This window comes from Coregonus clupeaformis, chromosome 2, assembly GCF_020615455.1.
Source record: "Coregonus clupeaformis isolate EN_2021a chromosome 2, ASM2061545v1, whole genome shotgun sequence".
Classification (NCBI taxonomy): Eukaryota; Metazoa; Chordata; class Actinopteri; order Salmoniformes; family Salmonidae; genus Coregonus; species Coregonus clupeaformis.
Window position 1 is genome coordinate 23979691 of NC_059193.1, and position 62460 is coordinate 24042150.

At 45.2% G+C, this 62460-nt stretch overlaps 3 protein-coding genes across 7 annotated transcripts; 1 reads left to right on the plus strand and 2 right to left on the minus strand.

Moving 5' to 3' along the window:
* The first annotated feature begins 15911 nt into the window (after window positions 1–15911).
* On the plus strand, window positions 15912–30645 carry LOC121536531 (nocturnin). Of its 2 annotated transcripts, none has more exons than XM_041843878.2 (3): window positions 15912–16299; window positions 28269–28571; window positions 29370–30645. In XM_041843878.2, exons 1-3 carry the CDS (start codon window positions 16086–16088, stop codon window positions 30233–30235), a joined length of 1383 nt encoding a protein of 460 aa, XP_041699812.1. In that variant the 5' UTR covers window positions 15912–16085; the 3' UTR covers window positions 30236–30645. The 2 variants fall into 2 exon arrangements, with proteins under 2 accessions (XP_041699812.1, XP_041699821.1); XM_041843887.2 differs by lacking the exon at window positions 15912–16299 and adding an exon at window positions 27426–27752.
* Window positions 30646–34697: 4052 nt separating this feature from the next.
* On the minus strand, window positions 34698–41723 carry LOC121585897 (ETS-related transcription factor Elf-2). 2 transcript variants are annotated; one of them, XM_045227008.1, is made up of 9 exons: window positions 41342–41723; window positions 40640–40723; window positions 38728–38935; window positions 37857–37970; window positions 37528–37644; window positions 37306–37395; window positions 36946–37138; window positions 36397–36627; window positions 34698–36235 (listed from the first exon to the last, which is right to left on the minus strand). In XM_045227008.1, exons 2-9 carry the CDS (start codon window positions 40712–40714, stop codon window positions 35734–35736), a joined length of 1530 nt encoding a protein of 509 aa, XP_045082943.1. In that variant the 5' UTR covers window positions 40715–40723; window positions 41342–41723; the 3' UTR covers window positions 34698–35733. The 2 variants fall into 2 exon arrangements, with proteins under 2 accessions (XP_045082943.1, XP_045082944.1); XM_045227009.1 differs by having other exon boundaries at window positions 37857–37967; window positions 41342–41719.
* Window positions 41724–44030: 2307 nt separating this feature from the next.
* LOC121531708 (fibrous sheath CABYR-binding protein) lies at window positions 44031–60597 on the minus strand. Of its 3 annotated transcripts, XM_045227014.1 has the most exons (8): window positions 60055–60597; window positions 55096–55196; window positions 54763–54868; window positions 49578–49982; window positions 46077–46606; window positions 45476–45928; window positions 45136–45184; window positions 44031–44842 (listed from the first exon to the last, which is right to left on the minus strand). In XM_045227014.1, the coding sequence occupies exons 1-7, from the start codon at window positions 60128–60130 to the stop codon at window positions 45149–45151; spliced, it is 1707 nt and encodes a 568-aa protein (XP_045082949.1). In that variant the 5' UTR covers window positions 60131–60597; the 3' UTR covers window positions 44031–44842; window positions 45136–45148. The 3 variants fall into 3 exon arrangements, with proteins under 3 accessions (XP_045082949.1, XP_041693043.1, XP_041693033.1); XM_041837109.2 differs by lacking the exons at window positions 44031–44842; window positions 45136–45184; window positions 45476–45928; window positions 46077–46606; window positions 49578–49982 and adding exons at window positions 50749–51063; window positions 52466–52486 and having other exon boundaries at window positions 60055–60415; XM_041837099.2 differs by lacking the exons at window positions 44031–44842; window positions 45136–45184; window positions 45476–45928; window positions 46077–46606; window positions 49578–49982 and adding exons at window positions 51077–52296; window positions 52466–52486 and having other exon boundaries at window positions 60055–60484.
* Window positions 60598–62460: the final 1863 nt, after the last annotated feature.

Consider the following 62460-nt stretch of genomic DNA (forward strand, 5'->3'; position numbering starts at 1 on the left):
CTCAGACTTGACTGCCCTTGACCAGCACAAAAACATCCTGTGGCGTACAGCATTAGCATCAAATAGCCCCCGCGATATGCAACTTTTCAGGGAAGTTAGGAACCAATATACACAAGCAGTCAGGAAAGCAAAGGCTAACTTTTTCAAACAGAAATTTGCATCCTGTAGCACTAACTCCAAAAAGTTTTGGGACACTGTAAAGTCCATGGAGAATAAGAGCACTTCCTCCCAGCTGCCCACTGCACTGAGGCTAGGAAACACTATCACCACCGATAAATCTACAATAATCGAGAATTTCAACAAGCATTTTGCTACAGCTGGTCATGCTTTCCATCTGGCTACCACTAACCCGGCCACCAACTCTGCACCCTCTGCTGCAACTTGCCCATGCCCCCCCGCTTCTCCTTCACACAAATTCAGACAGCTGATGTTTTGAAAGCGCTGCAAAATCTGGACCCCTACAAATCAGCTGGGCTAGACAATCTGGACCCTTTCTTTCTAAAACTAGCCACCGAAATTGTCGCTACCCCTATTACTAGTCTGTTCAACCTCTCTTTCATAACGTCTGAGATCCCCAGAGATTGGAAAGCTGCCGCGGTCATCCCCCTCTTCAAAGGGGGTGACACTCTAGATCCAAATTGCTACAGACCTATATCCATCCTGCCCTGCCTTTCGAAAATATTCGAAAGCCAAGTTAACAAACAGATCATCGACCATTTCGAATACCACCGTACCTTCTCCGCTATGCAATCCGGTTTCGAGCTGGTCACGGGTGCACTTCAGCCACGCTCAAGGTCCTAAACGATATTATAACCGCGATTGATAATAGACAGTACTGTGCAGCCGTCTTCATCGACCTGGCCAAGGCTTTCGACTCTGTCAACCACCGCATTCTTATTGGCAGACTAAATAGCCTTGGTTTCTCAAATGACTGCCTCGCCTGGTTCACCAACTACTTCTCAGATAGAGTTCAGTGTGTCAAATCGGAGGGCCTGTTGTCTGGACCTATGGCAGTCTCTATGGGGGTGCCACAGGGTTCAATTCTTGGGCCGACACTTTTCTCAGTGTATATCAATGATGTCGCTCTTGCTGCTGGTGACTCTCAGATCCACCTCTACGCAGACGACACCATTTTGTATACATCTGGCCCTTCATTGGACACTGTGTTAACAAACCTCCAAACGAGCTTCAATGCCATACAACAATCCTTCAGTAGCCTCCAACTGCTCTTAAACACTAGTAAAACTAAATGCATGCTTTTCAATCGAACGCTGCTGGCACCCGCCCACCCGACTAGAATCACCACTCTCGACGGGTCTGACCTAGAGTATGTGGACAACTACAAATACCTAGGTGTCTGGTTAGACTGTAAACTCAACTTCCAGACTCACATAAAGAATCTCCAATCCAAAGTTAAATCTAGAATCGGCTTCCTATTTCGCAACAAAGCCTCCTTCACTCATGCTGCCAAACATGCCCTCGTAAAACTGACTATCCTACCGATCCTTGACTTCGGCGATGTCATTTACAAAATAGCCTCCAACACTCTACTCAGCAAATTGGATGTAGTCTATCACAGTGCCATCCGTTTTGTCTCCAAAGCCCCATACACTACCCACCACTGTGACCTGTACGCTCTTGTTGGCTGGTCCTCACTACATGTTCGTCGTCAAACCCACTGGCTCCAGGCCATCTATAAATCACTGCTAGGCAAATCCCCGCCTTATCTTAGCTCATTGGTCACCATAGCAGCACCCACCCGTAGTCTGCGCTCCAGCAGGTATATCTCACTGGTCATTCCCAAAGCCAACACCTCCTTTGGCGCCATTCCTTCCAGTTCTCTGCTGCCAATGACTGGAACGAATTGCAAAAATCTCTGAAGCTGGAGACTCTTATCTCCCTCAATAACTTTAAGCATCAGTTGTCAGAGCACCTTACCGATCACTGCACCTGTACACAGCCCATCTGAAATTAGCCCACCCAACTACCTCATCCCTATATTGTTATTTATTTTGCTCTTTTGCACCCCAGTATCTCTATTTGCACATAATCTCTTGCACATCTAGCATTCCAGTGTTAATACTATTGTAATTATTCTGCACTATAGCCTATTTATTGCCTTACCTCCATAACTTGCTTCATTTGCACACACTGTATATATATTTTCTGTTGTATTTCTGACTTTATGTTTTTTACCCCATATGTAACTCTGTGTTGTTTTTTATTGCACTACTTTGCTTTATCTTGGCCAGGTCGCAGTTGTAAATGAGAACCTGTTCTCAACTGGCTTACCTGGTTAAATAAAGGTGAAATAAATAAAAAAAATTTAAAAAGCTGGTTGTCTCTGATTGGGAGCCATATTTAACTGTCTGTCTTTCACGTTGTGTTTGTGGTTTCTTGTTCCGTTAAGGTTTGTGTTGTGTATAACTTCAGGACGTCACGCATCGTTGTTTATTGTTTTTGTGTCGTGTTCAGTACAAATAAAGTATGTACGCTTATCACGCTGCGCCTTGGTCCGCTTCCTGTAACGATCGTGACAGAGTGGTAAACATGTTGTGTAAATCAAATGATACAAACCCCCCAAAAAATCCATTTTAATTCCAGGTTGTAAGGCAACAAAATAGGAAAAATGCCAAGGGGGGTGTATACTTTCACAAGCCACTGTAGCAGTCTCACATACACACAATCATGTGTATGTTTGTATGTATGCATGCTCTAGCTAGCTGTGTCTGTTAGGATAGCCACTTCAGGGCATAACTTTTAATTGTTTAACTGTTATTGTAATAACTGCTTATATTTTCATTGGTGACCCGTCATTCAGGGCAGGTGGGGCAGAACCCCACCTGTTTTGAGCCCCACCTGTTTAGCTAATATATATATACAGTGGGGAGAACAAGTATTTGATACACTGCCGATTTTGCAGGTTTTCCTACTTACAAAGCATGTAGAGGTCTGTAATTTTTATCATAGGTACACTTCAACTGTGAGAGACGGAATCCAGAAAATCACATTGTATGATTTTTAAGTAATTAATTTGCATTTTATTGCATGACATAAGTATTTGATACATCAGAAAAGCAGAACTTAATATTTGGTACAGAAACCTTTGTTTGCAATCACAGAGATCATACGTTTCCTGTAGGTCTTGACCAGGTTTGCACACACTGGAGCAGGGATTTTGGCCCACTCCTCCATACAGACCTTCTCCAGATCCTTCAGGTTTCGGGGCTGTCGCTGGGCAATACGGACTTTCAGCTCCCTCCAAAGATGTTCAGGTCTGGAGACTGGCTAGGCCACTCCAGGACCTTGAGATGCTTCTTACGGAGCCACTCCTTAGTTTCCCTGGCTGTGTGTTTCGGGTCGTTGTCATGCTGGAAGACCCAGCCACGACCCATCTTCAATGCTCTTACTGAAGGAAGGATATAAAATCTATTTTCATTTGTTTAACACTTTTTTGGTTACTAAATGATTCCAAATGTGTTATTTCATAGTTTTGATTTCTTCACTATTATTCTACAATGTAAAAATAAATATAAACCCTTGAATGAGTAGGTGTGTCCACATTTCTAACTGGTAGTGTGTGTATATGTGTGTATATATACAGTGGGGAGAACAAGTATTTGATACACTGCCGATTTGATCACCTACCAACCAGTAAGAATTCCGGCTCTCACAGACCTGTTAGTTTTTCTTTAAGAAGCCCTCCTGTTCTCCACTCATTACCTGTATTAACTGCACCTGTTTGAACTCGTTACCTGTATAAAGGACACCTGTCCAAACACTCAATCAAACAGACTCCAACCTCTCCACAATGGCCAAGACCAGAGAGCTGTGTAAGGACATCAGGGATAAAATTGTAGACCTGCACAAGGCTGGGATGGGCTACAGGACAATAGGCAAGCAGCTTGGTGAGAAGGCAACAACTGTTGCCGCAATTATTAGAAAATGGAAGAAGTTCAAGATGACGGTCAATCACCCTCGGTCTGGGGCTCCATGCAAGATCTCACCTCGTGGGGCATCAATGATCATGAGGAAGGTGAGGGATCAGCCCAGAACTACACGGCAGGACCTGGTCAATGACCTGAAGAGAGCTGGGACCACAGTCTCAAAGAAAACCATTAGTAACACACTACGCCGTCATGGATTAAAAACCTGCAGCGCACGCAAGGTCCCCCTGCTCAAGCCAGCGCATGTCCAGGCCCATCTGAAGTTTGCCAATGACCATCTGGATGATCCAGAGGAAGAAGGTCATGTGGTCTGATGAGACAAAAATAGAGCTTTTTGGTCTAAACTCCACTCGCCGTTTTTGGAGGAAGAAGAAGGATGAGTACAACCCCAAGAACACCATCCCATCCGTGAAGCATGGGAGGTGGAAACATCATTCTTTGGGGATGCTTTTCTGCAAAGGGGACAGGACGACTGCAGCGTATTGAGGGGAGGTATCGAGATCTTGGCCAACAACCTCCTTCCCTCAGTAAGAGCATTGAAGATAGGTCATGGCTGGGTCTTCCAGCATGACAACGACCCGAAACACACAGCCAGGGCAACTAAGGAGTGGCTCCGTAAGAAGCATCTCAAGGTCCTGGAGTGGCCTAGCCAGTCTCCAGACCTGAACATCTTTGGAGGGAGCTGAAAGTCTGTATTGCCCGGCGACAGCCCCGAAACCTGAAGGATCTGGAGAAGGTCTGTATGGAGGAGTGGGCCAAAATCCCTGCTGCAGTGTGTGCAAACCTGGTCAAGACCTACAGGAATCTCTGTAATTGCAAACAAAGGTTTTTGTACCAAATATTAAGTCCTGCTTTTCTGATGTATCAAATACTTATGTCATGCAATAAAATGCAAATGTATTACTTAAAAATTATACAATGTGATTTTCTGGATTTTTGTCTCTCACAGTTGAAGTGTACCTATGATAAAAATTACAGACCTCTACATGCTTTGTAAGTAGGAAAACCTGCAAAATCGGCAGTGTATCAAATACTTGTTCTCCCCACTGTATATATATATATATATATATATATATATATATATATATTCTATTTTGGCATTTTGGCATTAATACGTGTCACATATCAGTTTGCAAACAATGTAAAAAAAAAAAAACATTTTATTGAGTTAATAAAGCCGCATACAAACATTGTCTCTTTTTTGCTTTCTTGAGTAAGGCAGCTCCAAAATGCAGGTATTTCAGCCTAGCTCAGTGCTCTCTGTTGTGGTGGGGCAGCCAGCGGAAAATATGGAGCGTTGTGATTGGCTCAGTGTTCGGTCACTCATGGGGACACTACGTCACCGCAGAATCTACGGGGAGAGCTCGAAAATTCAAGCCGCTTTGGTGCTGCCATAGAGTTACATTAGAAGTGCCCATCCAAGAAGGCTCAAGGTCATTGGCCACAGATAAAAAAGACATCAAATCACGTTATATCTACAGTAACTTTGATTGGACTGGTCATGTCAACATCATACTTTCAAAATCTTAGCTAGCAAGATAGCAGTCATCATCATGAATCAAGTCGACAATCTACTGGCAAATCCTTTTCAATCCTTGTCATATGAAGATAAATAATGAAGAGAAATTATAGATAAAACGTATCGGTGCTCATCGGCCATTGGACATAAACATTACACAACAAGTTGGAAATCACAAATTCAACAATAAGTGGTTTGGAACGAATCAGTGGCTAACTGCAAGCATTGCAAAGCAATCACTAGCCTGCTATTCAGTGGAGTGGATGTGTGGTCCAAGTCTGGGTTTAAGGGTCTCTTTTCCAAGCTTAAAAGGATAAACATTTAACATTGGCCATGCTGTCAATCCAGCATGACTTCTGCCGCTTTCAAAACAACTGGAAACTTGGAGTTGGGAAATCTCTGACTTCAGTGAGTTCAAGACAACTGGGAACTCGGAAGAAAACTAGCTCCGACTGGGAAAATACGTTTTGAACGTTCATCCAACTCAGAATTCCAAGTTGGGAACTCAGGCCTCTTTCTAGAGCTCCGACCTGAAGATCACTAACATCATGATTCTACCTTGTTTTTTGGCGAGTTCCCAGTTGTCTTGAGAGCACCATAAATCCAGGCAATGCCAGACTTTGATGACAAAATTTGCCCATGAAGGACAGCCGCGCCACCTTCCTGTCAAGTGAGCACAGAACGGGAGTCCAGAAATGTATTGTATGCTGCTTCATAAATTATGTAATATGCCAGGGAGATATGTATACTGTAGCTAAGAAGGTAATACTAAGTGTATGTTGTGTAGTAAGCTGTTAGTAGCCCATGTGCCTCACCCTAATAAATGTGGTCCCTTTTCCCCTCATAATTCAGCCTACTGTTCTGACTTGGTTGTGCACATGTAGCCTATAGCCTGTTTTAGAGAAATGTCATCATTGAATATTGTAAGAGCTTTCATTGTCTGCTTATATTCCCCCTTTATTGATCCTACTTGGTGTACAGGGATAATTTTGTAAGAACAGCCCATGTTCTGAATTCTGTCGCTGTACATTTAAAAAGTGATGAACAAATAGTTATTGACTACGTCAGTCCTAGCTCGCTCATTAATTAATGTCTTAATCGAAATTACGGATTGCCTCATCCACTCGTCGTCCCCTTATGCCATAGTTTGTACATCTCAATTGTCAGTAGAAACCAAATTTTTTTAAGCAAGTCAGCCATATCAGCTATGTTTTTTTAAAGGCAGTAAATGAGGCTGAATGAACTGTTTCGCTGCCAGACAAGGCTCCACTGATAGCCAGGTGTAACAGTGGTAAGGTGTTGGGACTGCTGTTGGGACTCTGCTGTTGGGACAGCTTTATGTAGGCCCTAACAGTTTGTGGGCACAGTTTGTCACCGTTACCGTCCAATTAATGTATTGTTTAGTGTTGTGTTGTGCAGTGACTTTGCTGGCATGCATCAATAACAAAAAAATGATTTACATGCTAAAATCGGCACTCTATATATTCATAGTGTCTTCAGTTATTTCCTATAATGCTGTGTGTGCTCCAACGTGATTAAGATATAATAGCGCCAGAGAAGATGGCTGCTGTTTTACGGAATCCTAAACAATTGTGCCATTCTGTGTGATTTTTCGCGTTATTTGTAACTTATTTTGTACATAATGTTTCTACCACCATCTCTTATGACCGAAAATAGCTTCTGGATATCAGGACAGCGATTACTCACCTTGTACTGGACGAAGATTTTTTCTTTAAAGAGTCGGACGCGAAGGATTAACTTCAGACACCCGACAAGGCCCAAATCCCTGTCATTCACAGGAGAAAGAGACATAGGTCGGGGTGCCTTGTAAGGATCTGACGGTGAGTAGGTAATCTGCCTCTACCATCAGTCCTATTAGCCAACGTACAATTATTGGATTACAAAATAGACAAGCTACGATCACGAATATCCTACCAATGGGATATTAAAAACGGTAATATCTTATGTTGTTTCACCGAGTCGTGGCTGAACGACGACATGGATAACATACAGCTGTGACACTAGCACAGACTGGAATATGTTCCGGGATTCTTCCGATGGCATTGAGGAGTACACCACATCAGTCACTGGCTTCATCAATAAGTGCATCGATGACGTCGTCCCCACAGTGACCGTACGTACATACCCCAACCAGAAGCCATGGATTACAGGCAACATCCGCACTGAGCTAAAGGGTAGAGCTGCCGCGTTCAAGGAGCGGGACTCTAACCCGGAAGCTTATAAGAAATCCCGCTATGCCCTCCGACTAACCATCAAACAGTAAAGTGTCAATACAGGACTAAGATTAAATCGTACTACACTAGCTCCGACACTCGTCGGATGTGGCAGGGCTTGCAAACTATTACAGACTACAAAGGGAAGCACAGCCACGAGCTGCCCAGTGACACAAGCCTACCAAACGAGTTAAATTACTTCTATGCTTGCTTCGAGGCAAGTAACACTGAAGCATACATGAGAGCATCAGCTGTTCCGGACGACTGTGTGATCACGCGCTCCGTAGCCTATGTGAGTAAGACCTTTAAACAGGTCAACATTCACAAGGCCGCAGGGTCAGACGGATTACCAGGACGTGTACTCCGAGCATGCTCTGACCAACTGGCAAGTGTCTTCACTGACATTTTCAACCTGTCCCTGACAGAGTCTGTAATACCAACATGTTTCAAGCAGACCACCATAGTCCCTGTGCCCAGGAACACTAAGGTAACCTGCCTAAATGACTACCGACCTGTAGCACTCACGTCTGTAGCCATGAAGTGCTTTGAAAGGCTGGTCATGGCTCACATCAACACCATTATCCCAGAAACCCTAGACCCACTCCAATTTGCATACTGCCCCAACAGATCCACAGATGATGCAATCTCTATTGCACTCCACACTGCCCTTTCCCACCTGGACAAAAGGAACACCTACGTGAGAATGCTATTAATTGACAACAGCTCAGCGTTCAACACCATAGTGCCCTCAAAGCTCATCACCAAGCTAAGGACCCTGGGACTAAACACCTCCCTCTGCAACTGGATCCTGGACTTCCTGACGGGCCGCCACCCGTTTGGTAAGTGTAGGTAACAACACATCTGCCACGCTGATCCTCAACACGGGGGCCCCTCAGGGGTGTGTGCTCAGTCCCCTCCTGTACTCCCTGTTCACCCATGACTGCATGGCCAGGCACGACTCCAACACCATCATTAGGTTTGCCGACGACACAACAGTGGTAGGCCTGATCACTGACAACGATGAGACAACCTATATGGAGGAGGTCAGAGACCTGGCCCTGTGGTGCCAGGATAACAACCTCTCCCTCAACGTGATCAAGATAAAGGAGATTCTTTTGGACTACAGGAAAAGGAGGACCGAGCACGCCCCCATTCTCATCGACGAGGCTGTAGTGGAGCAGGTTGAGAGCTTCAAGTTCCTTGGTGTCCACATCACCAACAAACTATCATGGTCCAAACACACCAAGACAGTCGTGAAGAGGGCACGACAAAGTCTATTCCCTCTCAGGAGACTGAAAAGATTTGGCATGGGTCCTCAGATCCTCAAAAGGTTATACAGCTGCACCATCGAGAGCATCCTGACTGGTTGCGTCACTACCTGGTATGGCAACTGCTCGGCCGCCGACCTTAAGGCACTACAGAGGGTAGTGCGTATGGCCCAGTACATCACTGGGGCCAAGCTTCCTGCCATCCAGGACATCTATACCAGGCGGTGTCAGAGGAAGACCCTAAAAATTGTCAAGGACTCCAGCCACCCTAGTCATAGACTGTTCTCTCTGCTACCGCACGGCAAGTGGTACCGGAGCGCCAAGTCTAGGTCCAAAAGGCTTTTTAACAGCTTCTACCCCCAAGCCATATGACTCCTGAACAGCTAATCAAATGGCTACCCGGACTATTTGCATTGTTCCCCCACGCTGCTGCCACGCTCTGTTTTTATATATGCATAGTCACTTTAACTCTACCTACATGTACATATTACCTCAATTAACTTGACTAACCTGTGCCCCAGCACATTGACTCTGTACCGGTACCCCCTGTATATAGCCTCCCTACTGTTTTTTTATTTTTTACTTATCCATTTTTTACTCAACACTTATTTTTCTTAAAACTGCATTGTTGGTTAAGGCTTGTAAGTAAGCATTTCACTCTATTCGGCGCATGTGACTAATAAAATGTGATTTGAGATGACTTACGTTGTCTGATCTCTCTCTGGATCTCAGACATCTTCAGAATGATAAGTTAGTAATACAGGGAATTATAGAAAGCTCAACAGGTCAGGGAGGAGAGAGAGAGAGCGACCCACTGGACACAGACCTCAGTCCAACGTCTAGTTTTGACTTACATTTGGTTGAGTTGTCAACTAACGTGAATTCAACGTGAAATCAACAAAGAAACTTCAGTCACCATGTAATTGGATTTAGGTTAAAAGTTGGGTGAAAAAAAAGACGAAATGACCTTTTTTGATGAATTTTTGCAAATCCAATCAGTTTACCACATCGATTCAACCTCATCACAGATTTTTTTGTTGAAACAATGTTGATTCAACCAGTTTTTGCACAGTGGGGACAGACACACAGAGAGAACTCGTTCACCAACTACCATTGTACCACAGACACAGCTTCTGTCCTGGAACTACATATCAGATGGAAGTGTTCATGTTTTTTTTTGTGGGTTTTTTAACCTTTATCTAACCAGGTAAGACCCATTGAGGTTAAAAACCTATTTTGCGTGGGCGTCCTGGCAAGAAGGCAAATGTATTCAACACTACACATATCAAGACATTAGGCCTACTTCGTGATTTGACACAGCGCATCCCATATTTATTTCCCATTTATGGGGTGGCACAAGAGACTATTTTATGTTTTTCTGAGCACTTGTCGTAACAGTAGTCAAACGTGGGGTTTGAGTGCCACCCAGTGCGGAGTACAGATATAACCTAAATAATCTCTCAAAACTACACATCGGCTGCGGCACACACAGAGACCACACTCAATCATCTATAATATATCAAATATCTAAATGGAGCCCTAAATTACCCAGTCTAGCAGTTTTAGATGTGATTTGTGATAGCCGTTATCCCTGCAAATCTAACCACCACTAAGCATCAGTCAATCTACTCATATAAAGACGGTAAGCTCTTCATTCAGTGGTTTAGAGCTCAGTTTCTCCTTTTCATACATTTTGGCCACATTTCTAAGTAATGTCAGATCACATTCAATGTGTATCAGTCTGTAAATGGAGAGTCCACTAAAACTCAATTTAAAATGATTGAGGGTCCTTTTATGATTAATGAACCAGCAGGTTAGTGTCAGAAAATAGGGTAAGTCAATGGCTGTTGGTGATTAACTGCATATGTGCAAACACACACCCACGCTTATAAATCAGACAATAGATGTCGCTTTTGCTTTATCAGCATGTTCAAGGTAAATCATGAGGAAATGCTCCAATGTTAAGTAGGCGACTACGGGTCCTTCATAAACCACTCACTAGAACCAGACCTCAGGAACTTTCACTCTGTCTAACATCTGACTTTAGTTGTTATCAAACTGAATCTTTCTCTTGTTTAATTGTGTGCTAGGTAGGTACCCTATGCATGTGTCTGGATCTGTACCTATGCACAAACTCTTCATGAAGGTAAATGAGCTCCCTGTGTCTCTCTCTCCCTCCCCTCAACAGTCTTATTTTTCCTAATGTTTCCTAAGATCTAAAAGCCCTTTCAGGATGGAAGAAGCGGAAATAATGCATGTTTCTCGTGTCAGAACGACGAGTAATAATTAGCGCTGAGTTCCTGAACCATAATCTCTCCTTTCAAAGGAAACACATTCTTCATGTTCAAACGCTTAACACACGTTGTGGTTAGCAGGTTTCTCTGTTGGAGCCAGCGCTGTGGAGCGTGCTCGTTAGGGTAAGGATCTGCTGTATGCCCTCTGAGTCATCCTGTTCTCCTGCTCAGCACAGCAGCAATCCGTCCCAGACAGGCTTCAGAAAGACACTAATTAGGGAAATCTCTGCTCTGGTACTGTAAGCTGTTAGCATGCTGAGGGGAGCGGAGCTCTGCCTGCTCATCCTGTAATGTTATGAGGGGAAGGGAAGGTGAGACCGAGGTATAAATCTCATTTACAACTTGTTCTCGTTTTTGCTGGTTCTCTCCCTAAAATCAGTCGTAAAGAGAGTTTTCTCCATATACTGTAAGTGGCATGATCAAGCCATGGTTTAAGGTAAACATACATTACAGTCTGTCTTGGTTATGCAAGTTGGGGGATAAGGTTCACTCGTTCCATTGAGGGGAAAGTGTGTGTGTGCGCGGGTCTTAGTTCTTCTCTTTACCCATTCATTTTCCAATTAATCGTTTAATAGGCCTGTTTTTCAGGCTGAAATGAGTGAGAGAGATACTATCGCTGGGGAATTTTCTTATTATTTTAAATTGTGTTATGTATCTGTCTCTTTCTGCCAAGCGGCTGTACTTACAGAGCGATTGTCTCCCTCCAAGAAGCGAGATTAAGATGTAATCAGTTTCGCCACCAGCAGCCCTGTGTCGAGAGCAAAGAGACAAGGACATGCGTCTTAATTCAGCCGCGCACCTGTCAGCATTACACACATGCGCGCGTACACACAATATTCCATCTCCTATGTGCCAGCATGTGTAGCACTGTTTCTCTACTTTAGCTCCTCTTCTCTCCATTTCTGAAACAGACAAAAAGTGTGCAGGCAACAAGGAACCTGTTATCTCCTATTTGGGGTGTATTCTGCTGTTCATAAAAATATGAAGTAAATGCAGATATTTCAAGGCAGGATTGCTGCACTACAAAACCCCTGTCTGGGTGGTAGGTAGGCAAAATATCCCGCTGATCAATGATTAATCTGGAGTAAACTTTACATACTGAAGACTCTACTGTTAGGTTATGTAACATTAGATACCTTAGTTCCACTTTATCATCATCTAATAACACTTTGGGTTCTCAGTATTGCAAACCAATAGATCAGGGATGGACAACTGGCAACCCAGGCCCTCGGATCAATAAAAAAATAAGACAAAATAAAAACAATTGAAACTCAGTCGGGGTCTCAACTTGCAAGATAGAATAGTAGAATACACAAGGTGCAATTTCAAAATGTGGTTGTGCATCAGCAGTTTTTCTCTTGTTATGTCAGCTACTGATAGTCACTGAATTAGCCCATGTCAGCTAACATTTTTTAGATTGGTAAATTAGTCTAGCGGCCAGCTATCTAAATGTAGTAATCATGGTTGAATTACCATTCAGGAGGCCCCCACTGATTGTGTTAGTCAGTCTCACTCAGATATCATATTAAAAACTGCAAACATTTCTCTCCACCCTATGGCAAAACGTGTAGAATTGCAGGAAATTAGCTGTAAAACATAGAATTGCATGAAATGAGTTATAAATTTGGCAAATCTTATCTCCGCCCCATGGCAAAATGTGTAGAATTGCACAAAAGTAATGGGGGGGCTGCTCAAATGTTTTGCTCTAAATATGGGTACATGTGGGTATGCAGACCAGCGAGCAACTGCGGCCCCTCATGATGAGCAGATTTTTTTGTGGCCCCCACCCCCATCAAAGTTGCCCATCCCTGCCATAGATTATATGGCATGTCCAACATACATGGCCAGAGCAGGGCGAGGAAAACATGCATGACCAGGGAGACATTCTGAACAGAAGTATTCAACCACACTCACACCTGTTTGGTCTCCCCCTAGCTGCGGGTCATTGGTGGCTGGGTGTGATGTGGTCCAGGTGACGGTAGAGGCTGTAGCGGCAGTGGCGATGACAGCGGATCGCCGTTGGTGTTCACCTTCCAGCAGCAGACCGAGAGTGAACTGGAAGCTCAATTTTAAGGAGCTCAGGTAGCCCCTTAGTTAATCAGGCCCAGGTGTGACAGACCGGCCAACTCCAGTCTCCAAGGACACAGGCCAAGGTGGAGTTGTCTACAATAAATCAATTGGAAAGCACAAAAGGCGGGAGAGGCACAGCAAAACATAGAAATTCAACAAACCATAGAAATGAATGCAACATTTTAATAAGGCACGCAAAATATGTTAAATAAAAGATCGATGCAAACTCAAAATAAAAGTAATAAATACACATAAAAATGGGGGAAACACGGGAGGACAATACGTGACATCTTCAGGGTCAAGCTGCTTGTAGAAAGCTATTTATCCAAACTTCCAGTTGGTGACGTAACAGTAAAGTACATTGCGTGAGAACGCGGTAGTAGCGAGCATAAAACAGCATGAAAACGGTCCGTGCTATCGGGGATCCTTGGGACGTCCCTACACCATTGAAGGTCATATTTAAAATGGTTAGGTAAGGGTTATGGTTAGGGTCTAGGTTGCCATGTCAGTAATTTTCCTTAAATTGGGCTACTTTGGAAACTATGTCGCGGGTGAAAATGTATTTGTCTCGGGTTGCGGGTTTTTGGGCTATTTCTAAATTGCACCGCGGCCGCCATGGCAATTTCTTAAAAATATATATTTCACTGTGACCTGCTACTGCTGACTATCAGGCAGTGAGGCAGCCTGTTTCTGAGTGAGAAGTGGGGAGGGCCGGAGGGGTGTGTGTGTGTTGAGAAGACAGTTGGCTGAGTCGCGTCAGTGAGAGGAGACAGAGCAGCACGCGCACACGTCTGTAGGCTATTTAGATTGTCATTATGGAGACACCTATTTCCAACCCCTTTTCCATAAAACATATTAACGCGCTAGAACTGATGGGCATCAAGAAACAACGGTGACAAAGCACATGAAAACTCCTTTAGGCGCTCTAGAAGAGCGAATTCGCTCGGAGGTGGTTTAAACTGCATTCTAACCATATTAAGAGAAGTGTTTTAAGCATGCTCAGTTATTGAGTCTCGAGCGCTGCCCGAGTAGAAATTTGAAATGCAAGTTATGGAACTCCCTCTCGGGCTTCTGTTATGGGGAAAAGAAACTGACATTACATGTGGAGAATGATACATTTGCATCTGTTGGCCATCAATTATCCTATTAATTTATATGCCAATGTAGGCTACTGTAGTCTACCATTTTATACAATAAATATGTTGAAATGGCAATATCACTGGAGTCATTGCAAATCAATTTGTGCCACTTGTGTAGCCTACCTGGAGCCTGCAAATGGGTTTAATAAATAGCCTATAACTTCAGTTTATTGTTGTTGTAGCCTTGTGTTATTATGCTGTTATTAATGGCCATGTTTAGTTAATGAAATTGGAAGTTATCAATTGTGATCATGGTAACAGTTCTATCGCAATTGCCGATCAACTGTTGTTAGAATGCATTAGATTGAAGGTAATGGTCAGTCAGATTAGGCTACAGGTAGTTTTTTTTTACTTTTAAAAACACTGGCTGTTGTTGACAAGCATAGGCCTATTCATATTTTAATATTTGATTCAGTGATTGAAATTACGAACCCATCCTCAGTAGCCTATTCCAGCAGGCTATTGGGCAACATAAGCATTTCTTACCTCGAAATCGCCTCCCTATTCATGTTGAATAAATTAGTCTGTCAATGTGAACTAAGCAAGCTGCTAAATTGTTCATTTTACATCTTGCCTAGGCTACTGTAAATTGTCTGAAATAAGATGTAGGCCTATCAGGGGCTATAGGCTACCTGCATCCAGCTAAGCAAACCATTGCAAAATTGAATTACAATCATAAACCCAGATTTTAGTCAGTAGGCCTAGCCTCTACCTATTGAAATGACAAGTACATCTCACAATTTGGCCATTAATAACATCTGGCACATAATAAAGGCACAATTACCAGAAAATAGCCTAACATTCGTTTTTTTAAGTTTAATAAGGGCGAATTATATTTTCTCTTGAAACATATTAAAATTCCTTTATTAGTCACATTAGCTCGCAATAAATATTATTTTGATGGAAAACCGAATTTGCTTCTTAGGTCGTTAGAAGTTAAGTCATGATTCCTTCTTAATTCGCTTGATAACGTTATGGGGAAATGGTTTATTGGCTAAATGTGGCAACTCCTGCTGTGGGAAAAAAATGGGCTAGTTTTAAGGGTTTTTGGGCGGGTTTTGAGTAGTCATTGGCATTGGAAATTTTTTTGAAATTTTTTTTGGGGGGGTGTATGGACATCCAAAGGATTCTTGATTGCACGGACGGCATAAAAACAGCTGTACAGATCAATCCATTGGCAGTTGGAATCAGGGGGTGGTTTTCTGGGAACGTTGCTTTAAATCTCTCAATATAATGAATAATGTGGTTTGATTAAGGGCATCTCTAAACCAATAATTACTACAGATATATTTGGATTGACAAGATTTTCCAGCATTTGTATTTATGGTTTTGACATCATTTTTCGTTATCCCCCCTCGAAATTGTAGTTCAAAGAACCCCTGAGAAATATGATAAAACTTCTGCCGGTTATACTTTGCTACTGATACAAACGTGAGAGAATGTTGTGTGCATAGAATGCTCTCGCTATTGGTATGTAAATGGTTGGAATTTGACAGGGCTGTCGAGTGTAGGGGCTGACTGAAGGAGGCTGTTACGGTAGGCGCCTCGCCGCTCTCTCGTTCACTGGTTGTACCAGAACCTTGGCGACTGATTGTACCAGAACCGGAGCGAGGCATGTATCCGGCTCGTCGGTGTTCGGTCCTTCACCGAGACTTGGCAGCATTTTGTCTTGCCTCCCTGGGGCCGGCAGCTAAGAAAGAGCCAGCTCCGAGGAGATTCTCCCTTCCGGCTTCACGGTACTGTCACACCGGAGGAGGAGACGGCAGAAGCGGCAAGCCACAGGTGAAATCACGCGGCTCATCGTCCGCGTCGGTGAGCTCTGGACCAGGTAGGCTTTTCCAGAGTTCAGGAGGCATCTTCTATTTTAGGCCAGCGTGTCTGAAACTCAGACCTGGGGACCCAAGGGATGCACGTTTTAGTTTTTGCCCTAGCACTACACAGCTGATTCAAATCATACAAGTTTGATGATGAGTTGATTATTTTAAGCTGTCAGGTGCTAGGGCCAAAACCAAAATGTGCACCCCTTGGGGTCCCCAGGACCGAGTTTAGGAAACGCAGCTCTAGGCCTTTCTGTTATGTAAAAAAAAAAAAAAGACAATTATATAATAACGTTATTCATGGATTCTGTTGAAATGATCTTATAAACCATATTGTTGCTCCTTTCACCATCGGAAACTTGTTTCATTATGTTCAATGAATGTCAAGGCCTTCCCTTGCTGACTGGATTCAGGTTTGTTTTCCAAGACATGTCCCTTCCATGCCCCATGTTAGTTCAAGGGCACCAAAGCCCTTAAAGCTCACACACATGGATTGACCATGCAGGAACAACATTAAGTAAGAACCATGCCACTGAGAGGCCCAGGGTTGACCTACTAGGCACCTCAAGGAGGAATAGCCAGGGAAGTAGGGGTGCTGAGGGTGTATGTATCACTGATCAAAAAGTTTGCCAGAACATTCTCATAAAAGGTCTGCAGCAGTCCCTGTACCCACCGTCGCCATGACATCGCCTGCAAGTATGATCAGGGATTTCTATTGGAGAAGCAATTTTAGCCTATCTTCATACTGTACTGTCTGGTTTAAGCCTAAACTTTCACCCCATGGTCTAGCTAGCCTAGAGGCTAGCCTACAGTGGGGAAAACAAGTATTTAGTCAGCCACCAATTGTGCAAGTTCTCCCACTTAAAAAGATGAGAGAGGCCTGTAATTTTCATCATAGGTACACGTCAACTATGACAGACAAAATGAGAAAAACAAATCCAGAAAATCACATTGTAGGATTTTTAATGAATTTATTAGCAAATTATGGTGGAAAATAAGTATTTGGTCAATAACAAAAGTTTCTCAATACTTTGTTATATACCCTTTGTTGGCAATGACACAGGTCAAACGTTTTCTGTAAGTCTTCACAAGGTTTTCACACACTGTTGCTGGTATTTTGGCCCATTCCTCCATGCAGATCTCCTCTAGAGCAGTGATGTTTTGGGGCTGTCGCTGGGCAACACAGACTTTCAACTCCCTCCAAAGATTTTCTATGGGGTTGAGATCTGGAGACTGGCTAGGCCACACCAGGACCTTGAAATGCTTCTTACGAAGCCACTCCTTCGTTGCCCGGGCGTTGTGTTTGGGATCATTGTCATGCTGAAAGACCCAGCCACGTTTCATCTTCAATGCCCTTGCTGATGGAAGGAGGTTTTCACTCAAAATCTCACGATACATGGCCCCATTCATTCTTTCCTTTACACGGATCAGTCGTCCTGGTCCCTTTGCAGAAAAACAGCCCCAAAGCATGATGTTTCCACCCCCATGCTTCACAGTAGGTATGGTGTTCTTTGGATTCAACTCAGCATTCTTTGTCCTCCAAACACGACGAGTTGAGTTTTTACCAAAAAGTTATATTTTGGTTTCATCTGACCATATGACATTCTCCCAATCCTCTTCTGGATCATCCAAATGCACTCTAGCAAACTTCAGACATTGCCTGGACATGTACTGGCTTAAGCAGGGGGACACGTCTGGCACTGCAGGATTTGAGTCCCTGGCGGCGTAGTGTGTTACTGATGGTAGGCTTTGTTACTTTGGTCCCAGCTCTCTGCAGGTCATTCACTAGGTCCCCCCGTGTGGTTCTGGGATTTTTGCTCACCGTTCTTGTGATCATTTTGACCCCACGGGGTGAGATCTTGCGCGTGGAGCCCCAGATCGAGGGAGATTATCAGTGGTCTTGTATGTCTTCCATTTCCTAATAATTGCTCCCACAGTTGATTTCTTCAAACCGAGCTGCTTACCTATTGCAGATTCAGTCTTCCCAGCCTGGTGCAGGTCTACAATTTTGTTTCTGGTGTCCTTTGACAGCTCTTTGGTCTTGGCCATAGTGGAGTTTGGAGTGTGACTGTTTGAGGTTGTGGACAGGTGTCTTTTATACTGATAACAAGTTCAAACAGGTGCCATTAATACAGGTAACGAGTGGAGGACAGAGGAGCCTCTTAAAGAAGAAGTTACAGGTCTGTGAGAGCCAGAAATCTTGCTTGTTTGTAGGTGACCAAATACTTATTTTCCACCATAATTTGCAAATAAATTCATTAAAAATCCTACAATGTGATTTTCAGGATTTATTTTCCTCAGTTCGTCTGTCATAGTTGACGTGTACCTATGATGAAATTTACAGGCCTCTCTCATCTTTTTTAAGTGGGAGAACTTGCACAATTGGTGGCTGACTAAATACTTTTCCCCCCCACTGTATAACCATTTACTGTAGTTTAAAAAAAGACTGGAGATACATTATGACTCTTATGCCATAGCATTCAAACACTCAGAGGTGTAAAGTACTTAAGTAAAAATACTTGGAATACTTTGGGGTATCTGTACTTTACTATTTATATTCTGGACAACTTTTACTTTTACTCCACTACATTCTTAAAGAAAATCATGTACTTTTTACTCCATAGACTTTCCCTGCCACCCAAAAGTACTTGTTACATTTTGAACGCTTAGCAGGACAGGAAAATGGTCCAACTCACACACTTATCAAGAGAACATCCCTGGTCATCCCTTCTGCCTCTGACTCACTAAACACAAATGCTTCTTTGTAAATTATTGAGAGTGTTGGAGTGTGCCCCTGGCTACCCGTAAGTAAGTAAGTAAATAAAAACCGTGCCGTCTGGTTTACTTAATATAAGGAATTTGAAATTATTTATACTTTTACTTTTGATACTTATGTATATTTAAAACCAAATACTTGTAGACTTTACTCAAGTATTATTTTACTGGGTGACTTTCACTTTTACTTGAATCATTTTCTATTAAGGTATCTTTACTTTTACTCAAGTATGACAGTTGGGTACTTTTTCCACCACTGCAAACACTCAGCAAAATGGCTCCAACACAGTAGGAGAAAGGTCAGACTCAGAGGTTAAAAAAGGTAACCTCACCACATAGCCTATAGAGGTTATGGCACCTTTTTTACTTCAGGCCTTAATTTTTCCTACCTGTGACCTCCTTTTCCTGCCTCGTTGAAATAGTGTTTCTGAGTCGTTACAGTCAAAGGTTAAAAGGTGAAGGCTGACTGAGGAGGAGCTATGAAGGCACAGATCAGAATCAGAGAGGGGTTGAGTTATTTTAGGTTTCGTAATGTCAGTAAAAGCAGGTCATGGTGATAGAAGCCCCTGTACCTCGCTGTATCCAGACAGCTAACAGTACACTGATCCATAGAGTGCGGCTAAGGGGGTTTCATAACTAGCTACGTTCACCCACTAATGGTAAATCCTCAGAGGAAGGAATGTGTTTTGTTTTAATTCCACTAGTGGATTAAACTATTATCTAATGACGAGGGGGGTAAAAAGGAAGAAACTAAAATAGCTTTATTTGTTTTTTCCCTTGGTGCACTGCCTGTTTTAATGAGATGAGGGTTGCATAACTGTGTTACGACTCAAGAGAAAGGTTTCCTTATTAAGAATGTGCACACACACACTCAGAAATACTCTGAAAGTGAGGCGGCCGGGCCAGGCAATTTTTCTGCTGTTCCCCCTCCCATTCATGGGCAGGAGTACTAGGGGCATTTGGGGTCAGTCCTCTGGCTGCCTCCCAACCCCAAAATGTATAAACCATCATCATTCAATGTATTCAAAATTAAGATTAGGAGAAGGATCTTTTTTCATTTCAATTTACCCGGATGACTAATCTCTTCCATGCTCCCATCCTTCATATGATAATTGCCTGGAGCAGTCATGTGATTGTCTCATTCAACGCGGATGTCACCCACATTCCTAAGGAGAGGTTCTGCTCTCCAGTTGAAATGTAGGCCTGTAGATAGATGTGCTGTGCTGTGCTGTTGTAACATATGTATATCATACTCTCCTTGTGTTGTGTTTTCTCTTAATAAATCACATCAGCCAGTGGTCCCAGTTGAGCATAATTTATTTATGTTGTTAAATGGGAAACAGCACGTTAGTTGTGCAGAGCTTAACGATATTGATGGCTGTCGATGGCAAAATCCCTTGCATCACATTTTCATACTGGGAAAACAAAATACAAAAATACTATACAAAATATAACATGTGTAAATACCTGTTGTTAAATGGGAAACAGCACGTTAGTGCAGAGCTTAACGATATTGATGGCTGTCGATGGCAAAATCTGTAACATGAAGGCAACTGTGTTAGCAGTGGGCTCATGTGACCATTACGTCGGTGTATGCTAGCTAACACACTTATCTACAGCAATCATATGCCAAAGCACATCCCAGAAAGCCCCTCAATCCCTAACAGGTATCATATACCCACACATGTATGAATCAGTAATGTACAGCAACCTTGTACACATTGTAAAATATAAAACAGTATTCAGAACATGACCTACCCCTTGCATCACATTTTCATACTGGGAAGACCTGACGTTCACGATCTCCCTCTAGCTGCAAGCGGGGCCAATCACAACACGCCTTATTGTCATCAGAGTTGAACCAACCAAAAAGAATGCTTGAACATTAAATACACATTTCTTTAGAGGCAAGTGGAAACATAACCAACCCTGTTACACTGTCAATGCAGTTTTTTTTATGGAGAACAACTGATTTAGTTCTACAGAATAAATGAGTAGGCTGTCACGATCGTCGTATGGAGTAGACCAATGCGCAGCATTAGTTGCGAACATACTTCTTTATTTAAGTGAAAGCACGAACAAAACAAGAAAACGATAACGTGACAGTCAACGGTCAAACACAAACCAACTCGAACAAGATCCCACAAAACACAAAGGGCAAACAGACAGTTTAAATATGGCTCCCAATCAGAGACAACCAGCCACAGCTGACACTCGTTGCCTCTGATTGGGAGTCACTCTGGCCAACATAGAAACAGCACAACTAGAACTCCCGACATAGAAATACGACACATAGAATGACCACACCCTGGCTCAACATATAGAGTCCCAGAGCCCGGATGTGACAGTACCCCCCCCTAAAGGCGCGGACTGCGACCGCGCCTCAACTAGAACCAAACAGGGGAGGGCTGGGTGGGCATTCCTCCTCGGCGGCGGTTCTGGCTCCGGGCTTGCCCACCACCCTCCAATAATCCCCCCATAGCGCCCCTGGTCCGGTCTGGCCCCGCTGGCTGGAGCTGAACTGGACATCGTAGGAGCGGGTAGCTTCAGCTCCGTTGTGGAGCAGCTGACCGGTACCTGATCAGGCACCGGTGACCCAGGCATGGGTTGTGCCGGACTGACGACGCGCACCCCTAGCTTGGTGCGTGGAGCTGGAACGGACCGGACCGGGCTGACGATACGCACCCCTGGCTTGGTGCGTAGAGCAGGAACGGTCCTTACCAGACTGACGACTCGCACCCCTGGCTTGGTGCGTGGAGCAGCAACGGGCCTTACCAGGCGTACGACTCGCACCCCTGGCTTGGTGCGAGTAGCAGGAACGGGCTGGACCAGGCTGACGACTCGCACCCCTGGCTTGGTGCGTGGAGCCGGAACGGGCTTTACCGGGCTGACGACTCGCACCCCTGGCTTGGTGCGAGTGGCAGGAACAGGCCGGGCCGGGCTGGCGACGCACACCGTAGGTTTGGTGCGAAGAGCAGGAACAGGCCGGGCCGGGCTGGCGACGCGCACCGTAGGCTTGGTGCGAGTGGCAGGAACAGGCCGGGCCGGGCTGGCGACGCGCACCGTAGGCTTGGTGCGAGTGGCAGGAACAGGCCGGACCGGGCTGGCGACGCGCACCGTAGGCTTGGTGCGAGGGGCAGGAACAGGCCGGGCCGGGCTGGCGACGCACACCGTAGGCTTGGTGCGAGGGGCAGGAACAGGCCGGGCCGGGCTGGCGACGCGCACCGTACACTTGGTGCGAGGAGCAGGAACAGGCCGGGCCGGGCTGGCGACGTGCACCGTAGGCTTGGTGCGAGTGGCAGGAACAGGCCGGGCCGGGCTGGCGACACGCACCGTAGGCTTGGTGCGAGGGGCAGGAACAGGCCGGGCCGGGCTGGCGACGCGCACCGTAGGCTTGGTGCGAGAGGCAGGAACAGGCCGGGCTGGCGACGCGCACCGTACACTTGGTGCGAGGGGCAGGAACAGGCCGGGCCGGGCTGGCGACGCGCACCGTACACTTGGTGCGAGGGGCAGGAACAGGCCGGACCGTACTGGGGACACACATCACTGGCTCTACACCGGGATCTGGAACGGGCCGGACCGGACTGGTAACACACCCCAGTACCTCTCGCCGTGCCTCTACACCTTCCTTCCCTTCCTTGACCAGTGACCCCCGTAACCTGGTGGCCTTCTGAATTCGCCCCTTGTCTGCCTCCGTCAGCCCCGTCGTCCATGCCCTGTGCCCCCCCAAAAAATTTTTTGGGGGTTGCCTCTCGTCCGTCCGACGACGACACTGATTACGCCGTTGCTCCTCTCTCCGTCGCGCCTCTACCGTCTCACTCCATGGCCGGCGATCCATCCCGGCCAGGATTTCCTCCCAGGTCCAGGACCCCTGCCCGTCCAAGATCTGCTCCCACGTCCAGACTGCCTGCTCCTGGACACGCTGCTTGGTCCTGGTATGGTGGGATCTTCTGTCACGATCGTCGTATGGAGTAGACCAATGCGCAGCGTTAGTTGCGAACATACTTCTTTATTTAAGTGAAAGCACGAACAAAACAAGAAAACGATAACGTGACAGTCAACGGTCAAACACAAACCAACTCGAACAAGATCCCACAAAACACAAAGGGCAAACAGACAGTTTAAATATGGCTCCCAATCAGAGACAACCAGCCACAGCTGACACTCGTTGCCTCTGATTGGGAGTCACTCTGGCCAACATAGAAACAGCACAACTAGAACTCCCGACATAGAAATACGACACATAGAATGACCACACCCTGGCTCAACATATAGAGTCCCAGAGCCCGGATGTGACATAGGCCTACATACCGATTTATTGAAACTGTTTCCTTCATCTCTTTGCTTTTGTACTCTAGGGAGATGGGAAGTAAAGTAAGTATAGCTGACTGCACAGATAAAATCATGTTCTTCCGTAGTTGAATAACATGAGTCAGAAACAAAATGGCCACTCCACTGGCGTTACCAGCTACAGTATCTTTAACCTTATGTTTGGGAAACACCAACACTCGGATGCAACATACCATACAGTGCATTCGGAAAGTATTCAGACCCCTTCACTTTTTCCACATTTTGTTACGTTACAGCCTTATCCTAAAATGTATTACATGTTTTTTTCTCTCTCTCATCAATCTACACACAATACCCCATAATGACAATGCAAAAACAGGTTTTTTGAAATGTTTGCAAATGTATTAAAAATAACAAACTGAAATATCACATAAGTATTCAGACCCTTTACTCAGTACTTTGTTGAATCACCTTTGGCAGCGATAACAGCCTCAAGTCTTTTTGGGTATGGCGCTACAAGCTTGGCACACATGTATTTGGGGAGTTTCTCCCAATCATCTCTGCAGATCCTTTCAAGCTCTGTCAGGTTGTATGGGGAGAGTCGCAGCACAGCTATTTTCAGGTCTCTCCAGAGATGTTCGAACAGGTTTAAGTCCAGGCTCTGGCTGGGCCACTCAACAACTTTCAGAGACTTTACCCGAAGCCACACCTGCATTGTCTTGGCTACGTGCTTAGGGTTGTTGTCCTGTTGGAAGGTGAATCTTCGCCTCAGTCTGAGGTCCTGAGCGCTCTGGAGCAGGTTTTCATCAAGGATCGCTCTGTACTTTGCTCCATTCATCTTTCCTTCTATCCTGACTAGTCTCCCAGTCCCTGCCGCTGAAAAACATCCCCACAGCATGATGCTGCCACCACCATGCGTCACCGTAGGGATGGTATTGGCCAGGTGATGAGCGGTGCCTAGTTTCCTCCAGACATGAGGCTTGGCATTCAGGCCAAAGAGTTCAATCTTGATTTCATGTCATGTGCCTTTTACTGAGGAGTGGCTTCCATCTGGCCACTCTACCATAGAGGCCTGATTGGCGGAGTGCTGCAGAGATAGTTGTCCTTCTGGAAGGTTCTCCCATCTCCAAAGAGGAACTCTGGAGCTCTGTCAGAGTGACAAACAGGTTCTTGTTCAACTCCCTGACCAAGGCCCTTCTCCCCCAATTGCTCTGTTTGGCCGGGCGGCCAGCTCTAGGAAGAGTCTTGGTGGTTTCAAACTTCTTCCATTTAAGAATGATGGAGGCCACTGTGTTCTTGCAGAAATGTTTTGGTACCCTTCCCCAGATCTGTGCCTCGACACAATTCTTTCTCGGGAGATCTACGGACAATTCCTTTGACCTCATTACTTGGTTTTTGCTCTGACATGCACTGTCAACTGTGGGACCTTATATAGACAGTTGTGTGCCTTTCCAAATCATGTCCAATCAATTGAATTTACCACAGGTGGACTCCAATCACGTTGTAGAAACATCTCAAGGATGATCAATGGAAACAGGATGCAGCTGAGCTCAATTTTGAGTCTCATAGCAAAGGGTCTGAATACTTATGTAAATAAGGTATTACTGTTTTATAGAGAGAAACAGAGAGGAGGAGCGAGAGTGAGACAAAGAGGGAGTGCTCTATGTAGCGCCATGGAGACAGCCTGGACACTGGGATTTGAATAGGAGGGCTGTGTGTGTGTGCGCGGACAATATTTAAGAGAGCTCTTAGAATAGTCGTTAGAGGATGTGAAGATGTCATGTGTTCGAGATTTTATCACGTCTGAAAGGTGTCTATGTAAATAAAGATGGTTTGAAAGACATCGCCCCGTAGCACTAACTTCTGTCATCATTAAGTACTTTGAGAGGCTAGTTAAGGATCATATCACCTCCACCTTACCTGATACCCTAGATCCACCTCAATTTGCATACCGCCCCAATAGATCCACAGACGATGCAATCGGCATCGCACTGCACATGGCCCTATCCCATCTGGACAAGAGGAATACATATGTAAGAATGCTGTTCATTGACTACAGCTCAGCCTTCAACACCATAGTACTCTCCAAGCTCATCATTAAGCTTGGGGCCCTGGGTCTGAATGCTGCCCCGTGCAACTGGGTCCTGGACTTCCTGACGGGCCGCCCCCAGGTGGTGAAGGTAGGAAACAACATCTCCACTACGCTGATCCTCAACACAGGGGCCCCACAAGGGTGCCTGCTCAGCCCCCTCCTGTACCCCCTGTTTACCCATGACTGCGTGGCCATGCACATCTCCAACTCAATCATCAAGTTTGTAGACGACAATAGTATTAGGCCTGATTACCAACAATGACGAGACAGCCTACAGGGAGGAGGTGAGGGCCCTGGCAGAGTGGTGCCAGGAAAATAGCCTCTCCCTCAACGTCAACAAAATGAAGGAGCTGATGGTGGACTTCAGTAGACAGCAGAGGGAGCACGCCCCCATCCACATCGACGGGGCCGCAGTGGAGAAGGTGAAAAGCTTCAAGTTCCTCGGCTGTACATCACTGACAATCTGAAATGGTCCACTCACACAGACAGTGTGGTGAAGAAGAAATGTGTCTTGGCCCCTAAGACCCTCACAAACTTTTACAGATGCACCATTGAGAGCATCCTGTCGGGCTGTATCACCGCCTGGTATGGCATCTGCACCGCCCGCAACCGCAGGGCTCTCTAGAAGGTGGTGCGGTCTGCCCAACGCGGCACCGGGGGCACACTGCCTGCCCTCCAGCACCCGATGTCACAGGAAGGCCAAAAATATCATCAAGGACATCAACCACCTGAGCCACGGCCTGTTCACCAAGCTATCATCCAGATGGTGAGGTCAGTACAGGTGCATCAAAGCTGGGGCCGAGAGACAGAAGCTTTTTTTCAATCTCAAGGCCGTCAGACTGTTAAATAGCCATCACTAGCCGGCCTCCAACCAGTACCTTGCCCTGAACTTAGTCATTGTCACTAGCCGGCTACCCCCCGGTTACTCAACCCTGCACCTTAGAGGCTGCTGCCCTATGTACATAGACATGGAAATCACTGGTCACTTTAATAATGTTCACATACTGTTTTACTCATTCCACATGCATATACTGTATTCTAGTCAATGCCATCCTATTCAACTATTGTTGTATATATACTATTCTATCCTACGTATTCTACAGATATACTAAATATTCTATCCACAAACTGTCCATAATGTCTATACATCCCACCCACCCGGATTCTGACATTGCTCGTCCTAATATTTTATAGATTTCTTAATTCCATTCTTTTTCTTTAGATTTGTGTGTATTGTTGTGAATTGTTTGATATTACTGCACTGTTGGAGCTAGGAACACAAGCATTTCGCTACACCCACAATAACATCTGTTAAATATGTGTATGTGACCAATAACATGTGATTTGATGAGGAGAATAAGTAATAACTCCAGAATGGAAACTGGAGCCCCACTAGAGGTCAGTAGATGGTAGCAAATAAATACTGTGCTCCTCTCTTCCTCTTCCCTCTCTCTGGATTGGTTTATAGTGTGTAAACATGAACCTGCATTGGAACACTGTCCTGGGTATTGAGGAACTCACCTACCCTTGCCCCCTACACTCTAAACCTGTTTGTGTGTGTGCGCATGCGACTCGAGTGTGTGTTTACTGTCCACCTCCCACTCCCCTGTGGGTTTTTCAAGTGTCCAGATACATCTGTCTGTCAGCTCCACCTGACTAGCGGTGAAACCCTCACTGTCACTGCCACTTATGACTAGCAATGATGACGACCTCATATCCCCCCCTTCCTTTCTTCCCTCTCCCCCTCTACTATAGTCAGTCTCAGACAGGCTTACTGGGGCGGTGCACAATTGGCCCAGCGTCGTCCAGGGTAGGGGAGGGAATGGCTGGCAGGGATGTAGCTCAGTTGGTAGAGCATGGTGTTTGCAACGCCAGGGTTGTGGGTTCGATTCCCACAGGAGGCCAGTATGAAAAAAATTAAAAAGAACTACTACACTCACTAACTGTAAGTCGCTCTGGATAAGAGCGTCTGCAAGACTTTTTTTTAAATGTAAACAGTCACACTGTCACCAGCTGGAATGGCACAGAAACAGAGAGAGAGACTGAGACCGAGAGAGGGAGAGAGACTGGGGAAGATAGACTTGGAGAGAACTGAAAGCAGCAGAGAACTGAAGTGGGAGGAGTCAGATTGTCCGACTTGAGTGAGAGAGAAAATCAGAAGACCCTGAAGGAGAAAGACAGTGAAGGAGATCATCAAATAGAATAGAGCTAGAGAGTAGTGCTGTTTTTCTCAGACCGATAGACAAGACTAAACAGTGGTGAGGATCACTAAACCACACGGACATATTCTCAGGATGGAGATGATGGGTAAGACCACATATGTATGTCTCTCTTTAGATCCAGTCTCTGTCTACTCTCTATCTATTCTCTTTCTAGCTACTCTCTCACAAAATGGCTTCCAAGGAACGCAGAGGATGAGTTAGAGCCTGACTGTTGTCGAGAGGGTGTGTCCTATGAAATTGCTAGCCTTTTTAATCGGTGGACATTTATTGTGGTAAACGGAGCAAAATAATGTATCGCGGTTGACTTGTCAACCTAAGAGCATTCCATGCTACACTGAGTGGTTACAGATGATCTATTTAGTCGGATTCGGACATGGACATGGTCTTTCATGTGAGAGCCTGAGAGACATCTGCCCCACCGACAGTCTCTGCTGACTGCTGGGTAACTTGACAGGAGCGAACAGGATTACTCTCTGCACTCATGTTTCACAATGTCTCATAAGCTGTCTGGTGAGTTTGTGGGCGTAGACGTGACCATGCACGCACACCATTTGTGTACAGTGTTTTGTATCTCTCTAATATGTTGTCTCTGTGTCCCCAGTGTGTCCGATGGGCAGCAGCAGGCTGTTTGGTACCCTGGCCCAGACCCTGAGCAGTGCTCCCCTGGTCCAGCAGGACTACTACCCAGAGCACCAGGACCCAGACCAGGACCCAGAGGGCCTGGAGCAGGCCAACCCAGACCAGCTGCTCAGAGAGTGTGAGGAAGCCCTCCAGAACCGGCCGGCCCGGCCACACAGGGACCTGGTCTACATTGCAGACCCAACACACCAGCACCAATACAGGAACCATGAGCAGCAGAACACACCACCAATACGGGTCATGACGTGGAACATCCTAGCTCAAGGTACATAGACCTCTATAGATGATAGAGTACTACAGATTACAGAAGACCACAAGAGCATCTGTATGTCTGAGTGGACAAAACATTAGGACCACCTTCCTTATATTGAGTTGCACCCCCTTTTGCCCTCAAAACAGCCTCAATTTGTCGGGGCGTGGACTCTACAAGGTGTCGAAAGCGTTCCACAGGGATGCCGGCCCATGTTGACTCCAATGCTTCCCACAGTTGTGTCAAGTTGGCTGGATGTCCTTTGGGTGGTGGACCATTCTTGACACATACAGGAAACTGTTGAGCGTAAAAAACGAAGAGTTGCAGTTCTTGACACACTTATAAAATCCTTCTTTAACCTGTCTCCTCCCCTTCATCTACACTGATTGAAGTGGAATTTACAAGTGACATCAATAAGGGATCATAGCTTTCACCTGGATTCACCCGGTCAGTTTATGCCATGGAAAGAGCAGGTGTTCCTAATGTTTTGTACACTCAGTGTATATCCAAGACTTGGTCTCAAGACTGCAGACCGTGATACTGCTCAAAGTGTTCACGATCAGAAATGGGGAGAACTGTACATAGTATACGTTATGTCTACTCTGGTAATGTCAGCTAACTACATTTACACATTACATTTCAGTCATTTAGCAGACGCTCTTATCCAGAGCGACTTACAGTGGTGAGTGCATACATTTTCTTAGTTTTTGTACTGGTCCCCAATGGAAATCGAACCCACAAACCTGCCGTTGCAAGCGCCATGCTCTACAACTGAGCAAACTGGACCCTGCTAACTGCCCTCTCTCCTCTCAGCTCTAGGGGAGGGTAAAGACGTCTTTGTGCGCTGTCCTCAGGAGGCTCTGATCTGGGCTGAGCGGAAGTACCTGATCCTGGAGCAGATCCTCACTTACCGCCCTGACATCCTGTGTCTCCAGGAAGTGGACCACTACTACGACACCTTCCAGCCCATCCTGGCCAGCCTGGGCTACCACAGCACCTTCCTGTCCAAGCCCTGGTCCCCCTGCCTGGACGTGGCCAGCAACAACGGCCCTGACGGCTGTGCTCTCTTCTACCGCCGCGCCCGCTTCAGCCTCCTCTCTACCTCCCACCTGCGCCTCTCCGCCATGATGCTGCCTACCAACCAGGTGGCCATCGTGCAAACGCTGCGTTGCCAGGAGACGGGCCAGAGGCTGTGCGTGGCCGTGACCCACCTGAAGGCGAGGAGCGGCTGGGAGAGGCTGAGGGGTGCCCAGGGGGCTGACCTGCTGCAGAGCCTGAAGGCTATCACCTCGGGGCCGGCTGGGTCTGACCCAGTCAGTAGGGGAGCTGGGGGAGGGAATGGGACAGAGGGGGTGCCTCTGATAGTGTGTGGGGACTTTAACGCTGAGCCCTCGGAGGACGTATACAAGCGTTTTATCTCCTCCCCCCTGGGTCTGGGCTCAGCCTATAAGCTGCTGAGTGCAGACGGGCAGACAGAGCCAGCCTTCACTACCTGGAAGATCCGTCCCTCAGGGGAGAGCTGCAGTACCCTGGACTACATCTGGTACTCTCACGATGCTTTCACTGTTAACACCCTGCTGGACATACCCACTGAGGAAGAGATAGGACCTGACCGCCTGCCCTCGTACCACTACCCCTCCGACCACCTATCACTGCTCTGTGATGTCAGCTTCAGGTAGCAACCCCATAGGCTGATGTAGGCTGCCAATCACAGAGGTATCAGCCAATAGGGCCACAGTTCAGGACAATGCAGGAAAAGTGACTGGATGGGTGTGTGATACTAGAGAACTAAATGCTTATTTCACTTGACCTGGTGGTGAGATTAGATTTTAGACTTTCGACACCAGGGAGTAGTTCTTTTTTTAATATATACAAACCAGCACTTGCAGAAACATACTTTTTTCCCCTGGAGGTAGTTTTCTGGCACAGGTGTGACGTTATCCCTCTTGATTATTTATCTTAATGTAAAGGTGAAAACTGAAGAATAGGATAATATCAATACTGTGGAGAATAACGTAACTCTGCTATTTTCAGTGCTGTGGCAGCTAGATTGCCAATGAGCATGGAATAAATAAAATACATTCTGACACCTTGTTTTAGATTTTTCTTAATGTCTTGTTTATTTATTTTAGTGTTTGATACTTTGTGTAGTTAGTTATGTTAATAACTGAAGTATCATGTTCGCCCAGGCTGAATAAATGCTTGAGCACCAACATTCAGTCAAATGTCAGTCAAACATTCAGTCAAATGACTTTTGGGAATAAATGCTCACGCCTCACTTCTAAAGCCTTTGGTTGGCCATTTAGTCTATAGAATAGTGCCTATCAGCAACACTGCCATGTAGTGTAGACCAGGGGTTCTCAAGGGCTGCGTTTAGTCAGGCAGCCCAATTCTGAGATTTTATCCACTAATTGGTATTTTGACCAATCACATCAGATCTTTTCGCATCAGCTCTTTTTCAGAGCTGATCTGGTTGGTCAAAATACCAATTAGTGAAAAGATCAGAATTGGTCTACCTGTCTAAACGCAGCCAAAGTGGGGTCCTGCAGGGCAGATACGTTTTTAATGAATATTACTCAACAGGTTAAACAAATTTTGTTTCGTGGAATAAATTCAGTGTAATACAATAAAATGTAATCTATAATTTATGTTCTTGCCGCGTTCATTTGGTAGTCGAAACTCAAATGTCCGAATTGCTAACTGGATGAACGCCGCACGTGTTTAACTACAACCAGTTAGCAAGTCGGAATTGTCAGTTTACTAGTTCCAACTAGCATGTGAACACTGCAATAACCCTGGGCAACATGGGCCTGCGAGACTCACAGGGATATTGGTATCCACAGTACTCCACACGTCATGTACGAGTGGCGCAGTGGTCTAAGGCACTATATTGCAGTGCTAGCTGTGCCACTAGAGATCCTGGTTCGAATCCAGGCTCTGTCGTAGCCGGCCGCGACCGGGAGACCCATGGGGCGGCGCACAATTGGCCCAGCGTCGTCCAGGATAGGGGAGAGAATGGCCGGCAGGGATGTAGCTCAGTTGGTTGAGCATGGCGTTTGCAACGCCAGGGTTGTGGGTTCAATTCCCACGGGGGGCCAGTAAAAAAATAAAAAAATAAAAAAATATTGATATATATAAAAAATGAATAACGTATGCACTCACTAACTATAAGTCGCTCTGGATAAGAGCGTCTGCTAAATGACTAAAATGTAAAATGTATTCCCCCAAAATAAATGCAGTGTAATTTAAGCTTTAAAACTGACTCATTGAAAAGTTTAGAATTGCAGGATATTGGTGTTTAAAACTGCAACAAATCTCTGCCCCATGACAATGTGTAGAATTAAAGGAATTTAGCATGGAAAATTTTTTACTTTTAAACTCGGACAAAACAGAGATGCTTGTACTAGGTCCCAAGAAACAAAGAGATCTTCTGTTAAATCTGACAATTCATCTTGATGGTTGTAAAGTCGTCTCAAATAAAACTGTGAAGGACCTAGGCGTTACTCTTGACCCTGATCTCTCTTTTGACGAACATATCAAGACTGTTTCAAGGACAGCTTTTTTCCATCTACGTAACATTGCAAAAATCAGAAATTTTCTGTCCAAAAATGATGCAGAAAAATTAATCCATGCATTTGTTACTTCTAGATTAGACTACTGCAATGCTCTATTTTCCGCTATTCCGGATAAAGCACTAAATAAACTTCAGTTAGTGCTAAATACGGCTGCTAGAATCCTGACTAGAACCAAGAAATTTGATCATATTACTCCAGTGCTAGCTTCCCTACACTGGCTTCCTGTTAAGGCAAGGGCTGATTTCAAGGTTTTACTGTTAACCTATAAAGCGTTACATGGGCTTGCTCCTACCTATCTTTCCGAGTTGGTCCTGCCGTACATGCCAATACGTACGCTACGGTCACAAGCGCAGGCCTCCTAATTGTCCCTAGAATTTCTAAGCAAACAGCGGGAGGCAGGGGCTTTCTCCTATAGATCTCCATTTTTATGGAACAGTCTGCCTACCCATGTGAGAGAGACGCAGACTCGGTCTCAACCTTTAAGTCTTTACTGAAGACTTATCTCTTCAGTAGGTCATATGATTGAGTGTAGTCTGGCCCAGGAGTGTGAAGGTGAACGGAAAGGCTGGAGCAACGAACAGCCCTTGCTGTCTCTGCCGGGCCGGTTCCCCTCTCACTGGGGTTCTCTGCCTCTAACCCTGTTGCAGGGGCTGAGTCACTGGCTTGCTGGTGCTCTTTCATGCCGTCCCTGGAGGGGTGCGTCACTTGAGTGGGTTGAGTTACTGACGTGATCTTCCTGTCTGCGTTGGCGCCCCCCTTGGTTTGTGCTGTGGTGGGAGACCTCTGTGGGCTATACTCGGCCTTGTCTCAGGATTGTAAGTTGGTGGTTGGGGATATCCCTCTAGTGGTGCGGGGGCTGTGCTTTGGCGGAGTGGGTGGGGTTATATCCTTCCTGTTTGGCCCTGTCCGGTTTCTTCGGATGGGGCCACAGTGTCTCCGGACCGCTCCTGTCTCAGCCTCCAGTATTTATGCTGCAGTAGTTTATGTGTCGGGGGCTGGGGTTAGTTGGTTATACCTGGAGTACTTCTCCTGTCTTATCCAGTGTCCTGTGTGAATTTAAGTATGCTCTCTCTAATTCTCTCGTTCTCTCTTTCTCTCTGAGAACCTGAGCCCTAGGACCATACGTCAGGACTACGGGCATGATGACACCTTGCTGTCCCCAGTCCGCCTGGCCTTGCTGCTATTCAGTTTCAACTGTTCTGCCTGCGGCCTACGAAACCCCTACCTGTCCCAGACCTGCTGTTTTCAACTCTAAATGATCGGCTATGAAAAGCCAACTGAGAGACCTGAGCCCTAGGACCATACGTCGGGACTACCGGCCGTGGTGACTCCTTGCTGTCCCCAGTCCGCCTGGCCTTGCTGCTATTCCAGTTTAAACTGTTCTGCCTGCGGTTATGGAACCCCCTACCTGTCCCAGACCTGCTGTTTTAAACTCTAATGATCGGCTATGAAAAGCCAACTGAGATTTATTCCTGATTATTATTTGACCATGCTTGTCACTTATGAACATTTTTTGAACATCTTGGCATGGTTCTGTTATAATCTCCACCCGGCACAGCCAGAAGAGGACTGGCCACCCCTCATAGCCTGGTTCCTCTCTAGGTTTCTTCCTAGGTTTTGCCTTTCTAGGGAGTTTTTCCTAGCCACCGTGCTTCTACACCTGCATTACTAGCTGTTTGGGGTTTTAGGCTGGGTTTCTGTACAGCACTTCGAGATATTAGCTGATGTAAGAAGGGCTATATAAAATAAAATTGATTGATTGATTGATTGATTGAAAATGTTCTCTCGATGCCAAGAGGCAGTCCTTTAAAATGTTCCTTCCCAGAGCCCGAGACTTGGTTTGTCCAGCCATGCACTGCCGAGGTCATAGTAAAACTCTGTATGCTATTTTTATCTCACTCAAGTTGTGTTCTGATTATTTGGGGGTCCCTGATGAATTTTCTATCACGAAAGGGGTACCCGGCCCCTTACGTTTGAGAACCCCTGGTATAGACAGTAGTAGTAGCAGTAGCATGACATGTACTGCTATGTCAGCATATATTCACAGTGACATTTGCCACTGAGTGAAAATGGGCACTTTTAGGGGGACTTAAGTGTTTCCAATGACCGCATCAGTGTGCATCGTGTGATATTAACCAATTATGAGTAGGCATTGCCAACTGTCATTTGAATTTTTTTACTACAAAACATAGTAATGTGCCATTTTCACATATGTTGATGTTGGGGTGGTGCTGGAGATGAATATAACGCAGAAAAATGTTTGTAATTTCCCTATTTAAGTAAAACCAAATGTGAGCATTGCGAGATCTGGTTGTTTTAAGGAGGTTCCAGGTGTTTTGACCGGTGGACCCTTTTCACCTCTCAGCCTCCTTGTGTAGGAACCATTTAGACACTTGTCAGGGTCAATGCCTTGCAGCCATACAGGACTGATGGCAACAAAGAACCTCAGCTTCAAAAAATGAGTACAGTATACAAGACCAACTAAATCCAACTGAGTTTTATATTTGTAACTCTATTTGAAAGTGATTCAGTTCCAACAAGCATTGACTGAGACGAGATGTTTCGATTCATGTTAGTTTTTTTTTTATAATACATATTTCAGTAAAATCTACATCAATACAGAGTACAAGAAAATAGCATAAATGTGTAATATACTATCTAGATCCGTCTTTTCTTGACACAAACATCCTTTCGCTCCCATTCCTGAACAGTAAAAAAAACAAAACACAAAAGAACATTGAGTGTAGGGACAGTGCTGTGGGGGACTACTGTGTGAAAGCCATTCAGACTGGGAATGGGACGTCAGATGAAAACCCAAAGCAAAGATTCCAACTATGAGACAAAATAACTGCAGTTGCATCGAACTTAGAATACATCATACGTAACCTGCTGCAGAGTATCAAAAAGGTTTTACACAAAGACCTTTACCAGGCTTCCTTTATATTATGTTTCTGATTTTAAAAAATGATTTTCGATGTACAATCTAAGGCTTGCCCGTCGTTTGAGTTCCAACAAGCTTCTAAAGAGTATGCATACAAAGTCCCATTTCCTCTCTCGTGTCTCTTCCTGGTTTTCTGATGTGGAGGGACGGAGGGCACTGCAGCTCCAGTTTGAAGACTAGCTTCCTGGTAACTAGGCGCTCCATAGCTGAGGTCCAGTTCAGAGCTCTCCTACTCTGTATGGTCCAACAGCTCCACGGCCCAGTAAGAGAAGGATGGGAAGGGAAGACTCCACTTCAAACAGTGCCAATATGGAGTCAGTAGCCCTCGGGCCCCTGGGACTAAAGTTCTCAAGATTCAGGGGCCACTGGGTTCTGTGCCGACTCCGAGGCAGAGGGGTCCTTCGGGCTGGACTGGGAGGGCTCCGTGCTCGCTGAAGGGGGGGACGGGGTGGAGTCTGGGAGGGCTGTGGGGGGTGAGATGGCCTCTTTTACAGGGGGTGTAGTGGGGGTTGGTACAGGGGTGGTGATGCTGGTGGAGGGAGGGGGCTGGGGTTTACCTACAGGGGAGGCCACAGGTGGCTGCTGGGTGGGGGGCTGCGTCACAGGCTTTGCAAGTATGAGCGGAGGGGCTGGTTTCTGCGTTATCTGGAGCGTGGCGGGTTTAGCCTGCACTAGCTGGGTGACTGGTTCGGCCTGCACTAGCTGGGTGACTGGTTCGGCCTGCACTAGCTGGGTGACTGGTTTGGCCTGCACTAGCTGGGTGACTGGTTTGGCCTGCACTAGCTGGGTGACTGGTTTGGCCTGCACTGAGCTGGGTGACTGGTTTGGCCTGTATGAGCTGGGTGACTGGTTTGGCCTGTATGAGCTGGGTGACAGGTTTGGCCTGTATGAGCTGAGCTAGCTGGCCTGAGAGCTGGGCTGAGAGGTTGCCCTGCGTTAGCTGAGCTAGCTGGGCCGCCGGGATGGTGATGATGGTGATCTTCTCTCCGCTCTTGGCCCCGGCGGGCATCATGGTGGGTAAGGTCTGGATCACCAGCTTGGGCCCGCCGGCGTGGGCGTTGCCCAGGGTGATGGGGGCCTGGGTGGTGAAGACGGTGGAAGGGTTGAGGGTCATCTGACCCAGCGTCGTCGTCATGACCATGGGCATGGCCAAACGCATGGTCCTGTACATCAAACAGAAACAAAAACAGATTTATTCATGAACCTTCCAAATGAGTTCACTGTGCATTTGTATGAAGATGTAGACAGAGAGAGCATCTCTGCCCCTAACACTACATTATTTATAAATAGCACTTGAATTATTTCATGACTAATCATGCCTCACCTGTTGCCGGACGCGGTGGGGATGACGGTGACGTAGCTCTGCTGTGTCTGGGTGGAGGTGGCAGGGTCAAGGGTCAGGGTCTGGACCGCAAGGTGGTGCTCAGAGGGTTCCCCCTCCTCCTCCTCCTCCCCGTCATCGTCGATCACCCTGATGTTCTTGGGCATGTCTTTAAACTGGTAGGCCAGTCTCTGACCCTCCACCTTGGCTAAGATCCCCCGCTGGTAGTAATACCTGGACAGGGACAACCATACCAGTCAGACGACTGCACTTACACTCAGAATACTTGCAGAAATACAACCCAAGATGTCATTTAACACCCAAGATGTCATTTAACACAAGTGTCACACCCTAGCATGTATTTTGAAAAGGGGACTTTAAAAGGGTTAAATGCATGCATTTTAAAACAGACATTCTAGCCCAAATCTAGAATGTCATTAGTCATTCCTTAGCATAAAAGTAGTAAAGATATGTTGGGTCGACAAGAGTCAGCCTTACTCACTAACTATAGTGAGGAAATGGCTATCAAATAGAATAGAATCCCGTGGTTACCTGAGTGCCCTGCCCATGGTCTCGTAGTTCATGTCAGGTTTGTTCTTGTGTTTGCCCCATAGTTTGGACACCGCCTTGGAGTCCACCAGTTTGAAGATGCCCTTGTCCCGCTGCATCCACTTGATGTACCTGGGACAGGTGTTCTTGTCCTGGAGGAGATCCAACAGGAACTCCCATAGGTAGGTGGTGCTCCCTGGAGGACAGCGGGAGAGAGAAGACCAACATCATTCATACAGAGGATTACTGAATCAGCCTGTGTGAGTTGCTAGCTTGAGTGTGAGTTGCTAGCTTGAGTTGCTCTACGTAGAGAAGCATCCCTTCACGGGCTTGACAAACCCTAGCCCCTGCTGTGTGGGGTACCTTTTCCCTCTCTGGGTCTCTTCCTGATCCCCAGGTCAATGGTGCAGTTGGTGTCAGGCTGAGGCTGTTGTGTCTTCGACTTCCTTCCCCCTGCAAGGAAACCGACCAAACAACTTAGCACACTTTATATAATATACAACTTAACTTTTAATACTGGGTTGGAAACGGTGACCAACACAGAGACAGATAGTACGAAAGCATTTGGTTGTGTCGGAGGCAGACCTTTCTTCTTCTTGGCAGAGGGAGGCTCGTAGTCAGGGGGAATAGGGAAGCTGTCCTCCTCTATGGGCTCACACTCTGTAGACACCTCCACCACAGTCTCCATCATCACGTCCTCCACTGAGACACACACAGAGAGACAATAGTTCTCATTATTATAACCACAGAGCAGTGATGATTCAACTCAAAGACTGGCAAATGGTAATAAAACAAACTTAGTGGTAGAATGAACTGACACAGGTTACACACACAAATTCAGTCGGCATCATGGCCTACCCACTTATAATGCCTAATCCCCAGCAAGGCCAGTGGGGGAGGGGTTGAATGGTTACCTGTGTTGTTGCGGTCTCCATGGAAACTGCTGGGGGAGTCCATGTGAAGAAGGGCCTCGGCCGCCTCGAAGGTCTTATCAAAGCACACCATGCCCCCGTGTGATGACACCTCTACTACGACAACACAGGAGAGATGAGGGAAGAGGAGGAAGGAGAGAGGTTAGAGAAGTGAAAATCCATTCTACATTTCAAGTCAATTTAATGTTTCAATGATTATATAACCATATCTCCCTATGGCTGGGGTCCTATAACCGCAGACACCAATCCCCCTTGGAAGTAGTTAGCTGGGCAAGACAGCTGTTGCCTTTCAGTAAAAAGTAGGGGTGAGGCAGAGTAAACCTGTACTTTTGAGAAAAGGGTAGTAAACTGTAGCCTTTATCCTTGTTGGAGACACTCTTTATCACACTCATTCACTACACTTTTTCCCTTTAGGACCCTCCTCCCATTCCATGTTTGGTTGTGCATAGCAACAACTGCCTACAGAAGTAGTTATATCTTTAGGGTGGTCATTGGTCAACAACCAATAAAACTGTCCCCTCCCTCAAGCCTCAATGGCTTCTGTCACTCTTCCAATGGGCTCAGCTCATACACCACCAGATGTCCTTCTTGAGATGGTCCTGGAAGGAAACAATACTGTCCCACTACTACTCTCAGTGGCAATGTCAACTCTTAAGGAGCTAAGTTGGTATGATATGTTGAAAAGTCTAACACCCACACTCCTCTTGCCTCCCTCTAAAGCGATTACTAAGCATCCAATCCTTGCACATCTCTCTCTCTATCGACACTACCCAAACCCTCCAACCTCTCACTGCAGAAATACGTCACTGTCCAACCCTGTACCCCCCTCCCTCTCTCCCTGCAGCCCTCTCACCTGTCTCTACCACCTCTGTGACCACCTCCTGCTCGTCTCCCACGTCCTGCATCAGGTAGGTCCCGTCGTCGTAGACCAGCACCTGGGCAGCGTAGCACTGCTCCACCTGGGCACTGGGCACCTCCTCCACAACCACAGCAGGATACTCCTCCCCATCCTCCCCTATTACCGTCTCCACTATCTCCTGCACCACCTCCCCCTCCTCACTCTGGAGACAGGACAGAGACACACATTGAGGGAGGCGCAAGCTGAAACGTCCATTGTGTGTATGTTTGAACATTGTTGAATCATTTACTCCACAAAACTGCAGGACGGAAATGCCATGGTCACCAGACAAACAAGTTGTTATTTATTGTTTCACTTCCCAATATTGTTCATGTTGATAAGATCAGCTGTGGCCCTGGTGCTTTACAATTAGAATAGGCTTCTGTGTTGCGCTGGTATAGCAAGTGAAATACCTTTGACATTTTGTATGGGGAAGGTTAGGGTAAGGCAGTGGTGTAGTGGAGGGTATATGTCGTATACCCACTTATTTTTCAGTGGGCATTGTGTATACTCACGTCTTTATCCCCACGATGAGTATCAAAGTAGTGTAGTGGAGGTATACGCTGTATAAATTAATAAGGCTGATGGAACAGGTCAGAATGTTTAGCTTAAAATGTTGATCAACTATTAAATGTGCACATGGCGGTAGGCCTATGTGCAAAAGATCCTAAATGCAATTTGTGGGAAAACACTGTTCTAAAAATGCTCACCGCACATGCGAGCGGTTTCATGGACAGAGACGGAAATATCAGCTAGAAATTTAGAAAGAGGGGAGATCTAAAGATGCAACAACTATCATGGGTTGCTATTATGACTAGCATAATGCCTTTCGCTGCTAAACAATGAAAGAAAGTTGATTTGAAAGCCAATAGAACAGGAGAGTGCATATGAGGAAGTCTTTATAAAATATTTGCCTCCACATTTCTATGGTGAGATTTTGGCTATAGGTTAGACATGCCTAAGCAAGGTAAGACATGCCGCATAATATGAAGTAAAATGTGCTGGTTTCAAACAATTAAGGAACAGGAAAAGTATATAAATGCTAATGATAGGCCTAACCGTCTTCTGGTAGATGGAAAGGCTTTCCCAAAAACCTTCTTAATTAAATATTAACAAGCTACAAAGTAGCCTGTGCCTACCTCGCAGAATAATATCATGATTATTTGCATCAATCCAGTGGCTATTAGTTTTGCAAACTCCATCTCATGTGCGCTACAGAAACACAGCTAACTAAACAACAGTGCTAGGTAATAATAATAATAATATGGCATTTAGCAGACGCTTTTATCCAAAGCGACTTAGTCATGTGTGCATAAATTTGTACGTATGGGTGGTCCCGGGGATCGAACCCACTACCCTGGTGTTACAAGCGCCATGCTCTACCAATTGAGCTACAGAAGACCACCCAGAGTACTGTGCAGTTGAATTTAAGGGTAACTACATTAAAATCTAAATTTCTTAGAGTTTTTCCCAGACCTCAAAAGTAGTCTCCTGATGTGGTTTAAGCATTGTTGTGGGCTTGGAACATCCAATTTTGTTGTTTTTCTATTAGTGTGAGAGAGAAAACCTGAAAAATATTGAGAGAAAAACTTTAACCTGTGAATTTCTGATTCAGTTGACAGCCTCATTGGTCTATTTCAATAGTAGGCCTATTATTAGCCTACTTGCACAGTACAGCTTTGGTTGGCTTGAATGTGAAGACCAATTTGGTCATTCAGAGTGTGTGTCACTGTTTGTCATATAATTTTTCCACACAGGCCGCCTTTCCTTCACCGGGCAGGCCTTTTGGGAAATATTGGGCGAAATTAGAGTACACTCACTTCTCCAGGCACCACTACACCACTGGTGCCAGGTGATACCCTCTTACCTGCTCAGTCTCTTCCATGACAGTGACGTACTCCACCATATTCCCTCCACCATCTGCCACCACAACAGAGGTCATCACTCATTCCTATGGGAATAGAACAGTTTCAGGAAGGGAACCTGAGCCATCCTCTTCCCCATCACACAGACTAGGAACAGTTCTGTATGGGGCCCTAAAGTAAGTACTAGTATCTTCATTACAGCTAACAAAGAAACAAAACTAACACAAACGACAATTTAGCCAACATAATAATAGCTAAATTTATCATTTGAAAACCTTTTTCAGGAATAGTACGGAGCAAACTCTGCACACTGTAGAATGCGATAGTTGCTGGTTCGGACTTTACGTTCACAAGCGTGCCCCAATGTTTACATCGTTTGAGCAGTTTCCGGCCTGTACTGTAACTAACGCGTTAGCTCTAGTTATCTAGCCAGTAACGTTATCTAACTGTACATTGACTGGTATATATCGTTAGGCGTGTTTTCTAAGTTGTGTGTGTTATAAAGAGAGATGAAATGTAAACAAATAGAAGCAAGTTATATAACGTTAGCTAGCTAGTTAGCTGCTAACATACTAAAATAGCTAACTAGATGGCTTGTTAGCTAGCAACGCTAAAGTTGCCTATCATATGGCCATCCTTGCCCGATAAACACCACAAATCAAATAATGGTATTGTGTAAAATCTCGCAAAATAACTTTCCTTACCTTCTGATGTTGCTTTTCCTGCGGTGGATAGCTTCAAGTTAGGCCTAGCTAGCTGTGTAAACTAATTGCTAGCAATCCAAGTTGACCAGGCCGACGTCGACGCGCTCCACAATTTGAATACGCTCAGATCTCAGGAAGTGTTTGCAAGCTAGCTATAGCAAAATCTTGATTATGTGGATTTTCACCTACAAACAATACTAAAATGCTGTATGTTTCATTTGTTTACGTTAGTCCTGTTTTACAGGATGTTTCGATCTCACTGCTTTCCTGCGCGCCGTCTCTTAGCGAAGGGAGCCTGGCCAACCTCCTGCAGCCGGATAGCGAATGACACATTGGCCACGATGACGTCACAGCATCGCACTACGAGCCCCTGGCTTGTAGCTCCAGTCGTTACAAAAAGTCATTGATCGATAAAGCCCTTTCATACACACTTCTGTAAATAGAAATGGCTGCATGAATACATCCATTGTGATTACTGGACGACTGCCTGAGTATGTCATAATTTTAACTACATGAGCCTCAGCGTCAGTCTGAATATTGTGTTGTAGTCCTATGGTTGTGAGTTTATATTCAAATTCACCAAATTGAGCCTGGGGACAAGGTTAGTGGGTTTACTATGACAAAGGTAGTGGATGCTCATATAGGACATAATTCGTGCCATGTTGTGTTTTCAATAGCAGACATGGTAGTTGACACACACAAAAAGTAAAGCAACAGACAACTGAAATATTCCTTTTTGATTCCATCTTTATTTCAGAAAAACAGCAATGTTTCACAGTCAGTTTCTGGCCCATGCTAGGCCAGTGCGCAGTGCCAAGCCATCCACTCACATGGCAGAACAAGCCACTATATCCCATACAAAACGTGCCTGCAAACATTGAATTATCCCACTCCTTAATTAGGAATAAGCTTACATTCACTTATCAATGGTCTCAGTCCCTTTTGAAATATGCCTAACATAGCAAAAAATCCGATATAGAAAGTGAGAAGAGAACTAGTTCTACAACAAATCTGTAGAGTACAGTGAGAGCCTTGTATTGGACTACAGATTATTTTAACTGGTTCTGACAAAGTTGAACATGTATTTATGAATCTAAAACAAACAAATAAGTCAGAGATGACATTTGAAAAGCAGACAAAACCATATCAACACACTTTACTGTGCCATCGAGCGCTGAATTAACTTATGCAACCACACAAGCCTGACTTGAGTAAAAATGCAACTATCATTTGATAACAAGAACAACACTCGACTGTTTATACCAGGCTCGGAAAACATGCTATACACTCAAACAATAAGCTATAGAGAGGGTCACCATTAAATGAATTGTCTATCTAACAGCTGTGTATTCTATAGCCATGGTGTGGAGCAGAGAAAGGCTCTACAACAGAGGGGGAGGGAGAAAGTAGAGACAGAAATGTCTGCCTTATGAAATATTGCTGAATAGCGATATCATGAAATATGCTACAGAGTCTAGCTTAAAATGAATGTAAAAACCTGACTCGTCGTCATGCTCATTTCCCAATATGAATCCCATGTCTGTCTTGCAACTGAGAAGGTTTGTTCAACTGTAACACTCCGACTGCATTAATAAAGGTCTGTGGATCACCAGCTGGAGGAAAAGAGGAGGAATACTGAGGTAGTGAGGTAGCCTACTGTGTCCCGTCTCCCAAAAACAAGCCAGTGACTCAGAAATAGAGTGCGATTTACAAACGCCGTCTCCGATCACTATGTCTTTGAGAGTTAAATACTTATGATGTTCACATTGGAATCGTCTCAAAGAGGAAAGACCTAAGGATAGTTAAAGAATGCTGGTCACACCAAAACCACGCCTTGTCCTGCCCAGCCCTGAAGCAATTGGTGGTTGACTTTTGGTGGCGGAGCATCAGATGTGTGGTATTTCATTGGAGGGCAATAAATCAGGAAACACCATGAGTGAATCTAGTGTGAGGTTTCTTAGGTGAAGTGAACTAGGACATGGGGAGGATAGTCAAGGGCATGACCACAGTGTGAATTACAGGGGAGCTCCCCTAAAGGTGAAAATAATGATAATTTGAGTATTGGTGATGTAGCCTATTGTCATTTTACCCTATTGAAGTTGATATTCGATCAGATGTGCTTATCTGAAGCCTGTATGTGTTCATGTGTGTAACATTGCCTCGCTGACAGGGGTAGGCCTACCGGTGTTCAGAGTTAATTGTAATGAACATTGTAGTCTAGTAGGTTGACCCTGTGTGTTCGGGTGACCATATGTCCCGTTTAGCCCGGGACAGTCCCGTATTTCAGCCACTTTTCAGGTGTCCCGACATAGTTTTAAAAAAATTTAAATTTGTCCTGTATTTCCAAGTATTTTTTTGTATTTTTTGAAAACTTTTACTCCACTACATTCCTAAAGAAAATAATGTACTTTTTACACCATACATTTTCCCTGACACCCAAAAGTACTCGTTGACATTTTGAATGCTTAGCAGGACAGGAAAATGGTCAAATTCACCAGAGCACTTATCAAGAGAACATCCCTGGTCATCCCTACTACCTCGGATCTGCCGGACTCACTAATCACAAATGCTTTGTTTGTAAATGATGTCGGTGTTGGAGTGTGCTCTTGGCTATCCGTATTTTTTTATATATTTTTTTTTCAATTGTGCTGACTGGTTTGCTTAATAGGGAATTTGAAATGATTTATACTTTAACTTTTGATACGTAAGTCTATTTAACAATTACATTTGATACTTAAATATATTTAAAACCTTTAATTTTAGAATTGTACTCAAGTTGTATTTTACTGGGTGACTTTCACTTTTACTTGAGTCATTTTCTATTAAGGCATCTTTACTTTTACTGAAGTATGAAAATGTAGTAGTTTTTCCACCCCTGCGTGTTTCAATTCAGACTTCGCATTAATTTGATTAGAATTTACACTGATTGCATTCCAACCCGATGAAACGTAGGGTATAGGCTAGCTAGCCAATGTATCATACCGTCAACCAATCACATTGGGTCAAATTCTGCCAGGCTCAGTTCCAGCGAGCTTCTAATGGAGAGCTACAAAAGTAAGTTAATATATAACTATTTCAGTCCCATAGTTAGTCTAAGGTATTTTGGCAAACTTGTGTAACTTTGGCAAACAGTTACATTCTCCTGATGTCAACCAGGAATGTTTCCATGGCCAAATATTCCCAGATTATTATAATTTTGCTCGCTCAGTGTGACGAGAGGGACCTTTCTTTTTTTGGGGGGGGATTTTTTGGGGTGTTGTACATCTAGAAAAATATACCAGATAATCTTTTTTTTTTCTCCATAAAGCAAGCATTATCTGAATATATACACAGATAATTCCCTGGACCAAGACGGGGAGACAAGTTTTATACTACAGATAAATATCAAGGGTCAGGGGTCAAAGTGTGTGGAGGGGTCAATGAGAGGGGGGTTGGGGAAGGCACATCCCCTCTTCTCCCTCAGAGTAGAGAAACTATATCATCCAGGGGCTCCAAGTGCTACTGTGATGAATAGAAAGAAGAAAAAACATTTTACATAAATACACAATGTCCCAAGACTGGTACATTTTACATTTACGTCATTTAGCAGACGCTCTTATCCAGAGCGACTTACAAATTACATGACAGACCAGAGACATAAAAAAGTTACACAAATAAGTAGGCATCTATTCACCAAGAAAAAACTCTTACAGGTTTAGGTTCGACTCCATTAAACTACGCCCACAAACGAATATTTTCCTTCCTATTTTCTTAGAGAAGTGACTACAGGAGGTGACTGTAGTAAAGCTCAGTACCTGTCAGTTGGTTCTACTGCATCTGCATCCTAAGCAGCCGTCGCTTGCCCTGAAGACAGACGTGGTGAGATCACATTAGATCACAATACCATGACTAGCACTGAAATGGCAGCACTCTATTCATCTAGATTTCTAAATGTGAGATACAACTCCCGCTACTACCGCCATGGCTGTTGCATCATCATTCATGATTTTGTTATTGAAAATGATCTATTTGAACAAAATATATAACCATCTGTGCATTTATAGACAGTGTTAGTCCTATTTTTAATCTACTCATCCAACTAATCAGACATTCTATTGATCAGTTGCATGCTTTAGTTGTCAAATTACCTGTTACCTCAGCAGCAGGGGCCTCGTCATCATCTGGAGCTGGGATGATCCTGCCGGTCATGGGGCCGACCCCCAGGACTTTGGGCCTCTTATCGGACTTGGCTGCTCCCTCCAACACCACTACAATGTACTCCTTTTTGGGCGCATCCACAGGTGCCGCCACCTCAACTGGGGCCTCTTCCACTGCAGCTGGGGCCTCTTCCACTGCAGCTGGGGCCTCTTCCACTGCAGCTGGGGCCTCTTCCACTGCAGCTGGGGCCTCTTCCACTGCAGCCTCTTCCACTGCAGCTGGGGCCTCTTCCACTGCAGCTGGGGCCTCTTCCACTGCAGCTGGGGCCTCTCCCACTGCAGCTGGGGCCTCTCCCACTGCAGCTGGGGCCTCTCCCACTGCAGCTGGGGCCTCTTCGATTGGTGCAGGCTCAAGTGGGGCAGCTGGGGCCTCCTCCACTGCAGCTGGGGCCTCTTCCGCTGCAGCTGGGGCCTCTTCGATTGGTGCAGGCTCAAGTGGGGCAGCTGGGGCCTCCTCCACTGCAGCCATGGGTGCAGGCTCTGTCGCGGCAGCTGGGGCCTCCTCGATTGGAGCACGGGCTCCACTGGGCAGCCGGGGCCTCCTCCACTGCAGCTGGGTCCTCTTCTACGGGTGCAGCCTCAAGTGGGGCAGCCGGGGCCTCCTCCACTGCAGCCGGGTCCTCCTCCACTGCAGCCAGGGCCTCCTCCACTGCAGCCGGGGCCTCCTCCACTGCAGCCGGGGCCTCCTCCACTGCAGCCGGGGCCTCCTCCACTGCAGCCGGGGCCTCCTCCACTGCAGCTGGGTCCTCTTCTACGGGTGCAGCCTCAAGTGGGGCAGCTGGGGCCTCTTCCACTGTAGCTGGGGCCTCCTCCACTGTAGCTGGGGAAGCTGGGGCCTCCTCCATTGTAGCTGGGGCCTCCTCCACTGCAGCCTCCTCCACTGCAGCTGGGGCCTCTTCTACGGGTGCAGGCTCAAGTGGGGCCTCCTCCACTGCAGCTTGGGACTCCTCCACTGCAGCAGGGGCCTCTACTGGGGCCGCCTCCTCAACTTCTTCTACAACAGGCACAACCACTTCAGCGACTGTCGTCACCTCCAAAGCAGAGGCTGCTGCCAGAATGACTGGTGCCACTGCAAGACAGAACCCAGCGCCCGAATATCACTCACACTCATGTTACAAAAAGACTGACTCACAATTTCTCTCCAACTCAATCAACATAGCACATATGCGCCCAATGTGACAGGAGAAAGGATATCCAGGAAAATAGAGGCAGTTAGACATGCCAACGTGAACATTGTAGAACTCTGTGTACAAACCCCAAGAGATGGTGAAATACGCATTCTTGTTTAAATAGTGCAGTTTGACCAGAACCCTTACTGTATCAGCCCACTGTGGGTTAAGGAGAACAGTTTGACCAGAACCCTTACTGTATCAGCCCACTGTGGGTTAGGGAGAACAGTTTGACCAGAACCCTTACTGTATCAGCCCACTGTGGGTTAGGGAGAACAGTTTGACCAGAACCCTTACTGTATCAGCCCACTGTGGGTTAGGGAGAACAGTTTGACCAGAACCCTTACTGTATCAGCCCACTGTGGGTTAGGGAGAATCCAAACAAGTGCACAGACCAACACGTAGCCAGTAGCCAGACAGAGGTCACATTGAGAAGACAAACAAGGCAGCTTGCCATGTAAAAACGTGACATTAGTCTTAGAAAAAGTAAAGACTTGTACAGACATAGGTGTTAGCTAGTGCTTCTTCAGAGAAAAAGGCAATCCGAATGTGTTGAGACCACTTTTCGGTCATCCTTGCATTTTTGTTGCGTTTGCATCAACATTGTCCAGACCCAGGTGTACATTCACCGTGCATTGACCTCTATTGCATGCATCACTTGCTCCCCAAAAGTTCAGCTGGACCCGTCATTAAAAACTCAATTGTTGCACATTTTGGTGAATGATGCAATGCAGAAATGCATTTGACCAATGCAGACTGGCAGGCTATGGCTTGAATGTACCCACCAGAGCATTGAGTGACTGCAAAATAAATGGGTGGTTTTGAGAGGGTTAGGATGGAGCCTACAGGTGGAGAACTTCAACATACAGGGTAGCAGTGACATGGGTGCAGATGACAGGCATAGAAAAAAGGCACGGTGACAGGAAAAACATTGAATGGAAGAGGGTACAGGAAGCAGTAGAGGTGATGAAGGAATAGTGTGCGGAATAGCAGTTAACTGTACATTAAAATTCCCCATACGGTGCATGTATGCAACACAAAATGCCTTGTAAGAATAGAAGTGTGAATTAGTCATTTCTAATGTGAATAGAAGACATTCCAAAATAAGTAATCAGAACATACAGCGAAGAAGGTACTTTTGCATGTTGTCCACCATTCTTTATAAAGAGGCCAGCTCAAATAAAATAAAATGCCTTCCTGCCAAATATCACAAAGGAACACACATCAAATGGGATAATGGTTTGATTTCAAACATTTGTCTTGACATTTTTTCACAACTAGGGAACTTTTCTGATTTGTCTCCTGGGCTAAAGTAAATAATTTGTTGACTCATGGGGCAACAGTGCAGAGGTGAATTAACTCTAGTGTCAGTGTGATAGGTTCTTCATGGTACAACTATAATATTATATCAGAAGTGGATTGTCTTGTCATTTTTACTCGTGATGGAATCCATTGCCGTTTTGGAAAGACTGGTTTTCTTCACCCGAAAGTCCTACAAGCGTAGCGTATTAGCACAAGCAAACCCAGACAAATTCAACACGCGGACGGGATCTTTCCAGTTTCGCAAATAATTTTATTGTAAGTCTCGATTAATTCCCTTAATCAATTACACGACTACTCACTGCGTTAGCTAGTTTAAAAAATAGCAAATCTGAATGGCAACACATTGTTGATTTCCTCACGTTTTAACATTATGAGGTAATTCCTTCAAAGTTCCAGTTTTACAGTTAAGAATAAAAACACATGGCAACAGTTTGTTTTGTTACAGAGCTTGCACAGGTTTCAGAGTTGTCTCTACTAGCAGAAGCCATCACACGGCTGCATGAGATGTACGTACAGCGGGTTAAACAAAGCTTTAACGTTACATCGGCATGTACCAACTCAGTGATATCTGGCAGAAAAGCATAAGTTAAGAGGCTTAAAAAAGTACAGTTGTTAATGTAATATCTCCCAAATAAAGCCTGAGTATTAGTGGTTGGTTGGCCGTGGACTGGGCTTACACATTACAAACAAAATAACATAATCAAATGGCGCATTTGAGGTGTTTTCCTGTTTGTGTTTGCATGCAGCGTCGGGCCTCTGAGGTAAGGCAGGGGAGAGGTTAAAGGTCATTGATACGTGAGGTCAGTGGAGCTTTGTAAACAGAACGGTGAGTGGGCAGTGTTTGAGAGGAAGAAGGGAGCGAGAGAAGGGATGAATAAAGGTAGTTTGGAGGGGGAAAGAAGCACGTGTTTGGTCACATTTCACTATGGGGGGAGCGGGGGGCACAGTGATTTGCACTAATGTGTATTTCTATCCTTACTGTGATATGAGGTTGCAACCATTACATCCTTAACTGTGCAAGAGATGGATGACATCACTGCCACTTTCTAAAAAGGTCTAACAGCGGTGACCATCTGCTGTTCTGATTTTTTAGCACTTTTACCATCTCCAGGACACAACAAATATACTGTACATAGTCAGGAGAGATTTTGAACTACACAAGCTTTTAGCGTGAAGGGGGGGGGGGGAATAACAGAGCAATCTATTCTTCTAGCTTTTCACACTTTCACTTACAATCAGTCATATCATTAGTTACGCCTCTGCCCTCTAAGTAAACTCTAATGGATAAAGTGTCCTCTTCGAGAGAATAACCTTCACATCTGAGTAGTCAAGCTCTAGTGGTTTTAGCACCCGGTCAGATCAGTGTTAGACTCTGTAGTGGTACTATATGGTGTGGGTAAGGAACAATGTACACATAACCTCCCTGTTGCTGCTGGCCTATCGGAGTGCGTGTGTGTGTTGGGCTGGTGGTGAAGGACAGTGTGTGCCTCCCTGTGGTGTGTGTGTGTTACTCAGCAGCAACATCAGCCTCCTCCTCTGGGCCCGTACCGTTGATCTCCGCCTCTGGCTCGGCCACGGCAACTGCCTCCTCGGCGGCGGCATGTGCGGCAACAGCCTCAGCAGCCTCTTCCACGGCCACTTTGACCACTTCCTCCGCTGCCGCCTCCACTTCATTTGCCACCTCAATGACCTCTTCTGCGACCTCAGCGATGACTTCAGCAGCCTCCGCAACAGCCTCTGCAATCTCCTCCACCACAGTCTCCGCTTCTGCTACCGCTGGTGCCGCCTCTACCTTTACTGCTGCTGCCTCCACAGCAGGTTCTTCAGAGACTGCCTCGGCCGCTGCTTCTGCCTCGACTGAGGCCTCTTCCGCGGGTTCTGCTCCGTTTTCCGCCGCTACAGCCTCTTCAAGTGCAGCTTCCTCTGCTGCCACCTCCTCCTCTCCTCCCTCCGCTGCTGCCACCTCCTCCTCTCCTCCCTCCGCTACTGCCACCTCCTCCTCTCCTCCCTCCGCTACTGCCACCTCCTCCTCTCCTCCCTCCTCGGCCGCCTCCTCTACTTCCTCTCCTACCTCGGCTGCTGCTTCCTCACCTGAAACAAAGAGAGAGAGAACGAGAGAAGAATATATAAATCAGTAAAGATGGCATCGGCCTTTGAAACTCACCTTCACAACACTGCCTGAGTAAGCTTTACTACACAAAATAAGAGTATTTGCAGGGTATGTGAATTACACTACTCACCCCTACATAACACTAGCCTATAATATAACAGAATATTCAGATAAAGTACTATTTCTATATTTTTATCTTAATCATATTTACATTCATAACTTATCATTTAGCTGCTGTGTGCACAACCACACACTGAAACAATCATACACTGCATCACACACGCTACGCCCATGCCACTCATCTTACCACACCTCCGGATCTTACCACACTCCACCTGGAACGGGCAAAACCCCAGCAAAACAAATAACTGCAGAAGAGAATTCACCACATGCATTCACCACATGCAAAACCCAAAAGAAAGGGAGGGGAGAGAGGGATAAAATCGACAAAGGGAGATTAAAGTGACATAGGGGATGTATACAGGGTCAGGGGATAGAGGTCAGAGGTCAGAGGGTGGACTGAGGAGTGATGGGATAAAGATGGTGAATCTTACCATCCAATCAAAGCTACCAGTACCTGGAAATTCCAACAATAACAGACAAGCCAGGTGGTTTGTGCGCGTTTAATTTTAAATTGAGGCAGTCTGTCTTTCTACACATTTACCCATTAGCATTATTCCATCCTGGAAGAGGCCACAAAAACATGAGTTCATCAAATAAATAAAAAAATGGGGAAATACATAGAACGAAGCTATAAAGTGTCCAGAGGAGAAACATTCGGAAACAGACAATAGTTGAATGTATGGGACGTAGCAGGACTTGTTCAGTCATACAGGAGAAGGAGGAAAGTAGGAGATATCCCCCTTTTCAGATTCATCCAAAGAGTCCAGTACGTCCCTGACGTATAGTCAATTTAGTTTTACACTGCAAAGAGTAAAAATAGGAGAGTGTTAGCGCAAAAGGGAGGAAGATAACCTTTAATCAAAAAATAACTTTAAATCAGATTACAATTTCACCATTATCAAAAATTCTAGTTCAACATCAAAGATTATGATCATTAATTCCCTATGGGCTTATCTCATCAAAATGACTGCTTGTACAATGCGCTGATAATGCCAACAGTGCATTAGCATTCTAGGTTTAAGGGGGCACTAAGATGACGTCACCTGTTTCCGTTTGAGGGGTGGCGTCAGTGTGGACATTGAGTTTGGTAGCGAATTAAGACTCTTTAATAAAGAGGTACAGGTTTACGAGAGGTTGGGGGTGGGGGATTAACAGTGAGAGAAGCAGGGTTGAAGGGTGGGCACATGTTTTGACGTGGATCGTACAATAGGAAAGGAGTAGTGTCAAGGAGGGGAGCCCCCTGTTCTGATTAACAGGTATTTCAGCCAATAGGATCAGGTTAGGGTCAGACAGGAGAAACTGGGTGGGGTGGGGCCAGAAAGGAGAAGCTGAGTTTTTTTTCTACTTTCAGAATCACTCCGTTAAAAATGCCTATATCAAATTCATCAACAAGAGTAGGCTAAGTTTACCATCTAGAGAAACCAAAACATTGTGTACAGGGAAACCCATCTCTGAACAGGTCCTCCCAAATATGACCATCAACAGTAGATTTTCCACCAACTACATGCTTTGGGTCCCCTAACAATATTTTCTGCCAATGACAGAAAGCCAAGGCATTGGGTTGTGAAACTTCCAAAACTAAGTCCAGAAAATCAGAGAGCAGAACCTGTTCTAGACCGACACCTTATCCGGGTGTCAATTCAAATAAATTAGTAATCTCAGACAGTTATGCCAGTTCTACTATGAGTAAAGAGAACGCATTTAAGGCCAGAAGGTTGGAAGCACTCGTTATTAACCAGAACAGGGAGATCTCCGAGCGTGGGCATAAGAATCGATGTGATTGGTGCTCTGCAGTAACTAACCAATGAAGATTCAGGAACCCTACGATGAGTGGGGACGTCACTAATAACTATACTGTAGATTATCATCATGGCATTTCACAGCATTTGGCTCAATCATTGAAATGCAATACATGAAGACTCCACCCATTTCAGAGCCCATGAATCCACTCCTTTTCCCTACCATTGGTCCTCAGAATTCTTGGAAATGCAGTTTTGTGAATATATCTAGAGAAAGATCTAGGTGTGAGAGCACCTATAGAGAAACATACATTTCAAGGCAATCAGTGAGAGAATAATCAAATCCATGCCAAGTCAGTCTAAAACAAAGTTTCATTGGTCATTCAGAAAGAGAGTCATTTAACAGGCTGTGAGTTATTACAAATGAAAGACATTAACCAGTAGAGCCACACATAGGAACTCACCCTCCTCTTCCTCATCCCTGCCTGGAAACAGACAGAGAATCACAGTGTCACAGATTTACAGGGTATGTATTATATGGATTATATACTGAACAAAAATCTAAACGCAACATGTAAAGTGTTGGTCCCATGTTTCATGAGCTGAAATAAAAGATCCCAGAAATGTTCCATACAGACAAAAAGCTTATGTTTACATCCCTGTTAGTGAGCATTTCAACTTTGCCAAGATAATCCATCCATGTGGCATATCAAGAAGCTGATTAAACAGCATGATCATTACACAGGTGCCCCTTGTGCTGGGGACAATAAAAGGCCACTCTAAAATGTGCAGCTTTGTCACACAACACAATGCCACAGATGTCTCAAGTTGAGGGAGTGTGCAATTGGCATGCTGAATGCAGTAATGTCAACCAGAGCGGTTGTCAGAGAATGTAATATTAATTTCTCTACCAATGTTGTTTTAGAGAATTTGGCAGTACGTCCAACCGGCCTATCAACCACAGACCACGTGTAACCACGCCAGACCAGGACCTCCACATCCGGCTTCTTCACCTGCGGGATCGTCTGAGACCAGCCACCCAGACAGCTGATGAAACTGAGGAGTATTTCCGTCTGTAATAAAGCCCTTTTGTGTGGAATAACTCATTCTGATTGGCTGGGCCTTGCTCCCCAGTGGGTGGGCCTATGCTCTCGCAGGCTGCGCCCCTGCCCAGTCATGTGAAATCCATAGATTAGGGCCTAATTGATTTATTTCAATTGGCTGATTTCCTTACATGAACTGTAATTGTTGCGTTTATATTTTTGTTCAGTATAATATAGCCTATGGAGTATATGGACTAGAGATCTACACAATGATCCTGCTGCATGTATATGAATGAGGCTGTCGTAGTATATCTGTCTGATCTGTACTCAGTTATGATATTGACATGGTGTTTTATTGTCCCCACGATGAAATCAGGGAGGGGACTGTGGATCTGTCTCCGTACGTACGTTCGTCCGTCAGTCACACGTGGCATCAGACAGCACTGGGCCGATTTGGACGAAACTTGGTTGAATGATGTGTCTTGCCATAGAGATCTGGCATTGACAAAATTACATTGATTGGCCCAAGTCGGGAGCTATAGTAATGAACTGAAATGTGTTAGTCACACGGGGGGGCGCTGCATCATTCGTGGGGGACGACATGTTTACTGTTGCCTTCTTTATCTTTTCACACATGTATGAGCGTGCATAAGGGTTCATGGGCGAGATAGCCATGCGCTTGTGTGATGGTATCTGTGTAGTTGGAGTTTATCATTATGGTGAAGCCTGCCAAAATAAACATCCATTACAAGTGGGAAATAAAAGCTAATTATATCTAATCTCAGCTGTTTATACAGCACCAGTAGTACCATACGCTCCTCCCCCAGTGTCAATAAACCAACTCCCTGGCCACTGTTGGATGACATAATAGCTGCAGGTATAAATAGAATGGACTTGGACGGGAGAGTGTTTTTATTAGCAGGAAGTGATTTTGGCAAAGACAGAAAAGGAGTGATAGTGGAATATGCAGGTCTCCGACAGCTGCCTGGACACTGGACAGCAATGACTTTGTTCAGCCAGAGAACGTGAGGGGGGCTGGCCTGTTTGGCTAGGAGTCCCTGGTGGTCTGGCCAAAACTACTGACCGCTTGTTATTTCCAGAGATATTAACACACCATGACAGGGACACTATAAGTGTGTGTGTCTATTCTAATGAGCTCAGCAGGATTTCCACTGCAACAGGAAGGCTCTCCCAGAGGAGAAAATAGGACACACACACACACTGAATAGCCATGCTACGGCTTTAGGAGCATGAGCGTGTGGTCCCTCAGCGACATTCCTCGGACATGGTGAAATAAGTCAAGGATTATCCAGGCCTCCTGTCCCACAATCCCTAGCTTGGATCACATCCCTCTTTCTCTTGCACACAGACAGGCCAGAGCTACACTGCCAACCATGACTCATGAATAGAGGGCTTAGGCCACTGAACTGAAAAGGGGGGGGGGTAGTGTATGGTGTACGGCATTGCAACAGTGGACAATTAATAGTTATTTACGGTGAGTGTGTCACAGTCCTTACAGCCATGACCAAACCCAAACCCTGTCTTATCCAACAACCTGTCATGACATGATGGGTTAATTGAGATTGTGCTGTAAGATGTTGAGTGAGATTGTGAGGTAAAAAGGTGGGTGAGGTTGTGAGGTAAGATGGTGGGTGAGGTTGTGAGGTAAGATGGTGGGTGAGGTTGTGAGGTAAGATGGTGGGTGAGGTGAAACTTACTCTTGGGGGGCCATGGTTTGGGCGCCCACTCGGTCTTGGGACGAGCATTGATATCTGCTACACGGTCGTTGAATCTGGCGTGATCTGTGGTCACAGTGCTGTATGTCTGTTGGAAGAAACACAAATAACATTTGAAACGCTCAAAATAGTCATATCTTCACCTCTACCAGAGAAATATAACATTCTTCTGAGGGCAACTTTAGCCATGTCACATAAAATAGAGCACATTCTAGAGTTCTAAAGGTTTATGAAATAGGCCAGTCTATATTTTATCTCTGAGCTACGTCATCTGAACTCAAACAGATCAAACTAAATGGTCTGGCGTAGACTCACATAGGCGATGGCTCCAGCAAAGGCCCCGCCACACAGCAGCGCGTAGACGATGTTATCACCAGTACCACCAGGGACCGACGACATCTGTCGCCTTGGCAACACTACAAAAAACAAAGGTCAACCGTTAGCTAAAGGTCACAGCACAACTCACCCAGCCTTCAGAGGGGTCATCAGTGAGAAGGAAACATGGTAGATGTAACAGGACATTCGACATTTGATCTTGATCCTGCCCTATAACCCGACTCCCCATTAGATTGACATAGACCTAATGCATCAAAACAATCCTCAGAAAGAGTAAGAGGGAAGCGTGAGGACAGAGGCTTTGTTGAAGCACAATCCCTGGCTGTTTATTGGATTGGGTGGAATGGGTTTAGGTGTCCAGGAATGTGCCTGTCAGAGCTCATTTGCCTCCCACTGAAATAGACTTCAGTGGTCCTCTGGTAGACCTTCAACCAGAGTAACACTAGGCAGAAATAAAAGGAATAACATTTTAAATAGGCAATTGTAAACTAAAACAAAGTAAAATAATACAAGTTCAGTTAAATTCTAGCTAATGTAATCTGCTTAGGTCAGTGCAATAGTAACATTCAAAAGCAGGTCAAATGACCCGCCATCAATATTCACGTTTTTTTTTTTACTCCCTCTCCAGACTGACGCATATTTTTTAATGATACTCAGCACAAGGTGGTGCTGTGTCATTTGATGTACACTACCAGTCAAAAAATTTAGAACACCTACTCATTCAAGGGTTTTTCTTTATTTTTACATTGTAGAATAATAGTGAAGACATCAAAACTATGAAATAACACATATGGAATCATGTAGTAACCAAAAAAGTGTTAAACAAATCAAAATATATCTTATATTTTAGATTCTTCAAAGTAGCCACCCTTTGCCTTGATGACAGCTTTGCACACTCTTGGTATTCTCTCAACCAGCTTCATGAGGTAGTCACCTGGAATGCATTTTAATTAACAGGTGTGCCTTCCTAAAAGTTAATTTGTGGAATTTCTTTCCTTCTTAATGCGTTTGAGCCAATCAGTTGTGTTGTGACAAGGAAGGGGGGGTATACAGAAGATAACCCTATTTGGTAAAATACCAAGTCCATAATATGGCAAGAACAGCTCAAATAAGCAAAGAGAAACGACAGTCCATCATTACTTTAAAGACATGAAGGTCAGTCATTACGGAACATTTCAAGAACTTTGAAAGTTTCTTCAAGTGCAGTCGCAAAAACCATCAAGCGCTACGATGAAACTGGCTCTCATGAGGACCGCCACAGGCATGGAAGACCCAGAGTTACCTCTGCTGGAGAGGATAAGTTCATTAGAGTTACCAGCCTCAAATATTGCAGCCCAAATAAATGCTTCACAGAGTTCAAGTAACAGACATCTCAACATCAACTGTTCAGAGGAGACTGTGTGAATCAGGCCTTCATGGTCGAATTGCTTCAAAGGACACCAATAAGAAGAAGATACTTGCTCGGGCCAAGAAACATGAGCAATGGACATTAGGCCGGTTTGTTTGGACTGGAGTCCAAATTTTAGATTTTTGGTTCCAACCGGGTGTCTTTGTGAGACGCGGTGTGGGTGAACGGATTATCTCCGCATGTGTATTTCCCACCGTAAAGCATGGAGGAGGTGTTATGGTGTGGGTGTGCTTTGCTGGTGACACAGTCTGTGATTTGTTCAGAATTCAAGGCACACTTAACCAGCATGGCTACCACAGCATTCTGCAGCGATACGCCATCCCATCTGGTTTGGGCTTAGTGGGACTATCATTTGTTTTTCAACAGGACAATGACCCAACACACCTCAAGGCTGTGTAAGGGTTATTTTACCAAGAAGGAGAGTGATGGAGTACTGCATCAGATGACCTGGCCTCCACAATCCCCCGACCTCAACCCAAATGATATGGTTTGGGATGAGTCGGACCGCAGTGAAGGAAAAGCAGCCAACAAGTGCTCAGCATATGTGGGAACTCCTTCAAGACTGTTGGAAAAGCATTCCAGGTGAAGCTGGTTGAGAGAATGTCAAGAGTGTGCAAAGCTGTCATCAAGGCAAATGGTGGCTCCCGAGTGGCGCAGTGGTTCGAATCCAGGCTCTGTCGTAGTCGGCCGCGACCGGGAGACCCATGCGGCGGCGCACAATTCGTCCAGGGTAGGGGAGGGAATGGCCGGCAGGGATGTAGCTCAGTTGGTAGAGCATGGCGTTTGCAACGCCAGGGTTGTGGGTTCGATTCCCAATAATAATAATCTATGCACTCACTAACTGTAAGTCGCTCTGGATAAGAGCGTCTGCTAAATGACTAAAATGTAAATATTTGAAGAATCTCAAATATAAAATATATTTTGATTTGTTTAACACTTTTGTTGGTTACTACATGATTCCATATGTGTTATTTCATAGTTTTTATGTTTTCACTATTATTCTACAATGTAGAATTGTGGGTGTGTCCAAACTTTTGACTAGTACTGTAGTTATTTCACTTTGATTGTGTTTTGCCTGAGTACCATTACATCAGCAGGAAAACACTGCAGCCAGGCACTTTGTTTACTACATCAAGACTTGGACCAGAGTCAGAGTTTCCTGCTAATGCTGTTGTAGGTCAGTGCCATGCCCTCACTGCAGACAGGCACACAAAAACCAGACACGCACAACACACAAAGACGGACACAATCGTACGCACACACTTACAACACAACAAGCATGCACATCCAGACCCTAGACAGACAGACATCAGACACACGCAAACTCACAAAGACAGACATTTACCATACAGACAGACTTTCACAAAAACAGACTTACGGCTTTGCCACAGTGAAAATAAATCTGTCAAGTAGCTACAGTTGAGAAAACTACCATGAATCACAAGTGTCCGGTTTCACTTGTACAGTAAACAAGCACAGTCCAAACTAATAGGTGAGCCTGCATGCCTTTCACAATGAGTGAGCAAAGTGGGGGACCAGTTATATTAGGTCAAAATAAAGTTGATAATTTAATGGGGGTAAAGGCAAGATAATTTTATTTTAGACATAACTAGTCCCATTGGAAGAAATGTCCTCTTGATCCTGATAATTAGGAAAGAACAATGTCGCTGTTTATAAATGTGTTCTAACTACAGTAGTACCTGAGTTTCTCCTTTCAAAACAACACAGGGATTGTCACTGCAGGGGGATTTTAACCCTCAATGTTCTCATCCTGTAATCCATTCACTGTGGCCCTACCCCAAGGCTCTCCCCACCACCGTGTTATTTACACCAGCTAATCTGTTAAACCCTCACAGGAGTCGCAGGGTTAAAGTGGCGTGGGATTGAGAGAGTACGAGGGGTCGTGGGTCATAAGATTAAACTATGATACCTGCTCTGTGTGCCTAAGTACTGGTCAAGGGAGGAGAGTGGGCAGGGAGGGCCCCACTGCCATGAGAAGAGGCCCCTTCTTGCATGTAGAGTTGTATCAAAAAAATGTTTTTATAACTAACCCAAGATAGACCACAGCCTGTTGTTTCCAATGGGAGCAAATGGATCATAGTGGGCAGATCAAGCAAGGAGGTGGGGCAGAGCCAAGCACGAGATAGAGAGATCCTATTGGCACATTCTAGCATTTATCTGTATTTCTGTTAGGGAACTCTGAAGCGCGCATGTGCAATAACTCCGGTGAAACATCTGGCTCATTGTTCCGTCTGTGGTTGTATACTGTACAGACGCAAAGCAGGGGCCGGTGTTGTTGCGTAATCTCCTAAGAGGCCACCAATGGTGTCTGACAGCAGGACACCGGACAAGCTCACATTTGAGTGTGTGTGTGTCAATGGGGAGAACGCTGGGCCAAAAGCTCAAGGCACGTCATGTTGCTATCGTTGCTTAGCCATTGGGCCTTTGTCCAAGAGCAGCTAAACCACGTTCTGCAGGGGCTACAGCAAATGACCAGCAATGCCATGTAAGCAAAGGGTGTGGACATTCCACTAAAATGTGAAGGAAAATAGTGTAAGGTAAAGCAGGGTGGGTTGACAATTTAATAAAGTTCCAAATATTAAAAATGACCTTCTCAGAAGCTGACCTAATGTCAGCCTAAATATATGTGCAAGTACAGCATATGGTTGCCTGAACTATTGAATATATTCCTATGGGAAGTATTTCATATGAATGCTGACTCCGGCTTTGAAACACTATGATTAGGCCAACCATTTTTTGTTCAGAGAATGCAAGTTGGTGCGCGCTCCCGCGGAGGGAGCTGTATGGTGAGAAACGCGCGCCTCTGTCCACAGTCTATACATTGACACCACCGTCACACGTTCTCTACCACGTGAGCAAAAGCAGGAACCATATTTCTATGCCACCTTTTACATAATGAAGGTCACATATTAAGAGTGTTTAAAACCAAAGGTTTTGTAACGAGCTTCAATTAATTTATAAATAACCTTTCAAGTGCGTGTTTCGTAACTATGGTTAAAATGTATCATATGAACACCTAGGCCGTGCAATCGCGGTTAACACAAAGTGACAAGCTGCCATAATCTAATGATTGGAGAGGATTTCAACGATTTATTGGCACAGTAGGCCACCGCTGCATAGTAACACCGAATTGCTTTTCAATTTCACCAAATTGTTATGAGATCACTTGAACATGGAGAAAACAGGACTTTCCCTTTAAAATGTAACAATGTAAGACTCCAATAAAATGATCAAAATAAATACAATTAAAAGATTCAGACCATCATTGGCCAACATTCCAATTGACCTTCACTTCCCTTGTCCTGTAACACCGGTGCCATCTTTCAAATTTGGGATGCGACTGTTTCACATGGGAACAAAATGTTCTCTTCTGAAATGTACGCATATTCCTCTGCCCGTAGCCTATCCTACCGAGGAAAGAAAAACCAACAGCGATACACAGTTGCCATCTTGTATCGTGTACTAATGTGATTAGATCTCTCCATCTTTTGAACCCATGTAATACTCACCATCTCTAGATAACTGGTGGGCTGACTTCCTTGCCAAAGGCCCACATCTTTGCCAGGCCGCTCTGCAGAGAAACATCGCCGCTTGCTATCCAAAATCTACGGGAGGAATGCAGCGTGTGCCAGAGCAAGCGAGGGCAGAATGAATGGCGTGAGCTGGTCGTGTGTGAGATGAGCGAAGTAGAGCCCTATCTCGCTTGCGCTCAGCGCTGGATGTGTCTTCTCGAACGGTTCATCACCTCCCCCTTTTCTCACACACAAGAGAAACGGTCAAACGTCAAGCGCGTTTTCCTGTACGTTTATCAGTGCATCCAATTTACGAGGTCAATGTACGCACCCAAACCCCCTAGACACACCGTTGCATCACCCTAAGTAACATCATTTGAAAAATCCCTATCAAATGTTTTTATGCATTGGATGCGTCTCAAATCGCCGATGTCGTACTTCCACATCTGCTGTGAAAGGTGGCAGAGCTAGAGCGGTGTTTGTCAAATCATGAGACATCCCGAAAATTGGTTTTCTCACGAAAACATCTGTAGCTTTCGAACGGTTTGACCCACAAACTATTATGTCCACTATGGAAAGCGGAGACTCACAAGTGTCACAGGACTCGTCTGACTCGGTACCGGTGGTTTAAAAAAAAAAAATGGAAGTATGAAGGTAGTTTTGTGCCTACCCAAAAAGGGGTTAAATGTGTAAACAAACAAAAAAATGTTTCCTTAACTTTCTTATATCTTGTAGATCTAGGACAAACAGTTCAAAACCTTGTTACTTATGACTGATTTTTTTACTGTATGTTTTGCCATTTATGAATGCGTTATTCATTCCGTTTCTCTGGGCTACAGTAGTCCGGTGTAGCTCAGTTGGTAGAGCATGGCGTTTGCAACGCCAGAGTTGTGGGTTCGATTCCCACGGAGAAAAACAAATGTATGCACTTACTAACTGTAAGTCTCTTTCGATAAGAGCGTCTGCTAAATAATAAAGGCCAAATTCAATATTTTATCAAGTCATTTTTGTATATTTGTTTTTATACCTAAAGGGGTCCAAAAATTCCATATCAAATAGCTCAATGATTCATAGTTTGACCATCTTAAAACAAATCCGTCAGCTTAGAACCCCCATTTAAACCAATTTAGGCAGACACTTTCAGATGTATTTATTTCCACTCTGTTCAGGTATTAAGGCATTGCATTCCACATAGCCTAACATTGGCAAACATGTCTCAATAGCCTATAGCCAAGACAATTTATGTTAGCCTTTTTTTAAATGTCAATTTCATCTGTAGGAGCGTTTGTTCCCACGTGCGTGTTCCAAAATCGTTTGATTCCTCCGTGTGCGCGTATAACCTCAAGAAAGAGTGAATGCAGGAAATGGGGTGCCAGACCACAGTGGGTTAAATATGATCCACAGAGAAGTATCATCTCATTTACAATTAGCATTGGTTTAGACGTGGTCTTTTGTGTATGTTTAAAGCTGTCAATTTGATATATAGAGGATGGGCAGGTGGTTTTTCATAAACCACAGGCTATGCTCCTGTTCCTTCATTGCTGGAAAGTTCTAGAAACGCCCGAAGGCAGGGGAGGACTGGGACCAGAAATCGGTTCTGGTATTTTTTTCCCTTGAGGCCCCCATTATTAGCCAGATAATTATCATTTTACATTTACAGTGCCTTCAGAAAGTATTCAGACCCCTTGACTTTTTCCACATTTTGTTACGTTACAGCCTTATTCTAAAATTGATTACATTGTTTTCTTTCCCTCAATCTACCCACAATACCCCATAATGACAAAGCAAAAACAGGTTTTTAGGAATGTTTCCTAATTTATTAAAAACCGGAAATATATTACATTTACATATGTATGCAGAGCCTTTACTCAGTACTTTGTTGAAGCACCTTTGGCAGCGATTACAGCCTCAAGTCTTTTTGGGTATGACGCTACAAGCTTGGCACACCTGTATTTGGGGAGTTTCTCCCATTCTTCTCTGCAGATCCTCTCAAGCTCTGTCAGGTTGGATGGGGAGCGTCGATGCACAGCTATTTTCAGGTCACTCCAGAGATGTTAGATCCGGTTCAGGTCCGGGCTCTGGCTGGGCCACTCAAGGACATTCAGAGACTTGTCACGAAGCCATTCCTGTGTTGTCTTTGCTGTGTGCTTAGGGTCGTTGTCCTGTTGGAAGGTGAACCTTCGCCCCAGTCTGAGGTCCTGAGCGCTCTGGAGCAGGTTTTCATCAAGGATCTCTGTACTTTGCTCCATTAATCTTTCCCTTCAATCCTGACTAGTCTCCCAGTCCCTGCCACTGAAAAACATCCCAACAGCATGATTCTGCCACCACCATGCTTCACCGTAGGGATGGTGCCAGGTTTCCTCCAGACGTGATGCTTGGCATTCAGTCCAAAGAGTTCAATCT

What these genes read in the sequence shown, in the direction of transcription:
- LOC121536531 (XM_041843878.2), top strand. Translation starts at nt 16,086, where the DNA reads ATGTATCCGGCTCGTCGGTGTTCGGTCCTTCACCGAGACTTGGCAGCA. An exon ending in GTCGGTGAGCTCTGGACCAG is followed by an intron (nt 16,300 to 28,268) that starts GTAGGCTTTTCC and finishes CTGTGTCCCCAG; the next exon opens with TGTGTCCGATGGGCAGCAGC. An exon ending in GTGGAACATCCTAGCTCAAG is followed by an intron (nt 28,572 to 29,369) that starts GTACATAGACCT and finishes CTCTCCTCTCAG; the next exon opens with CTCTAGGGGAGGGTAAAGAC.
- LOC121585897 (XM_045227008.1), bottom strand. Translation starts at nt 40,714, where the DNA reads ATGACCTCTGTTGTGGTGGCAGATGGTGGAGGGAATATGGTGGAGTAC. An exon ending in CTCTGCCAAGAAGAAGAAAG is followed by an intron (nt 37,396 to 37,527) that starts GTCTGCCTCCGA and finishes GTTTCCTTGCAG; the next exon opens with GGGGAAGGAAGTCGAAGACA. An exon ending in ACCATGGGCAGGGCACTCAG is followed by an intron (nt 36,628 to 36,945) that starts GTAACCACGGGA and finishes GTCCCTGTCCAG; the next exon opens with GTATTACTACCAGCGGGGGA.
- LOC121531708 (XM_045227014.1), bottom strand. Translation starts at nt 60,130, where the DNA reads ATGTTTCTCTGCAGAGCGGCCTGGCAAAGATGTGGGCCTTTGGCAAGG. An exon ending in TTGCTGGAGCCATCGCCTAT is followed by an intron (nt 54,869 to 55,095) that starts GTGAGTCTACGC and finishes TTCTTCCAACAG; the next exon opens with ACATACAGCACTGTGACCAC. An exon ending in ACCCAGCTGCAGTGGAGGAG is followed by an intron (nt 45,929 to 46,076) that starts GCCCCGGCTGCC and finishes GCAGCGGAAGAG; the next exon opens with GCCCCAGCTGCAGTGGAGGA.